This window comes from Nerophis ophidion, linkage group LG02 (genome assembly GCF_033978795.1).
Source record: "Nerophis ophidion isolate RoL-2023_Sa linkage group LG02, RoL_Noph_v1.0, whole genome shotgun sequence".
Classification (NCBI taxonomy): domain Eukaryota; kingdom Metazoa; phylum Chordata; class Actinopteri; order Syngnathiformes; family Syngnathidae; genus Nerophis; species Nerophis ophidion.
Genome location: NC_084612.1, coordinates 77,388,794 through 77,460,524, shown reverse-complemented (window position 1 = coordinate 77,460,524; position 71,731 = coordinate 77,388,794). Strand labels below are relative to the sequence as shown.

The following is a 71,731-nucleotide window of genomic DNA, read 5'->3' as shown; positions in this document are numbered from 1 at the left end:
ATTGATTGCAACGCCATCGTCGCCATGACGACACCCTTGACCTGTCGCCATCGTGTCCTTCAGACCACCTTTCCAGTGCGAGTCTTCAAGCTGCTGGGCGTGGAGACTTTGATCGTGACCAACGCCGCCGGCTCCTTGGCCGACGACCTGCGTCCCGGCGACCTCATGGTCATCAAGGACCACGTCAACTTCCCGGGTCTGGTGGGCCTGAACCCGCTGTGCGGACCCAACGATGACAAGTGAGGCACACGCTCAGTGGATCTGCAAGGGTGTTTGTTTCACGCTGACACCCGTCTTTCTCAGATTCGGGCCGCGCTTCCCGGCCATGTCAGGCTGCTACGACAAAGGCCTGCGTTGCCTAGCGATGGAGATCGCAAAGGAGATGGGCGTGGCCGGCCTCATGCAGGAGGGCGTGTACGCGATGGTGGGCGGACCCACTTTTGAGACCATCGCCGAGGCCAGACTGTTGCATCGACTGGGCGTGGACGCTGTCGGTAAGGCTTAGATGAAGTCACAGCAGCGCCCCTAGAGGCCAGTTTTGTTCACTGCAACATGTATTTGAAGACGGTAGGAAGTGAAGTGAATTTATATTTATATAGCGCTTTTCTCAAGTGACTCAAAGCGCTTTACATAGTGAAGTACTGCACGGTGGTGCAGTGGTTTGTAAGTCAGCATCATAGTCTGTAGTCTAGAATCTTCAGTGCACCCGCACTTTTTACACTTTTTGTTATCTTTCAGCTTTATTTCAAAATGGAATAAATTCATTTTTTTTACCTCAAAATTCTACAAACATTACACCAAAAATGCAGACATGTCCAAAGTGTGGCCCGGGGGCCATTTGCGGCCCTAAGGTCTTTTTTTAGGGGCCCCACGGCACATTTAAAAAATACATTGAACAAAAAGCGCTTTGAGTACCTTGAAGGTAGAAAAGCGCTATACAAGTACAACCCATTTATCATTTATTATTTATTAAAAAATAAAAAGTGGTATAAAAGAGAAAACAGGTGAAATGTAACAAGAACATGTTGCAATGTTTACTCTAATAACACAAAGCTGCCATGCAGGCTGTTTCTTTCTTTAAAAAAAATAAAAAATAAAAGAATCAAAATCAATTATGAAATATTGACCAATTCAAGGCTCCAATTACGTCACATTAAATATTCCACTTTGAGATATTTTGGGGGGCAAATGTTGCATATTTTGTGTTTGCCATATAAAAAACTGAGCTGATTTTTTTCAAAGAAGGGCCTAAAACAAACAAACAAAAAACATAAACTACAAAAAAAAATTATAATTGACGAATAAATCTGACGTTAATCTCGAGACCATTGTGTTAAAAGAAAACAGTAAAAAAAAAAAAAAAAAAAAATTTTTAACACTTTAATGAGTAGGACCCCTTTAGATCAGTGTGTTTTGTTTTTAAGTGTCATTGCACAAAAAATAATAATGAATTAAAATCAATGGTGTTATGAGTAGTTGACCTTTTTGCGTCTCCAATTATTATATAATCTCAAATATTCTACTTAAAAATTTTATTGGGTGAAAATATTGCATATTTTGTGTTTTTTTTCCTTGAAAAAACACGTTTTTCTTTGACGAAAAGAGCATAAAACTTAAATCTTTAAAAACGTCAAATTGACAGATAGACCTAATGTTGATCTAAAAATGTAAAACTTGAATAATAATAGAAATGAATAATGACACATTTTTAACATATTTTTTACCAAAACCCTTTGGGGTCCCCGGGATCAAGCCTGAGTGGAGGCCTAAATGTATATTTTTTATACATATATTGTATTGCTTTTCAAAATAAATGGCCCCCGCTTGCTTTGATTTTTCAGTGTACGGCCCTCAGTGGAAAAAGTTTGGACACCCCTGCCATAATGACAATGTGAATTTTTTTAAATGCAAATTTACTGTAAATAAAAAAAGTAACAAATCACATGTACATAAGTATTCACAGTCTTTGCCATGTTGCTCAAAAGTGAGCTAAGGTGCGTCCTGTTTCAACGGATCATCCTTAATTGGAGTCCACCTGTGGTCAATTCCGTTGGTCGGACATGATTTGGAAAGGCGCATATAAAAGTCCCACTCTTGACAGTGCATGGCAGAGCACAAACCAAAAAGGAATTGTCTGTAGACCTCTGAGAGAAAGGTACAGAAAAATGTCACGAAAGCCATTTCTTAGTAAACAGTTCACCAAAATGCACCTGAAAGACTCTCAGACCATGAGAAACTAAATTCTCTGGTCTGATGAGGAAAAGATTGAAGTTTGTGGTGTTGTTTGGAGGAAACCAGGCACCTTTCATTACCAGGCCGATACCATCCCTACAGTGGTGGCAGCATCATGGTGTGGAGGTGGTTTTTAGAGGCAGGAACTGGGAGACTAGTAGATGGAAAGATGAATGCAGCAATGTGCAGAGACATCCTGGAAAGAAAACCAACGCTTCCGTCCAACCTAATGGAGCTAGAGAGGAATGGGCGAAACTGCCCAAAAATAGGTGTGCCAAGCTTATGGCATCGTATTCAAAAAGACTTCAGGCTGTAATTTCTACCAACAAAGTATTAAGTTTGTACTGGTAATAGATTCAAAAAAGTGCTTTAAAAGAACCAAAAGGCTTTTACATTGTCATTACGGTGTTACGGTACAGGGGAAGAAGACGCACAGACAGCAGGGACGTCGTTTTAGCTCAATTTATATTATAAAAAAGAGAAATGAGGTGTGTAATTAACCTGAACTATGTGTTGTGTGCGACTATGTGTGGAAATTAACCGAGGAGTGTCAACAGGAATGTTGAGCGAGAGGCGAAAGTCCAAGAGGGGCAAGACAGGCTCAGGGGTCCGTGAGCTGGTGTGAGGTCAAGGGCAGGAGAGAGGTGTCAAAGGTCCGTGGCCGGACGGGAGGTGGAGATCTAAAAGGCAGCCAGAGAACCAGAGGGAATGCAGGGGAGACGAGACACACAGCTCGTGACACGAGAACAGATGAATGCTGCTGGATAACGACAAGGAAACACGAGACAAATGGACACGGAGGGGGAGAAACACAGAGAGAGAGAGAGTGTGTGTGCATAGAGCTTGATATGACGACTTATTGTGCGGGAACAGGTCGCTATGTTCTGGCCTAGGAAGCTCATCAGTGACCGGTGTGCTGATTGCAGATGGAAAGCAGCTGCCTGCACAGATGAAGGCGCACTACGGTGCGTCCGGGCCGTGACATTTGGGGTATTGTGTGCAGAATTTTGAGGACAAAAATAAGGCATAGGAAAATGTGTAAAAAGTGAAGCACTGTGAATACTTTCCTGTACACCGGAGCATCTCTGTGTGGCTTTTCTGTCACGTAGAGTTGGTGACGAACCCCAAGATGCAGAGAAGGCGGCAGGCATTGTGCAGGAAAACATTATTTAATTTTTGAAAATGAAAAAACACAAACCAGGAACTAGGAACAGCTAAACTGGAAAAAGGGAAACAAGATCCAGCAAACAGGAACTAGCAACAAAAAGACTACAAGCTGCAAACAGCTACAGGTTCTACGAAAAGTACTAATGACAATAATCCAGCGCAGAGTGGTGGACAAAGCAGGTCTAAATAGTATCAGGCTGATTGACACCAGGTGTGGCCAGGTGCCAATCAGCCACAGCTGAGGGGACACAGCACTCAGAGAAACAAGCAGGAAATAAAGACAAAATAAAAGCGCTGACAGGAAACAAAGACAAATGCAGAGGAAAAACTAAAACGTAGCCAAAAAACCTGCATACATCGGGGAGTCGATAGTCCACAGGTGAGCATGGCTTGTAATCCATAAAAGACCAACAAAGGTGAACCCCGCCTCTTACCCAAAGTCAACCGCCCGTCTCCTGTTCCCAGGAATGAGCACAGCGCCCGAGGTTGTCACGGCGACACACTGCGGCCTGCGAGTCTTCGGCCTCTCTCTCATCACCAACAAGGTAAATAAATGCACCAAGCGACCAGGAGTTGGCGTGTGGCGCTTGACCGAGAGTGGGCGTGTTTGCGTCAGGTGGTGAAAAGCTACGAGGACACGGACAGAGTGGACCACCAGGGGGTCCTGGAGGTGGGTCGGATGCGCTCGCAGACGCTGCAGCACTTTGTGAGCCAGCTGGTCTCCAGGATGGACGTCAACAACAACGGCAGGAATGTTCTCTGAGAGGAGTTCCCTTTTCTGTGTGTACAGCTGCATTATTTTAACGCTAACTTTATTATATAAATATATATATAAAACGAAAACCTTTGCAATTTGAGACATACTGCATGCTGATGTGGAAAAATATTTATATAATGGAGATGCTGAATAAGAGTGTAAGGATTAACCCCTGATGTACAGTATTTGTTATTGTAGACATAAATGTGGTTTCAATCAATCAATCAATGTTTATTTATATAGCCCCAAATCACAAATGTCTCAAAGGACTGCTCAAATCATTACGACTACAACATCCTCGGAAGAACCCACAAAAGGGCAAGGAAAACTCACACCCAGTGGGCAGGGAGAATTCACATCCAGTGGGACGCCAGTGACAATGCTGACTATGAGAAACCTTGGAGAGGACCTCAGATGTGGGCAACCACCCCCATCTAGGGGACCGAAAGCAATGGATGTGGAGCGGGTCTAACATGATACTGTGAAAGTTCAATCCATAGTGGCTCCAACACAGCCGCGAGAGTTCAGTTCAAAGCGGATCCAAGACAGCAGCGAGAGTCCCGTCCACAGGAAACCATCTCAAGCGGAGGCGGATCAGCAGCTTAGAGATGTCCCCAACCGATACACAGGCGAGCGGTCCATCCTGGGTCCCGACTCTGGAAAGCCAATACTTCATCCATGGTCATCGGACCGGACCCCCTCCACTAGGGAGGGGGGGACATAGGAGAAAAAAGAAAAGAAGCGGCAGATCAACTGGTCTAAAAAGGAGGTCTATTTAAAGGCTAGAGTATACAGATGAGTTTTAAGGTGAGACTTAAATGCTTCTACTGAGGTAGCATCTCAATTTGTGGTTGAATATGACCAAACATTTTGTACGTGGTATGATAATATAATAGACATACAAACCCTGTTTCCATATGAGTTGGGAAATTGTGTTAGATGTAAATATAAACAGAATACAATGATTTGCAAATCCTTTTCAAGCCATATTCAGTTGAATATGCTACAAAGACAACATATTTGATGTTCAAACTGATAAAGTTTTGTTTTTTTTGCAAATAATCGTTAATTTTAGAATTTGATGCCAGCAACACGTGACAAAGAAGTTGGGAAAGGTGGCAATAAATACTGATAAAGTTGAGGAATGCTCATCAAACACTTATTTGGAACATCTCACAGGTGTGCAGGCTAATTGGGAACAGGTGGGTGCCATGATTGGTTATAAAAGCAGCGTCTGTGAAATGCTCAGTCATTCACAAACAAGGACGGGGCAAAAGTCACCACTTTGTGAACAAATGCGTTAGCAAATAGTCAAACAGTTTAAGAACAACATTTCTGAGCGGTCTATTGCAGGGAATTTAGGAATTTCAACATCTACGGTCCGTAATACCTTCAAAAGGTTCAGAGAATCTGGAGAAATCACTGAACATAAGCGATGATATAACGGACTTTCGTTCCCTCAGGCGGTACTGCATCAAAAAGCGACATCAGTGTGTAAAGGATATCACCACATGGGCTCAGGAACACCTCAGAAAACCACTGTCAGTAACAACAGTTTGACGCTAAATCTGTAAGTGCAAGTTAAAACTACTATACAAAGCCAAAGCTATTTATCAACAACACCCAGAAATGCCGCCGGCTTCTCTGGGCCTGAGCTCATCTCAGATGGACTGATGGAAAGTGCAAAAAGTGTTCTGTGGTCTGACGAGTCCACATTTCAAATTGTTTTTTGGAAACGATGAACGTCGTGTCCTCCGGACCAAAGAGGAAAAGAACCATCAGGACCGTTCACAGCATCTGTGATGGTATGGGGGTGCATTAGTGCCCAAGGCATGGGTAACTTACACATCTGTGAAGGCACCATTAATGCTGAAAGGTACATACAGGTTTTGGAGCAACATATGTTGCCATCCAAGCAACGTTATCATGGACGCCCCTGCTTATTTCAGCAAGACAATACCAAGTCACTTGTTACAACAGCGTGGCTTTATAGTTAAAGAGTGCGGGTACTAGACTGGCCGGCCTTTGGTCCAGACATGTCTCCCATTGTAAATGTGTGGCGCATTATGAAGCCTAAAATACCACAACAGAGACCCCGGACTGTTGAAGGACTGAAGCTCTACATAAAACAAGAATGGGAAAGAATTCCACCTGAAAAGCTTCAACAATTAGTTTCCTCAGTTCCCAAATGTTTATTGAGTGTTGTTAAAAGAAAAGGTGATGTAACACAGTGGTGAACATGCCCTTTCCCAACTACTTTGGCACGTGTTGCAGCTGTGAAATTCTAAGTTAATTATTATTTGCAAAAAAAATAAATAAAGTATTTGAGTTTGAACATCAAATATGTTGTCTTTGTAGCATATTCAACTGAATATGGCTTGAAAAGGATTTGCAAATCATTGTATTCTGTTTATATTTACATCTAACACAATTTCCCAACTCATATGGAAACGGGGTTTGTAGATATTTCTGATTTAATATGACAGAAAACACAATGCTAAACCACTTGTGTCGCCAAAATAATTCATGCCGTTTTGATTTTTTTAGTTAAATAGTGATAAAGGCAGCAAGGATAAATAGCAAAGACAAAAGAAAAAACACTTCCAAGTCTCCCCAAACTTGTCCCAAAATCGTTAGTTCAGCAAAAAATTTCAATTGTGGCGTTGGCGGATTATTATGTTTTTATGATATTAATGTGTTATTATTATTCATAACCAGCATTCCAACCAATGTTCCTTCTAATTGTGCATGTGTGAGCAAAAGCCGCACACCTGTCCCAAACCTGACTAAACAATAAGTTACGTTTCTTAATTGTATGTCTGGGTGGGGTTCCTGCTTTGGAAATAATGGGTACCCCTTTCAGCAAGCATGAGACCATGTGTGTATTCGGGTCCCAAAACTCTGGAACAATCTCCCTCTCCAGGTGAGACAGGCCCCTTCTTTGACTACTTTTAAGACCCTTCTTAAAACCCATGTTTCAGTCACTGGCTTTTAACCCAGCATTAGACTTTCAACTGTTTTAAAGTGTTTTTAACTTTATAAAAACATTTTTTTGAACAAATTGCTCTTGAGATAATTGTATTTGTTTTTTCTATGTGCATATATGTATATATATATATATATATATGTGTGTATGTGCGTGTATATATATATATATATATATATATATATATATATATATATATCTATCAATCAATCAATCAATGTTTATTTATATAGCCCTAAATCACGAGTGTCTCAAAGGGCTGCACATCAGTGCAAGGAAAAACTCAATACAGTGGGATGACAATGAGAAACCTTGGAGGGGACCGCAGATGTAGGGGACCCTCCCGCCCTCTAGGGGAGACCGAATGCAATGGACGTCGAGTGGATCTAGCATTATATTGTGAGAGTCCAGTACAGTTTATATATACGTATATATATATATATATATACATCTATATATACATATATACATATATATACATATATATATATATATATATTATATATATACATATATATACATATATATATATATAAAAGTTAAAGTACCAATGATTGTCACACACACACTAGGTGTGGCGAAATTATTATCTGCATTTGACCCATCACCCTTGATCACCCCCTGGGAGGTGAGGGGAGCAGTGAGCAGCAGCGGTGGCCACGCCCAGGAATCATTTTTGGCTATTTATCCCCCAATTCCAAACTTTTATGCTGAGTGCCAAGCGGGGAAGTAATGGCTCCCATTTGTATAGTCTTTGGTTTGAACTCACGAGCTGCCGATCACAGGGCAGACACTCTAACCACTTAGCATATTTATATATATGTGTGCGTGTATTTTACCTCTGTTTTAAATGTTCTATATTAGTATGTCCTTTGCCTGTATTTCCTTGTGGTGTACTGCCCTTTGTTTTTTAACTGTGGTTGTTTTTAAAGCGCTTTATTAATAAATTTGGTATGGTATATATATTTCTATTAATATTTCTTTAATATAATAACAGCATTTCATGATTGATATTTATAAATTAATATTCAGAGCTCATTTAATTCCCTTTACGTATGTCCTCTGTGTATTTATTTGTATTTGCATGTTTCATGACAACATTATCTCTATGTAATACTGGCTGCATTTCTCAGAGTTGTTTGTCAGCCATGTTGTTCCAGACCACAGCAAACGTTACCCAGCTCTCAAAGATTGTAATAAATCCATTAGAAGAAGACAGCCTGCCGTTTCCTTGAACTTGGACACACACATCTATACCTTTGGACATTCTAAGCCAGTCATGTCCAGAAGTTTTCTCACCTTCTGAGAGGCCGGCATTTTACTAATGATTTCCAATGTTGTAAAAATGTGTAAAATAAATTTTACATGTCAATATTTTTGTCAACAAAGATTTGTGTCAGCCTATGGCACATAGTCATTATGTTAGTAGGCTAATATAGCTAATATAGACACTTACATCATGTGTTGTCTTCATTAAAACACTTATATAAGACTTTTAAAGTCATTTTGATAGTAGGCTTATATAGCTAATATAGACACTTACATTAGGTGAGTTGACGGTGTTGTCCTGAAGTCATTTGTTAATATTCTTTAAATAATTACTTGATAATTGTTTTTTTTATTGTTTATACAATGTGCAAAAACATATATAGCGACTGCAGTTCTTTAATTTGGAGCTAAAACAATTTTTATTTCGTGTCCGCTATAATCGTTAAACAGCAGTTGGATGACGTCACTTCCGCTACATTACTTCCTGTTGGTTGACTTCCGGTATCCGTTCGAAATCAAGTCGTGCATGTTGTTGTCTTCTGTAACAATCCTTGTTTCCATCCTACACAAAGAAGCGAAGAAGCAATACCGTAAGTTGTCTTTAACAAGTTAAGAACATGTCCGACACGTTCAAAAAAGTGTAATAGTGCCGATGTGTTGAATAGAATTGTCGAATTCGATACACCGTGTTCAAGTCATTCAGACGGATGGTAGTCTCCCTCTGCTGGACATTTTGGGACATTACAGTTGCATTTTGTATGTTATAGTAGATAAGGGGTCAGCAACCTTTTTGAAAGCAAGACCTACTTCTTGGGTACTGATTCATGCCAAGGGCTACCAGTTTGATACACACTTCAATAAATTGCCAGAAATAGCCAATTTGCTCAATTGACCTTTAATAAATAAATCTATATATATATGTATATATATTAAAAAAAAGGGTATTTTTTTCTGTCATTCCGTCGTACATTTTTTTTCCTTTTTCGGAAGGTTTTTTGTAGAGAATAAATGATGAAAAAATTACTTAATTGAACGGTTTAAAAGAGGAGAAAACAGGAAAAAAAATTAAAATTTAATTTTGAAACATAGTTTATCTTGCCACCCGAACGCCTCCCTAGGGAGGTGTTTAGGGCACGTCCAACTGGTAGGAGGCCACGGGGAAGACCCAGGACACGTTGGGAAGACTATGTCTCCCGGCTGGCCTGGGAACGCCTCGGGATCCCCCGGGAAGAGCTAGACGAAGTGGCTGGGGAGAGGGAAGTCTGGGTTTCCCTGCTTAGGCTGTTGCCCCCGCGACCCGACCTCGGATAAGCGGAAGATGATGGATGGATGGAGTTTATCTTCAATTTCGAGTCTTTAAAATTCAACCGAAAAAAAGAAGAGAAAAACTAGCTAATTCGAATCTTTTTGGAAAAAAAAAAAACAAAGAATGTATGGAACATCATTAGTAATTTTTCCTGATTACGAATCATTTTAGAATTTTGATGACATGTTTTAAATAGGTTAAAATCCAATCTGCATTTTGTTAGAATATATAACAAACTGGACCAAGCTATATTTCTACCAAAGACAAATCATTATTTCTTCCAAATTTTCCAGGACAAAACTTTTACAAGAAATTCAAAAGACTTTGAAATAAGATTTAAATTTGATTCTAAAGATTTTCTAGATTTGCCAGAATAATTTTTGGGAATTTTAATCATAAGTTCGAAGAAATATTTCACTAATATTCTCCGTCGAAAAAACAGAAACTAAAATGAAGAATTAAATTAAAATGTATTATTCTTTACAATAATAAATACTTGAACATTGATTTAAATTGTCAGGAAAGAAGAGGAAGGAATTTAAAAGGTAAAAAGGTATGTGTTTAAAAATCCTAAAATAATTGTTAAGGTTGTATTTTTTTCTCTAAAATTGTCTTTCTGAAAGTTATAAGAATCAAAGTAAAAAAATTAATTAATTTATTTAAACAAGTGAAGACCAAGTCTTTAAAATATTTTCTTGAATTTTCAAATTCTATTTGAGTTTTGTCTCTCTTAGAATTAAAAATGTCGAGCAAAGCGAGACTAGCTTGCTAGTAAATAAATACAATTTAAAAAATAGAGGCAGCTCACTGGTAAGTGCTGCTATTTGAGCTATTTTTAGAACAGGCCAGCGGGCGACTCATCTGGTCCTTACGGGCGACCTGGTGCCCGTGGGCACAGCGTTGGTGCCCCCGGTAGTAGACACATACAGTATGTACATGCACAGAGGCAATAAGTATGTTTGTAGCTCTTTGTTTTTTCAGCATTTTGTGTATGAAAAAATGTCAAGTAAATGGTCAAGCTTACAACAACGTTCTCTTCATTGACTCAGGTTTGGCTTGGTGTTGAGTCGGCGTTTCTACAAGTCTCACAAGAACACGAAACAGACTCTTGTCAATGCTGTGGTTGCCATGGAGACGTTAGTTGGGATGGGAGCGGCGCACTAACGTCTTGTGTCAACATGGCGGAGCTGCACGTCATCGGCCAGCTGGTCGGGGCTTCAGGTTTCCCCCAGACTAGCCTCTTTTGCAAATGGGGGGTCCACACCGGAGGGGCGTGGCGTCTTCTCTCCGGCGCCAAGCAGGGTCAGACCCAAGTGGACAGCCCCCGGAGAGGAGACGTGTCGTACTGGAGCCACCCCATCGACCTGCACTACGCCACCAAGGGACTCCAAGGCTGGCCCAGAGTCCACCTCCAGGTGTGGTGCCAGGACTCCTTCGGCCGCTGCCAGCTGCTGGGCTACGGCTACTGCCACGTCCCCTCCAGCCCGGGACACCACCGAATAAGGTGTGCCACCTGGCGGCCCCTCGGCTCCTGGCAGGAGCAGCTGTCACAGATGTTCGTGGGCGGAGGACTGCAGCTCAAGAACCCGGACCTCATCTACGGCGGGGCGGACAGGTTCAGACTGCGCACCGTCGCCATGGGAACTGTGGAGCTGGAGCTCAGCATCATTACCAGACACTTTGACAAATATGGCGTGGACACTTAATGTCCACCAAGAGTAACACTTGTTTACATTTAAGCTTTTGTACTTTAGTTCAAATATGTGTCTTTTTACGTGTTTCATGTCTTTGTGATCATGTTCTGTTTGTTTTTGACTCCATTAGTTCCTGTTTTTGCGCATCCTGGTTTGTTTTAGTTTCCATGACAACTCATTAGTTTCACCTGCCTCATTTGTTTGAACTCACGCACCTGTTGTTAATCATGTCACTATTTAAGCCTGTCCTTTTCTGTTGGTCGTTCTGGTGTCATCACTCTTGTGTTGGCTCTGTCCATGCCATAGTTGGTACTGATGTTCATTGTTCATGCTGCCTTGCTCAGGTCAGTAAGTGTTGTTTGTTTTATGTTCATAGTTTATGTTTAAGTATTAGTTTTGTTCCTTGCGTTAAGTTCCGTGCCTCCACTGTGAGTGCCTTTTGTTTGTAGCTTTTGAGTTAAGATTAAAATCATGTATTTACCTTCACGCCATGTCCCGTCATCTTACTCTGCATTCCAGGAAAACAAACCCCACCACGTTTTGACAACGTGCTGTACTGATTTTATACATATATTAATAAAATACATGCATTTTCAACAGTTTCACCCTAGGGTCACCCTTTAAAACGTTGTTTTCCACCGCTACCAGAAAATTAATACCAGGACAAAACTACTGTAAACTTATTTTATTTTCTGCATGAAAATCAAATGAACCCAAACATTTCCCTCTTGGAAGTGTAATTTGACCCCTCAACCACTAGCTGCCGCCAGAGTGCCATTGAGTACCATCGTTAGAATAATTATATGTAAGTTATCACACAACTCTTATGCTTAAAGGCCGTCACTCTAGTTATTATCTATTGTGCTCAAGCTGTACTTTTTATGCTTCGTGCAAGGGCACACAACTTGTTATCTTCCATGGCATGTGAGGAGTGGCCTCCCCGCAGATGTTTTCTGTCTTTCAGCCTTGCTAACAGCCAAGGACGAACCAGCAGCTCAACAAAGACAAAGCAGAGACAGGGTGCAATCCCAAGGCCCCCAGCACATTCTGTTCTGAATAATCACGTATTTTGCGTACTAGAACTGCTTGCATAATGTGTGAGCCCTCCCTTTAGAAGCAGTCTCTGCATGTAACTAGGGAACACCCAAACTGAATAAGAAGGGGAGCAGGTGGACTGTTCCTCAGAGCGTAGGGTGAGACTTTAACTGAGTGTGCAGCTCCATGCGTTCTCCTCATGAGCTAAATTTAACTTTGTCTCTGCCTGATTCCTTGCTTCTTGTTCTGTTTAATAGATAGTTTGGTGCTTAAACCTGACAACCATCTATTCATATTAGACTCATGGTTATGGTTTGAGTTTAAATCGAACATGCCTTGCTTCAAATTTGCCAAAAATTGTAATGCGAAAAAAAAAAACCCGATATTGGTGAGTTGGTAGTGACGTAATCGTTGTGTGGATGTCGTTACCAAAATATTGTGCGTGCATGAATATTGCAAAGTCTGGGATTTTTTTCCCTAAAAAAAACTAGGCTTTCTTTGACAAAAAGGGCATCAAGCTGATAGATCTGAAGGTGATGTTGAGATTCAAGCATTGAACGTGAAAAAACTTGGGAACTTTCAGTTTTGGTTGATTTTGGAGGCGCCAGTGACCAAAGCGGTAGTCATTTGCCTGAAGGAAGACTAGCATATAGGGTTAGTCAGCCAGTGTTACTCATCTTTTTTACTCAAACTTTATATTGGCGGTGTGCAGTCATTGCATTGTTTTGGTTTTGCCTATACTGTACTTTTGAGTTTGTTGCGTCATGTCCGTGTGCAACTGCAAACTATCAGGCTGGTGGCTATTTATTGCTACCGCGCTAATTTACAATAGCAAACATCAGAATTATCATTTTGATTTGAGCATGGAAAGTCACTTACTAGTCCAGCGGGAACACAGCCAAGGCAGCACCGGTCTGAAATTCCTCATCTTTGAGCTCACGTTTATTTATTTTTATTTATTTACAGGCAATTTTATATGACGTTATTGTCTACTTTGTTGTTAACAAAGTTCGTTCTGCAAAAAGGGTAATCCCTAGAAGCGTACAGATTATGAACAGGGACCCACAGTTAAAATATACATCATCATATAATATAGAAAACTCAGTAGAATACAATTCATTTCAAAATCTACCCACCCAATATCTATCTACAAGTCCATACCAACCTACCAACAGGTTGACATTTATAAAGAAGGAATCTTTAAATCCACCAAATCAGTGAATTGCTTGTCCATTTATCCGGGTAGCCTCTCTTTTTATTATCTTTGTCTCCTCGGGCAAAACTTTTCCTTTCTTTGGTTGTTTTGCAGCTTCTGCCATGATAGCAGTAATTGCACGTAGGCGTTTGCACCGTCTTTTTAACGGATGCGGGGAGTGGGAATGATGTATGCCGTAAAGCAACTCAGCACATTTGTAGTTTTTTGTGTGGCAGGGTCCCTGGCACCCCCCTCAAAGTCGCTAAGTGCCAGCTAAAGCGATGCAGACCCCCTCAGGCCAGGATAGAGGTGTCCTTCAACTGGTTGTAAGTCCCTGTGTCATCACAACAGTTATGAAAATAATTTATGAAGGCTGAAAAGTTGCTTAGTGCTGCTTTAGTATACATGACTTACTTTTAAAATGTTAATGGTTGAAACCCTATAACAATCACCACATTTATGGTTTTTCCTCAAGGGTCAAAGTTCTGGGACACCCCAGGCTGTCCGGGTTGTGTTGATTTTTATTAGTTATTAAACGATAAATCGAAGCAGCCCAATATTAATTGAAGCTTTTTTCCTTTCTGTTGCTGACTGACAAAATGATTGGCAGAGCTCCAAGCTGCATTTTAAGATGTGTAGCAAAGCCTGTTTTTTTGTTTTTGTTGTTGTTTTTTTACAAAGCAGTAGCCCATCAAGTGGTTGGCGTCCACACAAGGTAAAGCAGCCATCCCGTCATGGGCGGGCAGGATTAAATAAACAAGTGTGCTGTGGATTTAAAGCTGCTCCGGGCCTTCATTAGGGACTAATCTTCCCCTGAAAAGCTTTTTTTCCTCCCCGCTGCTCGGACCTGCATTCAGATGCTACACGCTGCATCTGCATGACAACGCCACACAGCTTAGACTAATAGCCTTAGCGATAATCTGGATCATCATTATCACCGTGGCTTCTTTTGGGCTCATTTTCCACTTTAGCCGTTTTAAAGAAAAAGGTGCTAATTCTGCTCTGTGTAGAAAAAGTTGTTTATGTTCTGATGTGGTCTAAATAGACTGAGCTTCTTTCTTTTTTTAGTTTTTACTTATATATCATTGCAACCAGTCTGCTCACCAAACACTTTTCATACATTGATTCGTCATCACGGTGCACCCGCAGCCACTGTTTTCGAGGAGCAGAGTTACCATGACTTTAAATGAGAAGAAAGTTCCATCAGTAGGATGCAGTACAGTTGTTCACCACAACTACACGCAAAAATAATAGGAAATATCGTTAAATGAAAATGGAACATTCATGGAGTGAAATGACTGCCAAAACTACACAAACGCACACAAATGTTTTCACTCACGCCCAACAATTCCCAAGTAAAATAACAATTTTCTCCCTTTAAAAAAAGTATTCGCAAGTAAAAAAAAGGAAATGTTTTCAATAAACAAACAACTCGCAGAAAAAAACAACTACTTTTTTCAATAAACAAACAATTCGCACTGCAATGAGGTCGCGACTTGTCCAGGGTGTACCCCGCCTTCCGCCCGATTGTAGCTGAGATAGGCGCCAGCGCCCCCCGCGACCCCGAAAGGGAATAAGCGGTAGAAAATGGATGGATGGATGGAAACAATTCGCAAGTAAAAACAACTATTTTCTTCAATAAGCCAATGATTCGCTAGTTAAAAAACTATTTTCTTCAATAAACAAACAATTCGCAGAAAAAAAACACTATTTTTTTCAATAAACAAACGATTTGCAAGTAAATAAAACAATTTTCTTCAATAAACAATGCTGAAGTAAAAAAAAACAATTTTCTGCAATAAATAAACAATTCTGAAATATTTTAAAAAATTAATAAAGAATCGGTTAATAAGTAAAAAAACAATTTTCTTCATTAAACAAAAGTTTTGCAAGTAAAAACATATTTTTTTCAATAAAAAACAATTTGCAGAAAAAACAATTATGTTCTTAAAAAAACGATTCGCATGTGAAAAACTTTTTTTTCAATAAACAAACGATTTGCAAGTAAAAAAACAATTTTCTTCAATAAACAAACAATGCTGAAGTAAAAAAAAAACTATTTTCTGCAATAAATAAACAATTCTGAAATATTAAAAAAATTAATAAAGAATCAGTTAATAAGTAAAAAAAACTATTTTCTTCATTAAACAAAAGTTTTGCAGGTAAAAACATATATTTACTTCAATAAAAAAACAATTCGCAGAAAAAACAACTATTTTCTTAGAAAAAACAACTATTTTCTTAAAAAAAACGATTCGCAAGTAAAAAAAACTATTCAATAAACAAACGATGCTGAAGTTAAAAAACATGCAATAAACAGACAATGCTGAAGTAAAACAAAACTTTCTTCTGCAATAAACAAACGATTTTGAAGTATTAAAAAAAATTCAATAAAGAAACGATTCGCAAGTTAGAAAAAATTCAATAAACAAATAATTCGCAAATTAAAATAAACTATTTTCTTCAATGAATTTTCGATTTGCAAGTAAAAAAACAATTTTCTTCAATAAGCAAACAATTATAAAGTTAAAAAAATTATATTCAATAAACAATTCAGTTAAAAAAAAACTATTTTCTTTAATAAACAAATGATTGTGAAGCTAAAAATAACAATTTTCTTCAGTTAACAAACGATTCACAACCAAAAAACTATTTTCTTTAATAAACAAACAATTCTGAAGTTAAAAAAAGTAAAAACTAAAATGTTTATTGAATAAACAAACAATTTGCAAGTAAAAAAACAACTATTTTCTTTAATAAACAAACAATTTGCAAGAAAAAAAATTATATTCTTCAATAAACAAACAATTTGTACAAAAAAAACCCCTGTATGTTTCCCTTTCTTCTCTCCGCCATTTAACTCCACACCCTGCTTCTTCATCTTTGTTATTTTTGGCAGACGGCACCATGCGCAGTGTGCATGTGATATGGAATATTACTGCCAAAAGTTTTAACTTAAATAAAATTGCTTTTATGCTTGCAAATTGTTATTTTTACTTGCAAAAAAATATTTTCATACTTGCAAATCATATTTTTAATTGAAGAAAAATGTTTTTTATATTAGCAAATCAACTTTGTTTCTTTGTTTGTGGAGATTTAGCAGTAATTTCACTCTATAACCATTATTGTCTTTGGTAAAACACATTTTTTGATGTTTGTCTTGTATTTAATGGGTTGAATGTTGCAGGTGTAAAATTTCCCTCAGCAGTAGACTCCAACAACACTTTATTTCATATCATGTAATTATGATATGAATGAAAGCAGATTAGCATGTCCCTCGCCTCCCTGGGGAGTTGGGACAATATTTTGTTGAACTAAGCCCACTAAGAATGCAAACACGTTGTCTTTCAAACTCTCTCTCACCCACGCACACACACACACACACACACACACACACACACACACACACACACTCACATGCACACAAACACACACACACACTCGTATTCTTGTATTTGTTACCTACTTGAGACCTCCGAAAAATGCCTACCTCTTTAGGACCAGCCTTTCCAGATATATAAAGAAGTGTATTTTCATTATTATTAATATATACATACTATGCAAATATGAAAAAGCTTGTTGTGAAAAATGAGTTAGACTTTCACAAGAAAAAAGTCACAATTTCACAAGAAAAATTAAGAATTTTGGCAGTATTATAATAAAAGTCGTCATTTTACTCATCGCGAGTCAAAAGTTTTGATGACAAATTGAACATTTGTGCAATATTATCATAAAAGTTGGAATTTTACTCAATAACAGTCACAATTTTACAAAAAAAACCTTAACGTTTTGGCAATTCTACGATAAGAGTCGTCAAAAGTCTAAGTTTTATAAGAAAACTAACATCCATCCATCCATCCATCCATCATCTTCCGCTTATCCGAGGTCGGGTCGCGGGGGCAACAGCCTAAGCAGGGAAACCCAGACTTCCCTCTCCCCAGCCACTTCGTCTAGCTCTTCCCGGGGGATCCCGAGGCGTTCCCAGGCCAGCCGGGAGACATAGTCTTCCCAACGTGTCCTGGGTCTTCCCCGTGGCCTCCTACCGGTTGGACGTGCCCTAAACACCTCCCTAGGGAGGCGTTCGGGTGGCATCCTGACCAGATGCCCGAACCACCTCATCTGGCTCCTCTCGATGTGAAGGAGCAGCGGCTTTACTTTGAGTTCCTCCCGGATGGCAGAGCTTCTCACCCTATCTCTAAGGGAGAGCCCCGCCACACGGCGGAGGAAACTCATTTCGGCCGCTTGTACCCGTGATCTTATCCTTTCGGTCATGACCCAAAGCTCATGACCATAGGTGAGGATGGGAACGTAGATCGACCGGTAAATTGAGAGCTTTGCCTTCCGGCTCAGCTCCTTCTTCACCACAACGGACCGGTACAACGTCCGCATTACTGAAGACGCCGCACCGATCCGCCTGTTGATCTCACGATCCACTCTTCCCTCACTCGTGAACAAGACTCCTAGGTACTTGAACTCCTCCACTTGGGGAAGGGTCTCCTCCCCAACCCGGAGATGGCACTCCACCCTTTTCCGGGCGAGAACCATGGACTCGGACTTGGAGGTGCTGATTCTCATTCCGGTCGCTTCACACTCGGCTGCGAACCGATCCAGCGAGAGCTGAAGATCCCGGTCAGATGAAGCCATCAGGACCACATCATCTGCAAAAAGCAGAGACCTAATCCTGCGGTTACCAAACCGGAACCCCTCAACGCCTTGACTGCGCCTAGAAATTCTGTCCATAAAAGTTATGAACAGAATCGGTGACAAAGGACAGCCTTGGCGGAGTCCAACCCTCACTGGAAATGTGTTCGACTTACTGCCGGCAATGCGGACCAAGCTCTGGCACTGATCGTACAGGGAACGGACCGCCACAATAAGACAGTCCGATACCCCATACTCTCTGAGCACTCCCCACAGGACTTCCCGAGGGACACGGTCGAATGCCTTCTCCAAGTCCACAAAGCACATGTAGACTGGTTGGGCAAACTCCCATGCACCCTCAAGAACCCTGCCGAGAGTATAGAGCTGATCCACAGTTCCACGACCAGGACGAAAACTAACATTTCGGTAATATTACAATAATAATAGGAATTTCACTTGCCAAAATTATGACACAAGTCATCATTTTACTTAAAAAAAATGTTAGTATTTTACAAGACCAACAAAAAAAATTGGCATTATAGTGATAAAAGTCAGAATTCTACATGACAAATGTCACCATTTTGCATTAAAAAGTGGTAATTTTACATGAAAAAGGTCATTTTAGGAGAAAATATTGCAGTATTACAGAAACTGAAAGAATATGAGAACTTGTTCCCAATTTTATAAGAAAAAAGTCGACACATTGTGAGAAAAAGACTACTTTTTTTTTTTGAATTTTTTTGTTTGTAATTGTTTTTTAATCTTCATTATTTACTTCAAGTTATTACAGGATGTCTTTTTACACATATCTATTTATTTGTTTTAATCAATTTTGGCCAAATGGTGCACATTTCAAATTCTTACCTACACTTGTTTTTACATACATTGACCAGAGGGGGAGTACGTCCATTTTTTTAATTTTTTTTTTTTTTTTACACACACACTTGTTATTTCATATGTTGACCAGAGAGAGAGCACTTTTAAAAGTGACACACAGTCAATTTGACAAATCCCTCCTTTTTGGGACAACCCCCATTTAGATAGATGTCACCAGCAGGGGTGCTAATGAGACATTGTCTATTAGATGCAATGTTATTGGGACCATCACTTCTTCACACCTCCTCATATGGAAGATACTTGTCCTTCTTCCTGTCTCAGGAAGGGTAGAAATACAAGGACACACACACACACACACACACACACACACACACACACACACACACACACACACACACACACACACACACACAGACAGACAGACAGAGAGAAGATTAGCTGCTGTTTGGACCCTCATGGGGTCTCATTCACATGGAAACAAACACGTCTTCATTCTCATTGGTAGCCAGTGTCCATAAGTCTTTGGCTGCCATTCAAAGCTGCTACTTCCACACGTTCCTCAGCCTGCAGACGCCAGGAACATCTGACAACATCTCAAACAGATATCTTATATGTATTTTGTATTTTTTACAATGAAAGCAGAATAGCGCTCAGTGTGTACCTTTTCAGCAGGGAAGTTCATTTTATAACCGAGTGAAATCATTCCAAATATTTGAATCATGGCCTCTGCTGTGGTCCCCGCAACACAAACCATGTTTTCCATCGAGAGGATTTTGGGTCCGGAGGAAAAAGGACCCGATACCTGCTTGAAACTCCACAGGCCCTGGGGCCAGACAGGTGAGTCTTATTACAAACACCGGGTTTATTACTGGTTGTGGAATTCTAGTCCACCACTGTACTCTGTATGCAAATGCAAACTGTCCGTCTTTAACTGCCCGAAGACTTTCGCGATGGTTGTCTTCTTGGACTTGTCCCCACCTCTCTGTGTAGAGACTCCAGTCATCACAGGACGACTTACTGTCATGTATGATCATATTTTTGTTTGGCCATGTGCTGTTTGACCTTTGGACTCTTTAAGTTCCTGTTTTTATTCACTCCCATGTTATGGTTGCAAACTGTGTCCACCTGTCTCTGATTAGTGCTCGCCCGCTCACCTGCTGCCCAAGCACTAATCAGAGGCAGTATTTAAGCTCATCTTTGCCAGTCAGTCGCGCTGGCGTCATTCTGTCAGGATGCTTGGGGGGTCGTTCTTCCAGGAATGCAGACGGACTACTCGAAACATGGCGTCCGGGTAAAAACATGATTTAATTTTAACTAAAAAAAAGGTACAAACAAAAAGGCGCACAAGGCAAAAGCACAACTTGACGAAGGAAACAAAAACTAACACTAAGACTAAACTTTGGACATGAAACAAAACAGCTTGACAATCGCAGCATGGACTTTGGCATGAAAATACTAGCATGGACAGAGCATGAAAAGAACACAATGACGCCAGGGCGACTGACTGGCAAAGACGAGCTTAAATACTGCCTCTGATTAGTGCTCGGGGAGCAGGTGAGCGGGCGAGCACTAATCAGAGGCAGTATTTAAGCTCGTCTTTGCCAGTCAGTCGCGCTGGCGTCATTCTGTCCGGATGGGGGGGATCGCAGGTTGCTGGGGGGGTCGTTCTTCCAGGAATGCAGACGGACTACTCGAAACATGGCGTTCAAGTAAAAACATGATTTAATTTCAACTAAAAAAAAGGTACAAACAAAAAGGCGCACAAGGCAAAAGCACAACTTGACGAAGGAAACAAAAACTAACACTTAGACTAAACTTTGGACATGAAACAAAACAGCTTGACTATAGCAGTTTGGACTTTGGCATGAAAATACTAGCATGGACAGAGCATGAAAAGAACACAATGACGCCAGGGCGACTGACTGGCAAAGACGAGCTTAAATACTGCCTCTGATTAGTGCTCGGGGAGCAGGTGAGCGGGCGAGCACTAATCAGAGGCAGTATTTAAGCTCGTCTTTGCCAATCAGTCGCGCTGGCGTCATTCTGTCCGGATGGGGGGGATCGCAGCTTGCTGGGGGGGTCGTTCTTCCAGGAATGCAGACGGACTACTCGAAACATGGCGTTCAAGTAAAAACATGATTTAATTTCAACTAAAAAAAAGGTACAAACAAAAAGGCGCACAAGGCAAAAGCACAACTTGACAAAGGAAACAAAAACTAACACTAAGACTAAACTTTGGACATGAAACAAAACAGCTTGACAATCGCAGCATGGACTTTGGCATGAAAATACTAGCATGGACAGAGCATTAAAAGAACACAATGACGCCAGGGCGACTGACTGGCAAAGACGAGCTTAAATACTGCCTCTGATTAGTGCTCGGGGAGCAGGTGAGCGGGCGAGCACTAATCAGAGACAGGTGGACACAATTTGCAACCATGGCAACAAAACAAGGGAGTGAAAAAAACAGGAACTTAAAGAGTCCAAAGGTCAAACAGCACATGGCCAAACAAAAACATGATCAGACATGACACTTACCATGAATTGATTAACGTGTACCCCGACTTAAACAAGTTGAAAAACTTATTTAGGTGTTACCATTTAGTGGTCAATTGTACGGAATATGTACTGATCTGTGCAAACTACTAATAAAAGTTTCAATCAATCAATCAATGTCCTCCACATGTTGGTTCCTAGAGCAAACACACACCTTGGTAAAAAACAGCCTTCAGTTATGCTGCTCCCTGGTCATGGAATGACATCCAGAAAGATCTTAGGTTACCCAAATGGATCACTTTGGGAGAGTTTAAGTCCATTTTAAAAGATCGAGAAACCAGATATCTTGGGAAATGTACTTGCTTTTAAATTGAATTTAGACGTAATCGTTTTAAATCATTTTTGACCTGTTGTGGTATGGCTGCTGTTGTTCTGTTGTATTGTTGTAATTATTATTGTAACTTACTTTACTTACCTCTTTGGTTTTGAAAAATAGATTTCAATCTCAATGAGAAATTGAATAGTTCCTTGGCCCAGTAATGTGAAGATGACATCATCAACACTGGGAAACTAGCATGTTTCCAAACATGCTATTACCGTACACTGATGAAAAAAAACTTGACATTTCAGCTCGTGTTGTAGTCCAGACCCCATGAACCTGAAACCCTGAATAACTGGTTGACTTTGCTGATAACGTTCGTAGAACCCAACAAAAAAATCACATACAAATATTTGCTTTTGTGGTTGTGTTGCAATTCTTAAATCATGGTTGTGGGCATTCATAAGGAGCTCATACAATTCACAAATGTTGTTTTGGACTTGAGAATGAAACCTTACTTCTATTCCTGAACAGCAGCACACAAAAGGGGGAAACGTTGTCAAATCCTGTACCTTTACTACAAAACTCAAAAGTTGTCACGTTGTGTCATTTGTAAATAAAAAGAGAATACTGTAAGGACTGGTTGGCATTACTATGCCAACCAGTGGATGCGTCGACAAGTACACAGCAATGGTAAGTTTAAACGATTTATTAAACTTAACAAAAGCAGGCTACAAACAAAAAGACTGGAGCTAACAGACAAAATAAACCAAGGGCGCTAGCATAAAAGCTAGGAATAGAAAACAGAAAAACTAAGACTGGCACGAAGGCACAAAAAAAGGAAAAACAATTCATCAGCGTGAGAGCTGGAATAAAACAAAGGCTTAGCATGAAAAGCTAGCGAGAATATACATACGTGAAGTCAGTCGATACTTGTTGCTCAGAGGCAAATTTATGCACCCAGACTGAACAAAGAAAAGAGGAAAGCTGATATAGGGAGAAATCAAGGAGAACCAGGTGTGTGTAGAAAACGAGGAGCAGGTGAATTTAATGTGTAACCATGGTAACGGACTAAACTCCGTAATATCGCTAAAATTCGCTCCATTCTGTCCACTAAAGACGCTGAGATCATTATCCATGCGTTTGTTACGTCTCGTCTCGATTACTGTAACGTATTATTTTCGGGTCTCCCCATGTCTAGCATTAAAAGATTACAGTTGGTACAAAATGCGGCTGCTAGACTTTTGACAAGAACAAGAAAGTTTGATCACATTACGCCTGTACTGTATATACCTTTATATACATATATACATACATATATACCTATACTGTATATACCTTTATATACATATATACATACATATATACCTATACTGTATATACCTTTATATACATATATACATACATATATACCTATACTGTATATACCTTTATATACATATATACATACATATATACCTATACTGTATATACCTTTATATACATATATACATACATATATACCTATACTGTATATACCTTTATATACATATATACATACATATATACCTATACTGTATATACCTTTATATACATATATACATACATATATACCTATACTGTATATACCTTTATATACATATATACATACATATATACCTATACTGTATATACCTTTATATACATATATACATACATATATACCTATACTGTATATACCTTTATATACATATATACATACATATATACCTATACTGTATATACCTTTATATACATATATACATACATATATACCTATACTGTATAAACCTTTATATACATATATACATACATATATACCTGTACTGGCTCACCTGCACTGGCTTCCTGTGCACTTAAGATGTGACTTTAAGGTTTTACTACTTACGTATAAAATACTACACGGTCTAGCTCCATCCTATCTTGCCGACTGTATTGTACCATATGTCCCGGCAAGAAATCTGCGTTCAAAGGACTCCGGCTTATTAGTGATTCCCAATGCCCAAAAAAAGTCTGCGGGCTATAGAGCGTTTTCATTTCGGGCTCCAGTACTCTGGAATGCCCTCCCGGTAACAGTTCGAGATGCTACCTCAGTAGAAGCATTTAAGTCTCACCTTAAAACTCATTTGTATACTCTAGCCTTTAAATAGACTCCCTTTTTAGACCAGTTGATCTGCCGTTTCTTTTCTTTTTCTTCTATGTCCCACTCTCCCTTGTGGAGGGAGTCCGCTCCGATCCAGTGGCCAAGTACTGCTCGCCTGTGTATCGGCTGGGGACATCTCTGCGCTGCTGATCCGCCTCCGCTTGGGATGGTTTCCTGCTGGCTCCGCTGTGAACGGGACTCTCGCTGCTGTGTTGGATCCGCTTTGGACTGGACTCTCGCGACTGTGTTGGATCCATTATGGACTGAACTTTCACAGTATCATGTTAGACCCGCTCGACATCCATTGCTTTCCTCCTCTCCAAGGTTCTCATAGTCATTATTGTCACCGACGTCCCACTGGGTGTGAGTTTTCCTTGCCCTTATGTGGGCCTACCGAGGATGTCGTAGTGGTTTGTGTTGTGGTTTGTGCAGCCCTTTGAGACACTAGTGATTTAGGGCTATATAAGTAAACATTGATTGATTGATTGAAGTAAGTGGGTCAGAAGAGAATGAAACAAAGATGGAAAAGTGAACATGTGAAGATTTGAGTCACGGATCGCAACAAATACAATGATTTGCAAATCCTTTCCAACCTACAATGAATTGAAAAGACTGCAAATACAAGATACTTAATGTTTGAACTACTTTTTTTGTTGCAAATAATAATTAACTTAAAATTTAATGGCAGCATCACATTGCAAAAAAAGATGTCAGAGGGGCATTTTTACCAGTGTGTTACATGGCCTTTCCTTTTAACGACATTCAGTGCAGGTTTGGGAACTGAGGAGACACATTTTTGAAGGGGAATTATTTCCCATTCTTGCTTGATGTACAGCTTATGTCAGGGGTAGGGAACCCATGGCTCTAGAGCCAGATGTGGCTCTTTTGATGACTGCATCTGGCTCTCAGATAAATCTGAGCTGGCATTGTTTGACACAAAAAGTCAGTGTTTTTCAACCTTTTTTGAGCCAAAACACATTTTTTTCATTGAAAAAATTCCGAGGCGCACCACCAGCAGAAAACATAAAAAAAATTGAACTCAGTAGCTGACATTGACATAAAAAAATTGTGCTCGCAATAGCTCTTGTCTCTATGTAGGTGTACTGTCAAGCCGTAACTTATTTTGAGTTTTTTCGGTGTTTTCCTGTGTGACTTGCGCTCCTATTTTGGTGGCCTTTCTTCTTTTGTTGGTATTTTCCTGTAGCAGTTTCATGTCCTCCTTGAATGCCTTTCATCGCACCTGCTTTGTTTTTACAATCAAGACTATTTAAGTTGTGCGGATGCACTCCTTCTTTGTGTGGACATTGATTGTTATGCCATGTACGGATGTACTTTGTGGACGCCGTCTGCTCCGCACACTGTAAGTCTTTGCTGTCGTCCAGCATTGTGTTTTTGTTAACTCTGCAGCCAGTTCAGTTTTAGTTTTGTTTTGCTTCAATGCCTTTTCTTAGCGGCACTCTACAAAAGCATTTAGCTACCTGCTGCCACCTACTGATATGGAAGAGTATTACACGCTTACTCTGCCGAGCTCTAGACAGCACAGACACTCAATAACAGCACATTTTTGAATTGTAGTTACAGGTTTGCAAAAATGATCAACCCAATTAGGTGAAATTACATAATCTCTCCCACGACACACCAGACTGTATCTCACGGCACACTAGTGCCGCGGCACAGTGGTTGAAAAACACAGCGATAAGTAATGAATAATTCCGCTGGTGTTAAAAATAACGTTCAAAATATAAAACATTCTCGTGCATTTTAATCCACCCATCCGTTTTCTTCTGTTCCTGTTCAAGAAGTCGCATTAATGGTAAGAAGTATTTTATTCATTAGCTTCAGAATAACAATGTTATTAAAAAGATGAAGATACTTATTATATTCTTAAAATGTTGGTCTTGCTTAAAAATGCACACATTTATTTGTATTCAGTGTTAAAAATTATTATATGGCTCTCTCGGAAACACATTTTATAATATTTTGCTTTCATGGCTCTCTCAGCCAAAAAGGTTCCCGACCCCTGGCTTATGTTGTTCAACAGTCTCCCTTCTCAAATTTTAGCCTTCATATTGCACCACAAATTTTCATTGGGAGACAGGTATGGACTATAGGCAGGCCAGTCTAGTACCCGCATTCTTTTACTATGAAGCCACGCTGTTGTAAAACCTGGCTAGGCCTAGTCTTGCTGAAATAAGCAGGAGCGTCCATATTATTGTTGCTTGTTTCCAAAAACAATTTGAAATGTGGACTCATCAGACCGTCTTCATGGTGGCAGAGGGGTTAGTGCGTCTGCCTCACAATACGAAGGACCTGCAGTCCTGGGTTCAAATCCAGGCTCAGGATCTTCCTGTGTGGAGTTTGCATGTTTTTCCCTTGAATGCGTGGGTTCCCTCCGGGTACTCCCACCTCCAAAGACATGCACCTGGGGATAGGTTGACTGGCAACACTAAATTGGCCCTAGTGTGTGAATGTGAGTGTCTATCTGTGTTGGCCCTGCGATGAGGTGGCGACTTGTCCAGGGTGTACCCCGTCTTCCGCCCGATTGTAGCTGAGATAGGCGCCAGCGCCCCACGCGACCCCAAAAGGGAATAAGCGGTAGTAAATGGATGGATGGATGGATGGACTCGTCAGACCACAAATAGTTTTTATTTTATTTTTTTGCAACATTACTGGGGAAGGGTGTTTGCATTTGGTCATATAAGTAAATGATGCGCTTACCACCATAAAAAGCATAGTTAAAGATTTTTTTTTAAATGACTCACTAGATGTGATAACATCAAAAATGTCAGACTATTAAAATGACTGCAATCCCCCTGTGGGTAAGATTGCTTATTATTATTATTATTAGGGTCCTTGGCCCATGGCAAAGGACTCCACAGGAGTCCTTTGCCATGGGCCAAGGACCCTATTGAAACTGCTGTGTTTTATTATTATTCCGCACCTACGCGCTGTAATTTGACCCCCTTAACATGCTTCAAAACTCACCAAATTCGACACACACGTCGGTATAGCAAACCTTCCCAACATATTAAGCAACCAAACCCCCAAAATGAAAATTGCGCTCTAGCGCCACCTAAGAAAAAATTACAGACAAAACTGCATGTAACTTCTGTTAGGAATGTCATAGCGACATGAAACAAAAACTCCTATGTAGGTCTGACTTAGACCCAATTTTCATACACTCACTTCTTTCAGCAAAAATCTACAAGAAGTTGGCAAAAACCCCTTCAAAATAAAATTTTCGCCAAAAATGCAATTGTTGCCTCTTTGCGCTGTAATTTGACCCCTTTAAAATGCTTCAAAAGTCACCAAACTTGGCGCACACATAAGGACTGGCGAATATTGCGATCTAATGAAAAAACCAAACCCCAAAACTCAAAATTGCGCTCTAGCGCTATTTTTGAATAAAACACTGAAAAAACTGCTCCTAGGAAGAAAACACAGACAAAATTGCTTGTAACTTCCGGTAAGAATGTCGGAGAGACATGAAACAAAAACCTCTATGTAGGTCTTGCTTGGACCTACATTTCATAGATTGACAACTCCCAACAAAAATCAACAAGAATGCTTCTAAACTCACCAAACTTGACACACACATCAGGTCTGGCAAAAACTGCGATCGGATGAAAAAACCTAACCTCAAAACTCGAAATTGTGCTCTACCGCCCCCCTAGGAATACAACACGGACAAACTGCTCCTAGGAAGAAAACACAGACAAAACTGCTTGTAACTTCCGGTAGGAATGTCAGAGAGACATGAAACAAAAAACACTATGTAGGTCTCACTTGGACCTACATTTTAATAATTAACATACTTTTGGCAAAAAAAACAGGAAGTTTGATATTTTCACTTCAATACAACAACTGCATTACTTTCACAATGCATTAGATTCTCAAAATAGTGGCTCCAAGGCGTCTTCTAACGCTTATCCGGCCGTGGGTCTCGGGGGCAGCAGCCAAAGGCGGACCCGACCAACGCTGCTTGCAGCTTTAATTATTATTATTATTATTATTATTATTATTATTATTCCTTAAATTCATGATGTTTTGCGGGTCAAATTGAAGACAACAGTGAGCCGTAGTTTGGACACACCTGCCTAAGAGGGCGCCACAAAGATCATTTATAGACACTCATGGGATGGTTTCATTTTTCACATACAGTAGCTGTCGCTGCTGCAGTACATTATTACCTTTAGCTGATTTAAAAATTGTTACTGTTCTTTTTCTTTGCTTTTTGCTATTTGGAACAAAAGATTCAAGTAATAAATGGTTATAATTAGTGTGTTGTGTCTGTCTTTAAATGCAGACACAGAGTCAGACGAAGAGCACCATCACGAACGTGGTCGCCATCATTGCCGAGTGAACCTACAGAGTCCAACATCCAGCTGGTACATCGGACGTAGACCACGAACGGCCTTCACCGATCACCAAGTACTCAAGCAAATCATGACAAAACTTGTGAATATACCAATCTTAGTGTGACCTAATTGTGTGTGTGTGCGTGTGTGTGGCAGGTGAATGTTTTGGAAGCAGTGTTTCGGGTCAACTGTTATCCAGGAATCCATCTGAGGGAACATCTGGGAGGGCGCCTGGATCTGGATGAAGACCGCATACAGGTCAACATACACACACATAATTACAAAAAGACTATTAGAAATAAATACTGTATATATTCCAATACACAGGGTTTTACAGAACTCTTTTTTTTGCTGTTCTTGAACACTTCAGATATGGTTCCAGAACCGGCGGGCCAAACTGAGACGATCCCTCAGAGAGAGTCGACTGAGAGTGGTGCAGTCGGCGGTGGCAGACCTCAGGGTAAAGGTCATTGGTCAACTAAGGAGCGATGGCCGGACGTTGGAGGACGAGAAGGAATGAGAGAAGATATATTTTTTCCATCCCTCCACGTGGCTTTAAGAGAAGAAAGTGCGGTTCATAACAGACTAATGACCTGTCAATCACAGGACTCACAGACATTAACCTTGTTTAACCCCAATTATTAACACATAAGTCTAGTCTTTTTTCAACTCTTATATTGTCTGATGAACATAATTAAATGTTTATACCTTATTATTTTTGGTTGCATTTTCTGCACTGGATCAGTGAATATTCTCAAGGATTCAAGGAACTGTATTCTGTTTTGTTGTATGGCTTACATCAAAATAAACATAGTAATTCAAGCATCTGAACCTTGTCTTTGTCATAACTGGGCTTGGACATGGATTGTTTCTTCGATGCAGATGAGGATCAACACGAGCGGGGCGTGGACGTGAATACATAGTTGTTTATTATATAATATATACAAAAAAAGGGAAAACAAAAACACTTGCTCAAGGGCATGAAAGACAATTTAACTATAAACTTAAACAGCACGATGGCAAGACTGAAGACATGAAACAAAAGAGTGCACTGTGGCATAAATATATAAACTTACTCGGCATGGAACTGTGGACAGGACGTGAAGGTTTGAACAGCATGGGTAGGGTGCGTGCGAGTGTGAACATCCCAGGACGAAGACAAGAAAAATACTGACTTAAATAGCTGTGATGATTAGTGAAAACAGGTGAGGCTGAGAACAGGGACGTGACATTACAGGTGAAAAGTAATGAGTTGACATGGAAACAAACAAAACCAGGAAGTGCAAAACGTGACTGAATGTCCAAAAACTAAACATAGCATGACCAAAACCAAAACATAACTTACAGGCGTGACAGTGTTTCTTTTTCCGAGTGCAGAACTCAAACACAAATCATTCATTCAACATGTCCATGCATTGAATTGGTTAGATTTTTGCAATGTCTTTTAATAAAGAAACAAAACATTTGGCTTTTTGACACTTTTAGAATGATTGAACAATGATTAGCTAATTTAGCTCAATCATTGCTCACATGAGTGTTTTTGTTGTTGTTGTTTTTTGTTGATGTTGTTGTTGTTGTTCTTTGTTTTATGTGAAGATTGCCGAAATAAATAAATAAATAAAATTAGCTAATTTAGCTCAAAACCGTAAAAAGCTACCATGAAAAATGTTAATGGTACATTTGAAATGTATGTAGTCCCCCATTTCTGAACATTTGCTTATTATTTATTTATTAGTTATACTGTATTAATAATGTAAAAAATATATACATACTGTACATTTGGAATATTTTTAAAATGTATTCTGTTTTTTAACTATTCTGTGTAACAGAATAGGGCAGGGGTAGGGAACCTATGGCTCTAGAGCCAAATGTGGCTCTTTTGATGACTGCATCTGGTTCTCAGATAAATCTTAGCTGACATTGCTTATTAACACGATAAGTAATGAATAATTCCGGTGGTAATCACAGTGTTAAAAATAACGTTCGAAATATAAAACATTCTCATGCATTTTAATCCATCCATCCAGTTTCTACCGCACCTGTTCAAGAAGTCGCATTAATGGTAAGAAGTATTTTATTTATTGTTGGTTAGCTTCAGAAAAACAATGTTATTAAAAAGAATAAGGGACTTATTATGCTCTAAAAATGTTGGTATTACTTAAAAAAGCATGCATTTAGTTGTATTCAGTCTTAAAAAAAATATTATATGGCTCTCAAGGAAATACTTTTTAAAATATTTGGCTTGTATGGCTCTCTCAGCCAAAAAGGTTCCCGACCCCTGGAATAGGGGTTCCTTAAAACATTCCTTAAAATGTTCCAGTTCCATTCACACATTTAAGAAAAACTTTAAAACCAATACGTCACATAATGTCACGTAATACGTCACATACATATAAGCCATGGCGGAGCAGAGAGGTAGCAGCATGGGTAAAGTTAGCTGTGATGCTAGCGGAGCCGTGCGAGTGGTAATACGAGAGAAAGAAAGTGAGAATCTGGTTAACAAATGAAGGAAGATTTTTTTATTTTTTTTGTCATGAAAAAGGGAGTTTTTTTGGGTTGGTGCACTAATTGTAAGTGTATATTGTGTTTTTTATATTGATTTAATAAAAATAAAAAAATGTTTAACTAAAATAAATTAAAAATTTATAAAAAATTCTTTTGCGGCCTGGTACCAATGGAGCCGCAGCCCGGTACCGATGGTTGGTGGAACGGTGGTTGGGAACCACTGACCTAGATTACCATAGTAACTAATTACATGACCATAGTAACTAATCAGATGACCATAGTAACTGGTGTATCATCCAAAAGTGTAGATTCCAACCATTGAAAGACTTAGTATAGTTGAGGACTTATGGTCATTAGATATATGAGTGCACATCATAATGGCAGCTACACTTTACATCTTAAACATCTAAAACAATTATTTGTGAATGTCCGGCAGACCAGATTGAAAAGCTTAACGGGCCAAATGTTGCCCCCGGGCCTTAATTTGCCCGGGTCTGCTCTAACCACCCTGCCAGTGGTTCTCAACTTTTTTTCAGGGATGTACCCCCTGTGAACATTTTTTTAATTCAAGTACTCCCTAATCGGAGCAAAGCATGTTTGGTTGAAAAAAAGAGATAAAGAAGTAAAATACAGCACTATGTCATCAATTTCTGATTTATTAAATTGTATAACAGTGCAAAATATTGCTCACTTGTAGTGGTCTTTCTTGAACTATTTGAAAAAAAAAGATATAAAAATAACTAAAAACTCGTTGAAAAATAAACAAGTGATTCAATTATAAATAAATATTTCTACACATAGAAGTAATCATCAACTTAAAGTGCCCTCTTTGGGGATTGTAATAGAGATCCATCTGGATTCATCAACTTACTTCTAAACATTTCTTCACAAAAAAAGAACTCTTTAACATCAATATTTATGGAACATGTCCACAAAAATCTAGTTGTCGACACAGAATATTGCATTGTTGCATTTCTTTTCACAGTTTATGAACTTACATTCATATTTTGTTGAAGTATTATTCAATGAATATATTTATAAATGATTTTTGAATTGTTGCTATTTTTAGAATATTTAAAAAAAAATCTCATGTATACCTTCAAGTACCCCCAGGATTACGGGTACCCCCATTTGAGAACCACTGCACTAGGCCACTGAGTAGGTTGTTGACCACTGACCGAAGAAATAAAAAACTAATTAACTAAAGGCCTACTGAAAGCCACTACTAGCGACCACGCAGTCTGATAGTTTATATATCAATGATGAAATATTAACATTGCAACACATGCCAATACGGCCTTTTTAGTTTACTAAATTACAATTGTGAATTTCCCGCGAAGTCTCATGTTGAAAACGCCGCGGTATGATGACTCGTCTGATGACGCGTGCGTTTGACATCTCGGGTTGTAGCGTACATTATTTTCCAGCCCGATCCAAGCTCTAAGTAGTCTGCTTTAATCACATAATTACACAGTATTCTGGACGTCTGTGTTGCTGAATCTTTTGCAATTTGTTCAATTAATAATGGAGAGAAGTCAAAGTAGAAAGATGGAGGTGTGAAGCTTTTAGCCTTTAGCAACACAAACACAGCCGGTGTTTCCTTGTTTAAAATTTCCGAAGGTGAAGCTTTACTATGGAACAGAACGGTCAAGTGAACCTGGATCCCGACCACATGTCAACCGGCAGGTTTCGGTGAGAAAATTGTGGTAATAAGTTGGCTCTTACCGTACTAATGAGCGACTGCTGCGGTGACCATTACCTCCTCCCACAGAGACACTGCCGGTCACCACACCCGTGGCCACACCCCTCCGACTTTCAGGTACTATATAATCTCACTAAAACACTAGCAACACAATAGGCAGATAATGGATTTTACAGAATTATCGTAGTAAATGTGTCTAATAACATCTGAATCGCTCCCAATGCAATCGCCTTTTTTAACTTTTTTTTTTTTCCTGGTCCTTCACTCTCAATATCCTCATCCACGAATCTTTCATCCTCGCTCAAATTATTGGGGGAAATTGTCGCTTTCTCGGTCCGAATCGCTCTCGCTGCTGGTGGCCATGATTGTAAACAATGTTCAGATGTGAGGAGCTCCACAACCCGTGATGTCACGCGCACATCGTCTGCTATTTCCGGTACAGGCAATGCTTTTTTATTAGCGACCAAAAGTTGCGAACTTTATCGTCGATGTTCTCTACTAAATCCTTTCAGCAAAAATATGGCAATATCGCGAAATGATCAAGTATGACACATAGAATGGACCTGCTATCCCCGTTTGAATAAGAAAAATCTCATTTCAGTAGGCCTACCAACTTATTATTATTGGCAGTTATTTTTTCTTTATTTGAAATTCATTGGTCACAATACGAAGTTCCTGCAGTCCTGGGTTCACATCCAGGCTCGGGATCTTTCTGTGTGGAGTTTGCATGTTCTCCCCGTGAACGCGTGGGTTCCCTCCGGGTACTCCGGCTTCCTCCCACCTCCAAAGACATGCACCTGGGGATAGGCCCCTTCCACCTCCATAGACATGCACCTGGGGATAGGCCCCTCCCACTTCCAAAGACATGCACCTGGGGATAGGCCCCTCCCACCTCCGAAGACAAGCACCTGAGGATAGGCCCCTCCCACCTCCAAAGACATGCACCTGGGGATGGGCCCCTCCCACCTCCAAAGACATGCACCTGGGGATAGACCCCTCCCACCTCCAAAGACATGCACCTGGGGATAGGCCCCTCCCACCTCCAAAGACATGCACCTGGGGATAGGTTGATTGGCAACACTAAATTGGCCCTAGTGTGTGAATGTGAGTGTGAATGTTGTCTGTCTATCTGTGTTGGCCCTGCGATGAGGTAGCGACTTGTCCAGGGTGTACCCCGCCTTCCGCCCGATTGTAGCTGAGATAGGCGCCAGCGCCCCCCGCGACCCCAAAAAGGGAATAAGCGGTAGACAATGGATGGATTGATGGCCTGCAACCAATCAAGGCGCACAAAAAAAACGGGAACGGAGGAGGCTTGACGCGTCGAGCGCTCATTGGTCCACTCAGGCCCCGCCCTCTATCCCGGAAGTGAACCCCCAGGACTGCTCCGCGGCAGTTCAGTCGGTCTCCTTGGTGCCTGGCGGCCGCAGTTCGACGCCCACAATGGACGCTCTTAATAAACTGAAACAGTTTGACGCCTACCCCAAAACGCTGGAGGATTTTCGAGTGAAGACGTGGGGCGGCGCGACCGGTAAACTGCTTCCTTTTCGTCCTGTGCTCGAGAGAAGAGGAGTTAGCATGCTCGGCTAACAACAAAGCTAACTGGTCCCATAGAAGCTCTCACTTTGTCAATAAAATGTCTTTTTTGTTTAGAGCCAATATTTATAAACTATTCAGACATTTGCACAGCAGACCTGTTCATGTTTATGTAACTTCTACAGCTACTTGCTATAAAAGCCTGACATGGCTACTAATGTGTGCACCTGTGTGCGTGAATGACATGTTTGTTGTGTAACAACATTCAGTTATTTGACATATTATTCTACATTTTAATTCAATACATTGACTGTACCAGGCCTGGGCGATATGGCCTGATCTAAGCCAAAAGTTTTAAATCTTGGGTGTCAAACTCTGGCCCTCGGGCCAAATTTGGCCCGCCGTGTAATTTCACTTGGCCCTTGAGGCAATATCAAACTAACATCAGATCTGGCCCGCCGCATTCACCGCTAACACTCTTACTTGCCAACCCTCTCGATTTTCCCGGGAGAATCCCGAAGTTCAGTGCCCCTCCCAAATTTCATCCCGGACAACAATATTTGGGGTGGGCTTTAAAGGCACTGCCTTTGGCGTTCTCTACAACCTGTCTCCACGTCCGCTTTTCCTCTATACAAACAGCGTGTCACGTAATATATGCTGCTTATACACACACACAAGTGAATGCAATGCATACTTGGTCAACAGCCATACAGGTCACACTGAGGGTGGCCGTATAAATAACGTTAACACTGTTACAAATATGCGCCACACTGTGAACCCACACCAAACAAGAATGACACATTTCGGGAGAAAATCCACACCGTAACACAACATAAACACAACAGAACAAATACCTAGAATGCCTTGCAGCACTAACTCTTCCGGGACGCTACAATATACACCCCCTGCTGTCACCAAACCCCGTCCACCTCAACCCCACCGCCGAAAAGGGCATTCAATTTTTATTTAAATTTTATTTGATATGCCATTGATATTTTTTAATTATTATTATTATTTGGAACTCGATTTTGCATGTCACTATAAAGTTATATAAGCCTTGCTTGTTCAATATTCAATGCAAAACTTGTTTGGGTCCCTATTAAAAGGTTAATTTGTTCAACCTCAGCCCGCAGCTTAGTTCGGTTTTAAATTTTGGCCCACTCTGTATTTGAGTTTGACACCCCTGTTTTAACTAGATAATCATCTTTGTGTTCAACACAGATCATAACATTTGTGTATAATTACTGAATACAATTACAATCAAGAATAAGATTTGTAATTTTGTGTTAATATTTGAGTGGGACCCTCTCTAGTGGAAAAGTGGGGCTTTGAGGTCAAAAAGATGTTCACCAGTGACAGTTCATCTTATTTTTTCACATGAATGCCGTTATTTACCATTATTTATGTAGAATAAATCTAGTATTTTTGTGTTGGATGATAAATACATGATGTATTTATGTCCTGAGAAGAAAGCGACGTGTTGTTCTGACGTACGTTCCATTATAGTGAAGTTAAACAATAGCGGAACTTAAAAAAGTAAGAATAAAGCATTTGATATTAAAACATGATATGCAATTTGTTTCAAACAATAAAACATTATTTACGGTTCTATTTACTTGTAGTTTGCTAGTTAACTCATCTTCAAATTTAACATAAATGCTAAACCGTATTGCCTCTTTTGGTCTAACGCAGACTTTTTCATCTGTTATTCTCCAGTGACAATCATCAGCGGCATCTTCATGTTAATCCTGTTCATTTCGGAGCTCCAGTACTATCTCACTAAAGAGGTGAGTGGGTGTCTGTAATTAATGTGATAATTAACAGGTTCAGGCTTTCCCCCAGACTGCCAATATACCTTTGGCGAGTGGAGATGTGGTTATGGCCATGGTAAATCATATAATTTGCATAATCAATGAAAAGGCTTGAAAATAATGTTATACATACATTCATGGCCAAAAAACTATATTGCCAGCACCTGTTACTTGCCACAGCTGAGTTTAATTACAAATTAAAGGCGCATCACATGCTTAGAAAACCATTATTTCTTACAATTTTGAAAAGGTGCCAATCATTTTGTCCAGTCCATTTTTGGAGTTCTGTATCAAATCAGATTTGGCTTTTTTTGTGTGTGTGTGTGTTCTAATGCAAACAAAAGAAATAAACATGTGAATACCAAAGCATTTACCCCAAAAGGGAATAAGCGGTAGAAAATGGATGGATGGATACCAAAGCATTTGTAATTTCAACAAATGTATGGTAGAAGTAGTGCATTATCTGATAGAAATCAGGGTTCCCATATTTTTGGCCATGACTGTACATTTAAAATCATGTGTTCTTAGTAATTAGTTTTAACACATATTTTTTCTTATATAATTTTGCTCTATTTTTCAATTATGCTGCTTATTGTACAATTTAGCAAGTGCTTGCATCCACTTTGAGAGTTTATATAGTACTTAATTTGTTAATGTTTCTAGAGACTTTAGGTGACTTTTTCTTTATGAAAAACAACTAGCAACATATTTAGCACCATTTTCTGGTGTTATTGGAGACTGTACTCGTGTTTGCGGACTCTTCCCTTGTGTCACTCGATGTCCGCAACAAACAGCGCTAGCCTCTACTGTCCCAAAACACTTGCTGACCTCACGCAGCAGCAGCGCTTTCTCACCTGGAAAAAGTGCCACTGTCCACGTAATATTTGCACATTGCACATTTTTGTAAATCGCTATTGGATGTATTGAAGTACGTCCACATTGCAAACGTGTTGCCTCTGCTCCAGCCTATCGTGTGCGTCGTGCTTACGTCAGTCATCACTAGTCAGTAGTGTGTAAATAATACACTATATATTTCTATGTATTCATACAGTATATTACTTAAATTTGTTTTCATGTGAAAAATACTTTTTTTTGCTGCTGCTCTGCGCCAAAATGTAGGGGGAAAATCCCAAGGTGATTTATGTGAAGACTTGAAAGGCGACTGATAGTGAGGGAAGTAGTAGAATATGTTGATAATTCCTCTACCAGACCAGTTTTACTGCATGTTATGTGATGTTTGACAAAGTGAGGTAATTTAGCTACTGCCAGCGTGAACTAGGGCTGCACGGTTCTGAGGAAAAAGCCTTTGCCTAACCTGATTTTTCCCTCCAAAATTGCATTTGCGATTTTTACCTTTTATACATACAAATCTATGAAATAATGAATGAAGGAAGTCATGATACTTTTAGACTGTGAATCAACATATTCTTGTCTCAAGGTTTAAACACAATATGTAATAATTTACTTTAAAAAATGTTTGACTTTATGCAGACAGACTGGAAGCCTTTATCTACAATACATCATGCTCTAAAACTTAAAAAATGACCGATAACAATACAGTGTTTATAAGTTTTCCATTGTACTATGATTGGAAAGTAAATACATTTGTTATGCTAAAAAAAATACACAAACACACAAAATTAACTCATGTCTGTAAGCAGAAATTGTACTTAAACAAATATTAAACATCTCAAAGTGCATTTTTTTACAAGTTGAAAAAACTACCTTGTGTTGTCTTTTTTTCCGACATTTTCGCTCGTTTGTCCGTGTTGATGGGCTCATACTGCCCATCCGATTTGAAGCTGAAAAAAACGGGACATTTGGCTTGGTAATCATATTTTTTCCTCTTAGTTTGTGTTACTTTGCGTAATCTCTCACTAGTGAGTTGCGAGATTCCCTGTCGTGCTTCCTATGTGTAAGTTAGCAGTCTTGCTCTTCGCCCACCAGGACAAAGACTGTGAATGACTGAGAAGAGGGTTCACTCTGTTGTTTATCTCATTCTGCTGTTAAATAAACACGCTTAGGTGCTGAGAGCGTTGCAGAAAGTGAGACTTCTTTCTCTTTCTTTTTGTCTGACTGAGAAAACAAACACACGGACGTAACAGTTTATCCATGTTGGCAAAGTATTTCGACTCCATTTCAATTTATTCTTCGATTGATTGATTGACTTGTCTGGCCACACTTTTTCTGCTGGCGAGCTACTTTTCAATTGACCAAGTCAAGGGGATTTACCTCATTCATATATATAATTTATATTTATTTATTTATGAAAGAGACATTTTTGTTTACAATTTAAAGGTGTTTAATGATAATATAAGCATGTTTAACACATATAGATTCCTTTCTTTCATGCAGACAAGAATATAAGTTGGTGTATTAGCTGATTGTGATGACTTGCATTGATTGGAATCAGACAGTAGTGATAACGTTCCTTTCTGTCCAAAACCACATAAAAGTAGTTGGTTTTTGGCATCTTATTTGTCCAGCTTCCATACTCCTTTTTATACACTTTATAGGAAATACATTGGCGGCCAACTCCATAGCTTGCTAGGTTTCTGAGGCTCTTATTTTGTTAGCACAGGCAGGATGAAGCAGCGCTTTTATTGTGAAGATAGGAACTGTACAGTTGGGTCTTTAGAGTTTTGACGGCAGGTACGGCGCGAGTCTGTTGAAATAAAAAGTGTTTCTGGCCTTCCTGTCGGTCATTTTTTCTTAATAATGATTTGGCAGCAGCCAGCGTCATCTCACAAGTCCCTGGGCTGCTATGAATGTCAATCAAGTGACCAAAGTAACTTCTTGGTGAAAATTGATGATTGCTAATTTTTAGGTTTAATATTTTAATGCCTGGCTGGCTGGCGGATTGACTGACACACCCTCCGCCATCGACCGGTAGCTCGTGATCGACATAGTGGACACCACTGACTTAGACTAACGAACCAGGCCGGGTCACCATTAAGACTTTTTCAAGGAGCGAGTGGTGTTAGTTATTAGCATACTGGCTGCCTCTACTGCAGCTCACACAAACATGCCGTTTCCTTAAACAAGTTTAAATGGCCAGGAGGCAAATGACATGAGGCTCAACAATTCTGATTGGCGAACGTGTCCGTCACTTGAATGCCAGTGAGGGCGGAGAATACAAAAAACCTCAGACTTTTTGAGGTTATTTATCGCACTACTTAAAACCTCGATGCCTATTAATCGTGCAGCCCTACTTTGAACCATATTCAAACCATAAATGAAGAGGTGGAACATCATTTCCTCTGTTTCCCCGCAGGTTCATCCCGAACTGTATGTGGACACGTCCAGAGGAGACAAGCTGAAAATCAACATAGACGTCATCTTCCCTCACATGCCTTGCGCCTGTCAGTAACGCCCACACCCTCCTGACATTTTTCTTTTTTAAACATCCTATGATGATGATGCCTTCCTTCTTGTCAGATCTTAGCATCGATGCCATGGACGTGGCCGGCGAGCAGCAGCTTGATGTGGAACACAACCTATTCAAGCAGCGGCTGGACAAAGACCTCCAGCCAGTCACCCAGGAGGCCGAGAGACACGGTAAATACCTTTCAGAGTTTCCCCCAGATAGCCAATATACATGTGGTGGTGGGGGCGTGGCCAATATGACATCATCATATATACGATGTCATGAACATAATGCATATATTTTTTAAAAGACTAAACAAATGGAACATATCTAGAAACAAATCTGTTATTAGTAATAACATATTTGTTTTTATATCGTTTTACTCATTTTTCAATTGTTGCTGCTTATTTTACAACACAGGCTAAACTATATTCTGCCCTCCCTGAATGTTGTAATTTAGTTTGTTAAATGTGTAAACAGTCCTTTGAATTGGAGAAGAAAACAATAAGTTGAAGTGGTTTATTTATATTCTCCATGATGAAGTATTTTTAAAACTAAGCTCACACAAGAAATACATCAATATGCACATGAAGGGCACATTAATATAGTAATCATGTTAAGTTAATAATACAGTTTGAAACATACTGAAAAAAGCAATACAATTATACAGGATGAAGGTTGGCTCAAATGCCGCTAGCTTAATGCTAATGTATAATGGACCAGCTCCTGGACAGGCTAACAAAAATTAGTAAGGCCAATCGCAGGGCACACATTGAAAATCATTCACACTCACATTCATACCTTGTGGACAAATTACACTTTCCAATTGAACTAATAAGCATATTTTTGGAATGTAGAAGGAAGCCGCAGAAAACCCACACACACACATTTGGGAGGTCATGCCAACTCCACACACAGATGTCCCAACGATGACTTGAAGACGCACACGGTGTCTTCATTACTATTGATAGTAAAGTCAAAACTAGGGTAGCTTTCACAGACTTGAACAAGAACTGCCTTTCTACTGCGCGCCAAACTCCCGTGCTCAATCAGTTGTAGGGCTTATGCTGACAGGCGATTCAGATGCACGTTTTCATAATAAAGCATAGAGGAACATTTTTATATTTGAGATGTTTTCAAACCAATCATGGCCAATAATGCTTAAATAAAATATATCCATTCATACGATATATTACCTTAATGTGTTTCATAAAAAAACAAACTCATTTTTAAGTACTGGTGGTTTTTATTTTGCCATGGCGATGCCCCACGATTAAGTACAATACAATAATTGAAAAACACTGCCTTTAACCATCTTCTAGAGCTGTTTTTTTCGGCAGTCATGTTTTATTGAAAATAAAATTTTTACTTAATTTTGTAATTTTTAAACCATTTAACCTGCTTTCATGTACATAATACAGAGTTATTTTTAAAACTGGAACAGCGTCTCTACCGGTTGCCTGAACACAGATCAAACACAGATCCAGGCTACAAAGTGCTAAAAATTCTAATTTATGGTTTCAGTTTTTAGCCAACACCATTTCCAGTTTCTCTGTTCAAAAAGGAGTAGGAAAAAGCAGATCTTATTTAATCTTACTGCTTTTCCATTTTATAGCAATTGCTAACACTTTTATTCACTTCCTGTTTTCAATTTGTTCACAATTTACTCCATAAATAATAAATCATGAACTCAGTTGTATTTCAAATAGTGAGATGAATTAGATTCAGGGCTTTTTGAACTATTCAGGAAACCGGCTGTGATTGGAAAAAGTGTGTTATTTCTGAAATGTCATTATACATAACATGTTTTTTTTACTTCAATAATGATTTAGAGTGCATTAAAAAGTGCATAGCAAACGTAGTCATGTGGTCACTTATTAACAATATAGCAGCAACAAAAGCGATGTTGTAATAGAGGTAAATGCTCAGCCAGAGCATTGTACATTGATACATTGTAGACAACAGTACGGTTACATTATAATAATAAATAATAGTTGGATACACCACACACGGCAGACAGCAACAGCTCTTGTTGGTTACGCTGATTCCCCTTATAGAACTTGGGCAAGCTGATGACGGTGCAACGTTTGACCCCAGCACGCTTGACCCAAATCGCTGCGAGAGCTGCTACGGCGCCGAGACAGACGAACTCAAGTAAGACGGCTGCGCAGATCCCACATGCCTGACAGCGGATTTAGGTCCTTTTGGGTCTCCTTATAAGCGCTTTGTTTGATGTCGCAGATGCTGCAACACCTGTGACGACGTGCGGGAGGCATACCGTAGGCGAGGCTGGGCCTTCAAGAACGCAGACACCATCGAGCAATGCAAGCGAGAGGGCTTCACGCAGAGGATGCAGGAACAGAAGAACGAAGGCTGCCAAGTGTATGGTTTTCTGGAAGTCAACAAGGTACCAACAAAATGTAATATCTCAGTGTGTGTGTTTATTTAAATGTGTGTGTATTTGTATGTATGTGTTTGTATGTATATATGTGTGGGTCGCAAGCTCAGGTCTGATCATCCTGTTGCTGGCCGCCTCTGGAGAGGGTGTATAGTGTTAAAAGCCGAAACACCCAGTGACCCAGGGGAACACTACTGATGATGCGCACCCGTAAATTATTTTATCCTTCAGGTCTTCCATTCACGTTCACTGTTCACCTACAAGGCCACCAAGTGTACGTGCTCACAAATTTGTTTTAGGAGTCTTTTTACATGTTTTTAGGAGTATTTTTCCGTGTTTTGAGTTTTTTACGTGTTTTAGGATCTGTTTTTAAATTTGTTTTAGTTTTTTTTTTTTTACATGTTTTTAGGAGTATTTTTCCGTGTTTTATGAGTTTTTTACGTGTTTTAGGAGTCTTATTATGAGTTTTAGGTGTCTTGTTATGTGTTTTAGGAGTAATTTACGTTTTAGATGTCACTGTGCATCTCTTCGCAGTCAATTTATGTGTTTTGGAGTCGGTTTTAATGTTTTAGAAGTTGGTTGTTGTATTTGTAAATGTTTTACTTGTCACTTAATGTGTTAAGTCATTTTATGCATTTGTGTTTCGCACAAGAGGTAGAACATCTCACTCTGTGTTTTCTGGAATCTGTATATATAGAAGTATGTATGTGATTGTGTATGTATGCGTGGATATATGTATGTGTGTGTGTGTATATATATATATATGTATGTAGGTATGTATGTAATATTGATTCACCTTAAAATGTAATATTGATTCACCTTAAAATGTAATGTTGATTAACCTTAAAACATGAACCTTTGACTTCCAGGTGGCGGGAAATTTCCACTTTGCTCCAGGAAAAAGTTTCCAGCAGTCACATGTCCACGGTAAGAAAAGACCCAAAATCTGTCTTTCACTCTGCTCATGAACTCCAACAGTGACACATTCAAAGGTTTCTGAACACACACCAGCACAACTTCCCAAAGCAACATTTAAGCATGTTCATGTTTGTTTTAATGGAGCTCATGAGAACACAACTCTCGACCAATCATCTTCATGCTCGCTGAGATAATTTGTCTATGTACGAACCACCAGATGTTGCTATTCGCCGCCTTTTTTCCCGTGTGTCACTGCTATGTGTGAATGGCACCAACAGAGAAAAAGTGACGGCAAAGTCAAGCAGGCAGGGTTTTTTTTTACTTCTGATGTAAGGATGTCCAATATTGGATTTTTGGCCTTTACCGTACACCAATATCACTCAGCGCTTCATTTTTGTCATCAATTTATCAACCGATACGGATTTACGCAGCTGCTTTTTCCTCAAACTACTGTCAGGTGACATGTGTAATGATTGAAAACATTATGCTACTCTAACTGGGATGCCACTGAATGAATGCTGAAAAGGCTTGTCGGGAAAGTGTCACTTCTGCCCTGTTGTGTTGAAAGCAATTGTCACTGTCAGACTGTTGCAGACTGTCAGACTGTTCTGTGTGAAAGGCAAATGTGGGGAAATGCAGGAACTTCTGTTGGGAAAGTTCTGCGGGATCTTTCTGTGAAAGAGGCCGAGTAGAATCTACGCCGCAGCAATTTTTTAAAAATCTATTTACAGTACAAATATTTACTTACCTGTGCCAACGTTCAGAAACTATTGACAGACTTACCGTAACTGGTTTCCACATATTCATCCAACAATATTCTCTTACCTCCTGTGTTCATTGCTGTTTTTGGTTAGTTAGCAGTGGGGTGGTCTCAATACCAATATTTTAGCACCGGTACCAAAATGTATTTCGATACTGTTCTAAATAAAGGGGACCACAAAAAAATATCATTATTGGCTTTATTTTAACAAAAAATCTTAGAGTACTTTAAACATGTTTCTTTTTGCAATCCAAGAACAATTCAGTCCATAAATAAAATAGTGAACATACTATTTGTGTTTTAGTAGTAAGTAAACAAACAGACTCCTAATTAGTCTGCTGATGTATGGAGTAACATATTGTGTCATTTATCATTTTATTACTGTAAAAATTGGTTATCAATTTACTTGTTCATTTACTGTTAATATTGCTTAATCTCTGTTTCAACATGTTCTATCTACACTTCTGTTAAAATGCAATAATCACTTATTGTTCTCTTCTTTGATACTTTAGTTTTGGATGATACCACACATTTAGGTATCGATCCGATACCAATTAGTTACAGGCTCATACATTGGTCATAATTTAGGTTCTCGTGTGCACAGGGACACATTTCCTGAGATTATGAATTTTATTTTTTAAATTAAAGATTTTGACCATAAAACAATATTGATGTAAACATAGTAGTATCGACTAGATACGTTCTTGTACTTGGTATCATTACAGTGGATGTCAGGTGTAGATCCACCCACGGTGTTTGTTTACATTGTGATGCCGGTGAGCTATTGTATCCTCCTACGGTGTGTAGTGAAGCATGTTTAGCTATTCCTCGTCCTGCATTATCACTGCAGGACTTGTGAAAAAAATATTTTATTTGCCACTACGGAGACCAGGATTAGTGATTTAGAAGTAGCAAAAACACTCCGGATGGACATTATCCGCCAGCTAGCTAGCCATGTCTTAAAGCAGCTCTTCCTGAGGGTGTTTCAGTGTTATAACTTCACCTTTAACTTTACTTTTTAAGCCAAAATGCGTCCATTTTCCCTTTTTTGTCTACACACTTGTAAGTACTCTGTGATTATGCGCTGCCGAACAAGCTCCGAAGATGCGCCGTCATGTCCATTAAAAAAAATATGTCGAACTGGTACTTTTCAAACGGAGTATAGTACCGTTTTTGATTCATTAGTACTGCGGTACTATACTAGTACCGATATACCATACAGCCCTAGTTAGCGGGTATGTTTACGACATTCATCGTTTCCACCTAGTTTAGATGAATAGGAAACAAACATGTACTGTTATTAGCAGTATTAGTATTGTTATTACTCAGGTTCATTGTGTTGATAGTACAATGGCTTTGTTCTTGTTTTTGTTATTTTTGCGACGCTTATGCTTTTAGTTTGCGCATCAGTAGAAAGGAGAAGAGACAAGAACCACCGACGAATGAACATCAAGCCTCCATGTTCCCCTCCCAGCCTTTACTGCTTCATGTCTCTGGGGCTGCACGGTCAGATCAGACATTTCTCACACTCATGAAGAGTGAAGCCAAACAAAAGCACCGTTCAGCCCCAGCCTGCACGTGACTTTGGTGTGTTCTGTCTCTCAAAATCATCACCTGGTGTTTCTTCTCTCTTCTTTCTGCAGTGCACGCTGTGGAAAGTAAGTCCATCTTTTTTGCAGACTGTTTGAGTGCTTTCATTATAATTGTGCTTCGATGTTTAGTGCGTCTTTTAAAACATCTTTTGCTGTTTGATTCTGGTAGTAGAATATTCATCTAAGTTTAACCTACGCCTCTTAGTGATTTTATTACTATTGTAAGTCAGTGTTTACCAAACCAGTTTATCCTAGTGGCCTTTTTATTCCTGCTGACCTAATGAAATTTAGCATACCTGCCCTTTGCGAGGACTGTGCTATTACCCATCCCCTAAAAAGTGTGGTTGACTTGAAACTTCTCTTACAAACTCAATGTGCTCTTCATACGTGTCGTAAAACATTTCCAACTGTAATTGTTGCTTTCTTTTGTGTTGACAGTTCACGACCTTCAGAGTTTTGGTTTAGACAATGTAAGTAGTGCATTTTTGTCTTGGACCGTGTGCAATTTCATAGTTGATATACAGGAACCTCTTGGTGGAAACAAAATTCACCACACTTTTACTTAAAGAAAGCCAAAGCATCAACTCGTAAGGTTTGTGCATTTTGGTGTTAGCTTGCGCGCAGTTTTGGGTGCGTGTGTAGTGTTCGGAGAGTTTTGCAGTCTGGCGACGTTATTTCACAAGGAGGTGGACATACGTATTTGGACATAAAGGCAAGCTCTCAGCTAGAAGCTGCTTTTTTAAATGGAGTCAAAATCAATTGGCGAGTGTATTGTGAATTTATATAATTTTCAACTGTGTCTGTGGGGTTATAGTGGCGTTGACTTCAAGATGTACTGTATATTTAAACGGTGCACATTTTTAAAAGATAATTTGATACTTTTGAAAAGGGGGTGGGCGTGGTGTCATTTGCAATCTGGGTGGGGAAAAAAAAGATGAAAACAAAGTAAACAAATAACAAAAAATACATTAAAAGGAGCAAAGAGCTTATGCAGTCAGTTGCCACTTAAGCGGCGCAAATTATACATAAAGCTACAAAGTAAAACAAAGACCCCCAAAAAGTAGCAAATAATACATATTGCGCTCATACGGTTGCACCACGTGTAAAAAAACACAATTTCAACACCCACATACTGTACCCACCATGGTGGCCTCTGCAGTGCTCCCCGTCATTGTCAGCAGGGCTTGGCGCACAGCGAGAGACAGGAACAGACCCCAAAAAGCAACCAAGAGAGCAAACTCCGTCCTAGGCTGCCCACTAGCCTGGTCCATGTAGATAAGCGAGAATTCGCCTAAGGAGGCTGAAGTAGTGTTTGACACATGCTCATTCATCTCTGCAGCCCTGTCTCTTTGTCCGCATCGCTGCGGATTCTGGTGTGGCAGAGAGGCAGCAGCTGGTCTGCGGTGCAAACGTGGCCAAAAGGCTCCCCTAGGCAGTTCTCAAAGTTCCCAAATAAAGTGCCAACCTTAGTTGTAGTCCAAAAAAGGCCTGAATCAAAAGGCAGAACACACCCAACCAGAGGAGGATGCACGAGCAGAGCTCCTGCAACCAGGAACGCTATCTTGGGGAAAAAGGTGCGTCTGAAATGTAGATTTTTTTTTTAAATCTTAATTGGTGTTTTTAAAGGAATTGTAACCTGAATTGCATTGGTCCTACTGGAAGTCACATAAATAGAAAAGATCAGAACATTAACCAGTGTAGGCACAGTGTTTTATTTTTTTTTACTTAAACTAATCAATAGATTACTTTATCGGATTACTCTGTTTTAACAAACTAAATTGATCCCCCACCCCTTTTACTTTTGTAGCTGTATGTGTAGAAATAGTGTTTCTGAAGTGGCAGCTGGTTGCATCAGCTATGCTCTCAAATGTCTTATGTTCTTTAATGTACTAATATGGTGCTGCTGTCGTACTGTGCTCTGTTGCATTTTTCTTTGTTTCTTGCATTGAACAAGAGCCCTGTCTAATTCCTTGTGTGTTAAAACATAATTGGCCGTTAAATCTGATTAAGATAAATTACTACAATAATCAATAGTTGCGGCCCTAGCTGGAGTCTGCCTCAACTTATACGAATATTTTCCCCAAAGTGTGGGTCAAAATTTAATTACACTACTTTGGGTGATTTAATAGAATGGTTGCTTGGTAAGGATATTTGACATACCAGTGACGAAGCATCTCATTTGTTCAGATCAACATGACCCATGTGATAAAACACCTGTCGTTTGGCAAGGATTACCCAGGCATTGTCAACCCTCTGGACGGGACGCACGTCATGGCACCACAAGGTCAGTCCAGCTTTAACATTCGGCATTTTTCTACTTCCATACCTGTCGCCCGGCACTGACTGCAGAACAGGAAGTCGGTGTCAGAAAGCACAACACCCAACACAAGATGTGGCTACTTTTGGGCTTCCTTTTAATGAAAGAAACAAGATGGTGGTGTGACATGGATGAGTGGACACGCAACGTGGTTGCTAGTGTAAAAGTCCCATAGGTGTATTTGGATTGCACGGAGGGCTTTCTCGTCGTCCTCAGCAACGGATGCCCATCCCAATGGCCATGAAGGTGCCAAACGTCCCCCCGCTCTGCATCATGGTCTTCCCCACACCTCCCATGAGCTCCCGTCCTCGCATGCCGACTCTGCAGACAGAGAAAACTGCTGTGTTCCGCTCATGAGCCGAGAGAGATGCATATTTATGTCGGCAGCTTTTGTAAATAAACCAGGGAGCCTACCTTATACACGAGAAAGTACCAAACATGGCACCAGCAGCGATGCCAACGGCAAAGCCCATCATAAAGCCCATCTTGACCCGGTCAAAACAGCTGGGCTGGGTCTGCCCATACGGTCCGACAGCTACCGGCATCTGGAGAAGGAAGATGTGGAGAGGACATTTTAAAAAATTGACCTAAAATTCCTCAGCACGGCCACAGCTGCTGCTACTGCTCCCCTCACCGCCCAGGGGTTGAACAAGGGGATGGGTCAAATGTAGAGGATAATTTCACCACACCTAGTGTGTGTGACGTTTGATTGATAGAAACTTTTATTAGTAGATTGCACAGTACAGTACTTATTCTGTACAATTGACCACTAAATGGTAACACCCCAATAAGTTTTTCAACTTGTTTAAAGGCCTACTGAAAGCCACTACTACCGACCAAGCAGTCTGATAGTTTATACATCAATGATAAAATATTAACATTGCAACACATGCCAATACGACCTTTTTAGTTTATTAAATTGCAATTTTAAATTTCCCACAAAGTGTCGTGTTGAAATTGTCGCGGTATGATGAATCGTCTGATGACGCGTGCGTTTGATGTCTCAAGTTGTAGCGGACATTATTTTCCAGCCCGATCCAAGCTATAAGTAGTCTGCTTTAATCGCATAATTAAACAGTATACTGGACATCTGTGTTGCTGAATCTTTTGCAATTTGTTCAATTAATAATGGAGAAGTCAAAGTAGAAAGATGGAGGTGGGAGCTTTTAGCCTTTAGCCACACAAATGGTGTTTCCTTGTTTAAAATTCCCGAAGGCGAAGCTTTACTATGGATCAGAGCGGTCAAGCAAACATGGATCCTGACCAAATGTCAACCGGCAGTTTTTGGTAAGAAAATTGTGGTAATAAGTTGCCTCTTACCGGAGACATCAGCGGGGTTTCGTCCTCTGGCAGCTGCCATGACTTCCCTCAGAGACTCTGGCGTCAACGCTCCTGTGGCCACACCCCCCCGACTTTCAGGTACTATTTAATCTCACTAAAACACTAGCAACACAATAGCGGATAAGGGATTTTCCAGAATTATCCTAGTAAATGTGTCTAAAAACATCTGAATCGCTCCCACTGCAATCGCCTTTTTTTTCCCCCCCTAGTCCTTCACTCTAAATTTTCTCATTCACGAATCTTTCATCCTCGCACAAATTAATGGGGAAATTGTCGCTTTTTCGGTCTTAATAGCTCTAGCTGCTGCTGGCTATGATTATAAACAATGTTCAGATGTGAGGAGCCCTACAACCCGTGACGTCACGCGCACATCGTCTGCTACTTCCGGTACAGGCAAGGCTTTTTTATTAGCGACCAAAAGTTGCGAACTTTATCGTCGATGTTCTCTACTAAATCCTTTCATCAAAAAATGGCAATATTGCGAAATGATTAAGTATGACACATAGAATGGACCTGCTATCCCTGTTTAAATAAGAAAATTTCATTTCAGTAGGCCTTTAACCTAGAAGTAGTCTTACTTACACGTGTCTGGATATGTTTGCAACTGAAACATAAATGCATGAACGTGCAACCATTCACAAAAGCTTGACAACGTCTACAAAAGTGGTTAATCATTAGAGTAGGTCATAACAGCCTGGACTGTGTCCGCTGGTGACTGTAGCCTAGTTAGCGAGATGTTCTTGCTTTGTCCCCTTCATAGTATCAATACCAGGTTGATATTTCGTTGGTCACAAACACTACATCCATAGTAAACAAAAATTCTTAATTTCGGGTGAGAATCGTCCCTGGCGGTAGCTTAGCATGCTAAGCTAGTTAGCATGCTAACTAGCTAGCTGGCTAACGCCACTTGTGGCCTTGACAGCAAAACACGACACGCCAACAATCTGAAAGCGCTCGTGCGAAGTAAGTAGTTACCGTCACTGAGTTTTTTCCAAGCAAGCTTCCTTTGCTGTCCTCGGCTGAAGGTGTAAACACGTGCTTGAGCTGAAGAGCTTTTAAATGTCTTTCTGTCAGACCTCCATAGCCGGAAGTTGGAGGACAGGAAATGTGACCTCGATGGTGAATTAACAGCGACTTGCAGTGGCACATTTTAGTACTACAAGCATTTTACATAATTTTTTATTTTTTAATAAGACATGCGGGCTTCACGGTGGCAGAGGGGTTAGTGCGTCTGCCTCACAATACGAAGGTCCTGCAGTCCTGGGTTCAAATCCAGGCTCGGGATCTTTCTGTGTGGAGTTTGCATGTTCTCCCCGTGAATGCGTGGGTTCCCTCCGGGTACTCCGGCTTCCTCCCACCTCCAAAGACATGCACCTGGGGATAGGTTGATTGGCAACACTAAATTGGCCCTAGTGTGTGAATGTGAGTGTGAATGTTGTCTGTCTATCTGTGTTGGCCCTGCGATGAGGTGGCGACTTGTCCAGGGTGTACCCCGCCTTCCGCCCGATTGTAGCTGAGATAGGCGCCAGCGCCCCCCGCGACCCCGAAAGGGAATAAGCGGTAGAAAATGGATGGATGGATGGATAATAAGACATGCCTTTTTAATTGTGTGAAACTCCAAAGTATTCACACATGGTTTTCTACACCAAAATGCATCTATTTATTATTCAACTTTTTCTTCTCCTCCGGATTTTGGCGCGCTCTAACCTTCCACATTTCACCCGATTCAAACCAGTTCCAACTTCAAACTGTTCAGCCTACTCGGGACTCGTGAGCTTTCCCTTGACAAATTCCCAGATTTCCAGGTTTTCTGGGACATTTTTCCCATTCAAAATAAATTGGCCATTTTTCAAACTTCCACCATTTCCAAATTTTTCAACCAATTTAAACCATTCCACTCACCCTAGCCATCCATCCATCCATTTCCTACCGCTTGTCCCTTTTGGGCTCGTGGGGGGTGCTCGAGCCTATTTCAACTGCATCCGGGCGGAAGGCAGGGTACAGCCTGGAGAAATCGCCACCTCATGGCAGGGCCAACACAGATAGACAGACAACATACACACTCACATTCACACACTTGGGACCATTTAGTCCATCCATCCATCCATTTTCTACCGCTTATTCCCTTTTGGGGCCGCGGGGGGCGCTGGCGCCTATCTCAGCTACAATCGGGCGGGAGGCGGGGTACACCCTGGACAAGTCGCCACCTCATCGCAGGGACCATTTAGTGTTGCCAATCAACCTATCCCTAGGTGCATGTCTTTGGAAGTGGGAGGGGCCTATCCCAAGGTGCATGTCTTTGGAGGTGGGAGGGGCCTATCCCAAGGTGCATGTCTTTGGAGGTGGGAGGGGCCTATCCCCAGGTGCATGTCTTTGGAGGTGGGAGGGGCCTATCCCAAGGTGCATGTCTTTGGGGGTGGGAGGGGCCTATCCCCAGGTGCATATCTTTGGAGGTGGGAGGGGCCTATCCCCAGGTGCATGTCTTTGGAGGTGGGAGGAAGCCGGAGTACCCGGAGGGAACCCACGCAGTCACGCGGAAAACATGCAAACTCCACACAGAAAGATCCCAAGCCTGGGATTGAACCCAGGACTACTCAGGACCTTCGTATTGTGAGGCACATGCACTAACCCCTGTCACACCGTGCTGCCCCCTAGCCATTCAAACTTCCTCTTTCCCAAGTTAAAAAAAAATCCAGGATTTTCCAGAATTCTTGGTTTTCCAGAGCTTTAGTTCCACCCTTTTTTCTGGCGACTACTCCTTCCACATTTTTCAACACATTTCAACTGGTCTACCGTCAAGATATTCCTCTTAATCAGGACACAAAATTAAGTTTTTTTTTAGAACTGACAAAATTCACAGTTTTCCTGAAATTCCAGGAATTCCATAATACAATTTCTCAACTCAATATGTTACTGCTTCAACATTTCTCGACCGATTTGGAAAATTTCTAATCATTGAGCCCATTCAAGTTTTTTTTTTTACAATTTTTCAAAAAATACCAGCTTTTCTATAAATTCCCACATTTTGGGGAAATTCCTGTTGAAATGAATGGGACATTCTTCAAACTTCCACAATTCCCACATTCTTCAACCCATTCAAAGCATTCCACCTTCGACACATTCCAGCATTCTGAAAATTCTAACTACCCTTTTTCCGAGTTAAAAAAAATTCCAGATTTTCCCGAAGTTCCCTAATACTATTTACTACTTCAACATTTCTTGCCCAATTTAAATAATTCTAACACCAACCAACTCAGCTCATCCGGATAATTCATGCACTTAATCATTTTTTTAAATTCCTGCTTTTCCCCAAATTTCCAGAAAGTTCCCATTGAAATGAATGGGACATTATTCCAAGTTGTACAATTCCCACATTTTTCAACCTATTCTAACCATTCCAACATTAACACATTCCACTCATCCTGGACTTTCAAACTAACACTTTCCCAAGTTCCAAACCAAATTCCTGTTTTCCTGGAAATTCAAACTCTTCAACATTCAAGTCATTTCAGCTCTTAAACAATTTCAACATTCAAACTATTCATACATTCATACTACATTCTGTCTGCATTTCACTTCAACTTCAGCATTGGAGCATTCACACGCAATTCCTTCAAGAATTGCCTCTTCGAGTTAATTATGAAATTGAAGTTGTTTCATATCTCATTGTTTGTGTTTTTGTCCTCCAGCTTCAATGATGTACCAGTATTTTGTAAAGATTGTTCCCACCGTCTACATGAAGACAGATGGCGAGGTGAGTGCTGCTTAAAAGAAAATGTTTGTGTGACGAATGCGGTCCAAAGTCGTACTATGTGACTTCTTTTTTCGTCTTTACAGGTTGTCAAAAGCAACCAGTTCTCAGTCACGAGACATGAAAAAGTTGCCAACGGCTTGATAGGCGACCAGGGCCTGCCAGGTGTCTTTGTTTTGTACGAGCTGTCACCCATGATGGTGAAATTTACCGAGAAACACCGGTAAGACTGCCGCTGCCATTTTTAAAGGTAGATAATATATCATAAACAAATATTTTTAATGGGATGGAGTGGATTTACACACTTAAGAAAACTCAGTTTCTAAAGATTCAAACTATTCACCGTTAGCGAAGTCGACCCTTCAAGATGCTGCTCGACCGCACTTCTTTTGACACCCACGATGATTTAAAGTAGAACAGTTGGAGGCCTTTACATCTGGAGGGGTCCACAAGTTTAGCATTCATTTGTGAATGACAATGTTGAATTTATTGGTGCATCGCCAAGTAACGTCTTTGAATGACAAATAAGTGCCGTATTGCTGTGATCGTGACGCTAATAAGAAAAAGGATAGGTTAAGTTTTGGTACTTGATTTACCAACTACAAATATTTTGCTGTCACAATTCATGTTTGCAGTGATTTAATGGTGTGAAGTTCACATTTTGTCTGGTGGTTCAGCTCGAGTTCCCAGCAATGCTTGGTTTTCAACAAGATTCAGTGAGCCTACGAGAAATGTATTCATCTAGTTTATTAAAGGGGAACATTATCACCAAACCTATGCAAGCGTCAATATATACCTTGATGTTGCAGAAAAAGGACCATGTGTTTTTTTAACCGATTTCTGAACTCTAAATGGGTGAATTTTGGCAAATTAAACGCCTTTCTGTTTATCGGTCTTTTAGCGATGACGTCAGAACGTGACGTCACCGAGGTAACACACCCGCCATTTTCATTTTCACATTACAAACACCGGATCTCAGCTCTGTTATTTTCCGTTTTTTCGACTATTTTTTGGAACCTTGGAGACATCATGTCTCGTCGGTGTGTTGTCGGAGGGTGTAACAACACTAACAGGGAGGGATTCAAGTTGCACCACTGGCAAGAAATCTGCCGCCAGACCCCCATTGAATGTGCCAGAGTGTCTCCACATTTTACCGGCGATGCTAAGACATACATGGCACAGAGATGTATGGATAACCTGCAGATGCATTTGCAACGATAAAATCAACGAAATCACAAAGGTGAGTTTTGTTGATGTTGTTGAGTTATGTGCTAATCAGACATATTTGGTCGCAGCATGACTGCCAGCTAATCGATGCTAACATGCTACGCTAATCGATTCTAACATGCTACGCTAGTCGATGCTAACATGCTATTTACGCTAGCTGTATGTACATTTGAAACTAGATACCCACATTTAATGCGAAACAAACACTTACCAATCGACGGATTTAAGTTGCTCCAGTGTCACAAGATGCGAAAGTCCTGATCGTTTGGTCCGCACATTTTACCGGCGATGCTAATAAGGCAGCCATGCTATGGGCCACTTCATTAGGTACACCCATGCTATGGCCGAATAGCGTCAATAGCTTTTCGCTCAATAGCTTCAATTTCTTCTTCAATTTCGTTTTCGCTATCTGCCTCCATACCCCGACCATCTGTTTCAATACATGCGTAAACTGTTGAATCGCTTAAACCGCTGAAATCTGGGTCTGAATCCGAGCTAATGTCGCTATATCTTGCTGTGGTAACCGCCATGTTGTTTGTATTGGCAGCACTGTATGACGTCACAGGGAAATGGACAGTCGCATCGCAAATAGGGAAAAACAAGAACTTTAAAGCTTTTATTTAGGGATATTCCGGGAGGTGTAAAAGTTTGAAAGAAACTTCGAAAAATAAAACAAGCCACTGGGAACTGATTTTTATTGTTTTGAACCCTTTTGAAATTGTGATAATGTTCCCCTTTAAAGGCCTACTGAAATGAGATGTTCTTATTTAAACAGGGATTGCAGGTCCATTCTATGTGTCATACTTGATCATTTCGCCATATTGCCATATTTTTGCTGAAAGGATTTAGTAGAGAACATCCACGATGAAGTTCGCAACTTTTGGTCGCTAATACAGGGATGGGAATTTTCTGCGGATCCGCGGAATTCCGCCGATTTTGGCGCCGCCAGGGGTAATTTCTGTGAATCGTTTAAATCCGGGGAGAAAATTATAAGGGGGGTTAGGTACTTGTGGTTTTTGTCTCTGCGTTGACCTAGTTATCAGCACAAGGCAGAGGATTCCTGCGAAAAATATAATGCCAATGTGTGAAGGCACCAGATTGGCTAGCTCTACTATCAGCTGACAACATCAACCAATGACATCGCCCGTTTTAGACGTCTGCACGCGTCGTTTGCCGACAATATCTAGTCCCTGATCCTCAATTATTGTGAGCGTTTCTGGACTCGTATTCTGTTTATATTGGTTGTGTTTATCGGCGACTAATCTGGAAAGAAAAGACAGTAGCTCTCAATAAACACGTTTCTTTATTGATAAAACAGTTTCAGACATGGTTAAGCTTATTAGGTAGGTCTTTATTGTCATTGCAACAAGTACAGCGAAACTTTGTTTTCAGCACAAACCTGTTCAAGATGAGACAGTGTACAGGGTTACAGAACAAGACGCTGATGGGTCGCCATAAGGCGCCCCGTAAAAGATGGGAAAAAGGTCAACGCTGGGGAAGGATGAGTAAAAAAATACAATCCAGACAGGGCTCCTAAGGGGGCCCAGTTCAGAGTGGGAAAAAACGCTCCATAGCAAAGTACATACAGTATACATATTACAACATACATCTCGAGATATCTAGCAACAGAGGGAAGGTAGTTCAAGGTCATGGTGGTAGGCCGCAGCTCTCAGGCGCTGACCATCCATTCATCACCCTACGGGATTGCGTCGAGGGCGTTGGATTGGGGGACAGGAGGGTGTATGTGTGGCGTATATTTTTTTGTGGGTGTGTGTGTATAAGCCCATAGTGTGTCTCTGTTCCGCGGCCTTGATGTATTTGCCGTCGCTAGTTCAAAGTTCACAACAACAGGTGTGTGTCCATGAGAGACAAAAAAGGGAGTTTGTTGTGTCTTCCTGCAGTGATCTTCGGGAGAGTCTCCAAGCCAGGGAAAAAATCCAAGTTAAAATGATTTGTATGCGAGTGAAAATAAAATTTGCTTTTCACTCTAAAATTGCCTATGATTGGTCCTCAAAAACTGCGGGGTAGACAGTCCGATGTAATCCACAGTTCTTCCCGCATCCTCCAATCATTTGTGGCAGCTTTGGGGTACTTTGAAGACTGCCAGCAACTTCCAATTTGTCGACAAACCAGAGCAACGCTTACTCCAATCAGCAGATGTCCTGTTGTCATAATTCCAAATACTTCTTCGACAGAAAAGGGTCGCCAGGCACGCGGCACTCTTTCTTCTCCCGAGAGTCCGTGGTGTGTCCAGCAACAACCGCTTGCTTCGTCACGACAAGCAGGTTCCCCCAAACCCAAGATCTTGTCAATTTTGTTGAGGCCAGTTAAATAGTTCCGATGTTTAGATTTGGAGAGCAGTGCAAAAAGAGGCAACAAGAAAGTTAAGACAAAACAAAACAAAGAAGCAAGCAGGAGAGATAAGGGTGAGGAAAGGGGAGAGTCCAGCCTCGGTGAGTGCCAGAGAGAAAGCATTCAAGATAGGAATGCTTCATTAGCGAAAGATATCGATCAGGGCGCGAGAAACAAGTGGAACTGGGCATGGCTCAATATACTGTATCTATCAAACTGAAGGTGAAGATTAACAACAATATCGTAACAGTAGACGAACTGATCAGCGATTTCATTGCAAAGTGTGATTAAACCAGGACGTGTTCAGTGCTTATATTGCAAGGACATTGTGAACTTTGGATCTTTGACCACGCGAAATAGGCAAGGCATCTAAGTAAAGTGAGATTACGGAGAATAATTCTGGTTAATCCAGTTGTAGTCCTATTTGTGTCTATAATCCAAAAGTGTGCAAGAATTTGATTTATGTGTAAAATTGTATACATCAATCTCATCACATGATACATTTTTATGAAAATATTTGGTAATAAATGTAAAATTTTGGTCAGGAGAATATGGTTAGATTTTGACTCAAAATAGCAGGAAATGCATCCTAAAATAACATAGATTTCAACATTTTTCTGGGGGACATGCCCCCAGATTCCCCCCCGCAAAGCGGTGTTTTAGGATTCAAAAATGTTCAGCTGATTTTGTAAATCTTCATTCCCATCCCTGCTAATAAAAAAGCCTTTCCTGTACCGGAAGTAGCAGACGATGTGCGCGTGATGTCACGGGTTGTGGAGCTCCTCACATCCCCACATTGTTTACAATCATGGCCACAATAAATGACGTGCCAGGCCACATCACATCATGAGGAAGACGACAATGAATGACCATAAATGACATGGAGGACCACATCAAACAATGAGGGTGACCACATTGAATGATGTGGATGATCACATTGAATGACGAGGTGGGCCACTATAAATGATGCAGAAAAGCATATTAAATGATTTGGAACACATTGATGTGACGCTGCGGCGTGCAGGACCAAATTACATGAAGGGCCACAATAAATGATGCGGAAAACATTTTAATGGCGTGGGGGACAACATTGAATGATGCGCAGGACAACATTTTGTGTTAACTACGGTCTCTCTCTGTCAGGTCCTTCACTCACTTCCTGACCGGGGTGTGCGCCATCATTGGGGGCGTGTTTACAGGTGAGACTCCACCCCCTTGCCCTCCTCGCCACCACCTGCCGCTAAACGGTGGCCTTCCCCCCCCCCCTGTCCTCTTGCAGTGGCGGGCCTCATCGACGCGCTCATCTACCACTCCGCCCGCGCCATCCAGAAGAAGATCGAGCTGGGCAAGGCCTCCTAACCACGCCCCCTCCACCCTCGCTGGCCTCCACCCACCCCCCTCGCCAGGGTGGCGCGGCCCCCGAGCGACACGCCGGTGCAAGGACGGGCTGGCGAGAGGTAAGGAGAGGACGGAGCATCTTTTGTGTGTTTAGTCGCGCAGAGGGACAGAAGCACAGAGAAGGACGGCCACCATCAGCCGCTTCCCTGGGGGTTTACGCCTCCTCCTCCTCCGCCTCCACTAAGTGACCACGGGGTGGCGCTCACATCCAGTCGTCCTCTCGGAACACGGCTGTGCTACTTTTGTTTCCGTCTCACTTCTGTGCTCATCTCCCGTTTTTTTTTTTTTTTGTTTTTTTTTGCAATTTCACCAAGAAACCCCAAAAAGTGTCCGAAGATGGAGCGTGAAGTGGAAGGATCCTCGTTTTTGAACGGAACACTTTCATTCACGACACGCTCACCTTTCTATTTTTCTACTAGGTCAGAAAAAAAGCAGCCGATTTGACACAAACGTACGTCAAAGTTAAAGCTCGTACGTTTTTAAACCCTGAAAATCAGGGCTGGGTGTGACAAAAAAAACTATTTATATTTTGTTTTTTCTTAAAACATTTGGTGTTCCTTTTTAATGACCGACAATAAATGTGACTCACATCACCTCAAATAAATATCATTTTCACACTTTAGTTAGGGTTTGGATTATTATAACCCGAGCCCTTATCATGTTTACCCAAACTAGTCGCGATCCTAACACAAACCCTAACTAACCCTAGATCCTGGAACACCTATCTTTAAAGCAGGGGTGCTCATTACGTGGATGGCGAGCTGGCGGTCGATGGCGGAGGATGAAAAAAAAAATTAACCTAAAAATGATCGCTCATCAATCTTCACCATGACGTGACTTTGGTCTCTTGATTGACATTCACGGCCCCCGAGGGTCTTGTGAGGAGACTATGGCTGCTGCCACATCATTATTAAGAAAAAATGACTGACAGGAAGGCGGGAAACACTTTTTATTTCAACAGACTCTCGCGCCGGACCTGCCGTCAAAACTCTAAGAACCGACTGCACAGTTCCTGTCTTCACAATAAAAGCGCTGCTTCATCCTGCCTGCGCTAACAAAATAAGAGTCTCAGAAAACTATCAAACTACAGAGTTTGTCGCCAATGTACTTCTTGTAAAGCGTATAAAAAGGAGTATGGAAGCTGGACAAAAAAGATGCCAAAAAGCACTTTCATGTGGTATTGGACAAAAAGGAGTGTAACTGCCTCCAAATAGCACTGACACAATGGCTTTCTTTGACTGATTTATTGAAGGCTTCCTTTCACTTCAATTCACCGTGAAAACTCGCACTGTTCAACGACCGCTGGACAACGCTGAGACTGTCGGCAACATTAAAGAACCTGGGCAGCGTGACGTCATCAGCACGGAGCAGAAGAGTGCACACACACACTCTCAAAACAAACGCATGAAAAGATAGTTTCCAGTCACTATATTTTCAATGGATCCCCACTGAATGTTGGAGGTTCAGGAATTGGGATTCTGTTGACACTTAAAGCACCTGCCAGCATCTTAACGAGCTCTGCCGTACTGTCATTGGAGGTTTTCTTAACTTTTGATACGGAAGACCTATGTGTAGACGGATGACTTGAGGGTGCAGATACTTGGTCATCTTCTTTAAAATCATCTCCTAACTTGTCACGCTGCCCAGGTTCTTTAATGTTGCCGTCAGTCTCAGCATTGTCCAGCGGTCGTTGAACAGTGCGAGTTTTCACTGTGACTGCCTCCACATAGCACTGACACGATGGCTTTCTTTGACTGATTTGTTGAAGGCTTCCTTTCCCTTCAATTCACCGTGAAAACTCGTTGGCCTGCATGCTTCCTTTAGGAGGAAATTGTGATCTTCTGGCTGTTACAGCCCAAACGCTGAAAGTCCTTGTGAAACTTTTTAGTCCTTGTCTCTTTTATCCCTTCTCATTGCATCGAACAGATGTTCTCTCATACCCGGAAGTAGCTTCCTTATATCCGTTCACAGACCAATCGAGACACTTCAAAACAAACGCATGCCCACAAAGCCAACAAAAAGGTATGAAATTACATTTTTAACCATAGTAACTTAAATAAAGCCTTCTTATGAACTTTTATACATTTTGATTTTAAATTCCCTTTTATGAACTTAACTTATTCTGCTTTTAGAGAAATAAAACAAATTATAATAATTACTAGTAACAAAAGTTACAAGGAGGACTTTTTCTCGCCTCCATTTGAAAATGTGGACGTTATCATCACTACTGTCTGATTCCAATCAATGCAAGTCATCACAATCAGGTAATACACCAACTTATGTTCTTGTCTTCATGAAAGAAAAGAATCTATGTGTTAAACATGCTTGTATTATCATTAAACACATTTAACATGTGAGCAGAAACGGCAAAATAAATAGTACAGGCCAAAAGTTTGGACACACCTTCTCATTCAGTGTGTTTTCTTTTATTTTCATGACTATTTACTTGGGGTGTAACGGTACACAAACATTTCGGTTCGGTACATACCTCGGTTTAGAGGTCACGGTCCGGTTCGTTTTCGTTACAGTAAGAAAACAACAAAATATAATTTTTAAAAAGCAGAGCCTGGCAACGCATGCACGTTTATAATAACTCTCTCTCTCTGCCCCTCCCTCATGAATGCTGCTGCTGGGCGCACAATGTGTTTTGTTTTCAACCCCTTCTTAACTCTGAACATACATTGTTAATACATAACCATAACTCAAAATGACGGACATTTGAGGCATTTAAGACAGCCCTGCAAAAGTGGACATGTCCGGTGAAAAGAGGACGTATGGTCAGTCTATGCTAGACCGCTAGGCATTTTGAGTATTGTTTACGCTACTTAATATGTCCGTCTGGAAACTTGTTCGGTTCACCTTCGCACCGAACTGAAACCCCCGGTTCAATACAAATACACGTACTGTTACACCCTTATTATTTACATAGTAGATTGTCACATCAAAACTATCAATGAACACATGTGGAGTTATGTACTTCACAAAAAAAAAAAGGTGAAATAACTTTTATACTCTAGTTTCTTTAAAATAGCCACCCTTTGCTCTGATGACTTTTGCACACTCTTGGCATTCTCTCCATGAACTTCAAGAGGTAGTCACCTGAAATGGTTTTCACCTCACAGGTGTGCTTGAAGCTCATGGAGAGAATGCCAAGAGTGTGCAAAGCAGTAACCAGAGCAAAGAGTGGCTATTTTGAAGAAACTAGAATATAAAACATATTTTCGGTTATTTCACCTTTTTTTGTTAAAGGCCTACTGAAATGAGATGTTCTTATTTAAACGGGGATAGCAGGTCCATTCTATGTGTCATACTTCATCATTTCCCAATATTGCCATATTTTTGCTGAAAGGATTTAGTAGAGAACATCCACAAAAAAGTTCGGAAGTAGCAGACGATGTGCGCGTGACGTCACGGGTTGTGGAGCTCCTCACATCTGAACTTTGTTTACAATCATGGCCACCAGCAGTGAGAGTGATTCGGACCGAGAAAGCGACGATTTTCCCATTAATTTGAGCGAGCACGAAAGATTTGTGGATGAGGAAAGTGAGAGTGAAGGACTAGAAAGAAAAAAAGAAAACTAGACGACAAATTTACTAGGATAATTCTGGAAAATCCCTTATCTGCTTATTGTGTTACTAGTGTTTTAGTGAGATTATATGGTACCTGAAAGCCGGAGGGTTGTGGCCACGGGGGTGGTGACCGCCAGTGTCTCCGAGGGAAGCCATGTTTCTCGACGAGGCGAAGGCAGCCGGTGGGGCCGAGCTGAGACATTACTATTGAGATGTTGTTTCTGGTGCGGAAAATTACTTTCTCAAATCAGATAAACTTCAACGTTTGGATTATTACTTAATAAAATAAAATGACTCACTTGCAGAATTCAAATTCAACTGAAATAAGGCCGCAATATTTAGACACAAATGCAATGTTACCATGAATTGAATAACGTGGACTCTGACTTAAAGGCCTACTGAAATGAGATGTTCTTATTTAAACGGGGATAGCAGGTCCATTCTATGTGTCATACTTCATCATTTCGTGATATTGCCATATTTTTGCTGAAAGGATTTAGTAGAGAACATCCACGATAAAGTTTGCAACTTTTGATCGCTAATAAAAAAGCTTTGCCTGTACCGGAAGTAGCAGACGACGTGCGCGTGACATCACAGGTTGTGGAGCTCCTCACATCTGAACATTGTTTACAATCATGGCCACCAGCAGCGAGAGCGATTCAGACCGAGAAAGCGACGATTTCCCCATTAATTTGAGCGATGAGGAAAGTGAGAGTGAAGGACTAGAAAAAAAAAATTAAAAACTAGACTGCAGAACGATTCAGATGTTATTAGAGACATTTACTAGGATAATTCTGGAAAATCCCTTATCTGCTTATTGTGTTACTAGTGTTTTAGTGAGATTATATAGTCGTACCTGTACAACCCAAAGGTCGGCCCCGCACTGTTCTTCAGCACCAGTCGACGGGTGGTGGCGATGCCCATCTCTGCCCTTCGCAAGGGACCCTCTTCGAAACACGATCTTTTGAAATGATCGCTGCATAATAGACTGTACTTTGTGTGTGTGGTCCAATCCAATAACAATAGTGTGTGGCAAGAAAGTGGCGTAAACCTGGCAATTTTGGCAACGGAATTTGGCACAGCAGGGGGGGAAAAAGCCAGAGGGGTGTGGTGACCGCCAGTGTCTCCGAGGGAAGCCACGTTTCTCGACGAGGCGTAGGCGGCCGGGCTGAGATTTTTTTTTTTTCCCCCTACTCCACGGTGGAAGCATCCGATGATCGGGGGCGGCCGGTGGGAGGAGGCAAGAGAGTCCGCAGCTGCCTCTTTAACAGGTGCAGGAGGAACAACGCAAACTCTCCGCTCATGTCCACGGTAAGAGCCGACTTATCACCACCTTTTTCTCATTGAAACCTGCCGGTTGACATGTGGTAGGGAACAGCGTTGGCTTGACCGCTCTGTTCCATAATAAAACTTCACCGTCATCTTTCAGGAATGTAAACAAGGAAACACCGGCTGTGTTTGTGTTGCTAAAGGCGGCCGCAATACAACGCTTCCCACCTACAGCTTTCTTCTTTGATGTCTCCATTGTTCATTGAACAAATTGCAAAAGATTCAGCAACAAAAGTCCAGAATACTGTGGAATTATGCGATGACAACAGAGGACTAATAGCTGGGAACGGTGCTGGAACAAAATGTCCTCTACGATGCGGGACGTCATCGTACCGTGACGTTTTAGCATGATACTTCCGCGCGAAATTTAAAATTGCAATTTAGTAAACTAAAGCGGCCGTATTGGCATGTGTTGCAATGTTAATATTTCATCATTGATATATAAACTATCAGACTGCGTGGTCGCTAGTAGTGGGTTTCAGTAGGACTTTAAGTACTTAACTCTACATGTGTGCACTCATAGTTGTGATGTGACAATCTACAATGTAAATAGTCATGAAAATAAAGAACACGCGACGAAGTCATTTAAAAAGTAGTTTAGATGCTGAAAAAGTGTGGGCACCCCTGCTTTCAAGAATTGAATTGGCTCCGCCCCAAAGGATGTTGAATTTGAGTTAAATTCCTTACAATGACTAAATGTGAGTGTGAATGTTGTCTGTCTGTGTTGACCCTACAATGAGGTGGCGACTTGTCCAGGGTGTACGCCGCCTTCCGCCCGAATGCTGCTGAGATAGGCTTCAGCGACCCCGAAAGGGACAAGCAGTATAAAATGGATTGATGGACTAATTGGAATAAATAGTGCCACGTTTAACAAAGGTTTTCATTTAAATCAGGGGTGTCCGAAGTGGCAGCTAATTGATGCATTATTTTAATATTAGTTTATTGGAGTTTTGACACATATGCAGATACACAATTCAACAAATGTTCTTTTTTTTCTTCCCTAAACAAGTCACCCACAAAAATTTTACATAAAATACATAAAGTAGGAAAAAAAATGCGGAAGCCAAGTAAATACAGACAAAAGGCTCATCAATTACTTGAAACTATGCCCAAAACATGTTTTAAAATACTTAAATAAATACAAGCGTGATAGCTCGGTTGGTAGAGTGGCCGTGCCAGCAACTTGAGGGTTGCAGGTTCGATTCCTGCCTCTGCCATCCTAGTCACTGCCGTTGTGTCCTTGGGCAAGACACTTTACCCACCTGCTCCCAGTGCCACCCACACTGCTTTAAATGTAACTTAGATATTGGGTTTCACTATGTAAAGCGCTTTGAGTCACTAGAGAAAAGCGCTATATAAATATAATTCACTTCACAAAAGAGCAAACGGGTAAAATGTAACAATATTGAAACTAGTAACTACGTTTTTTTTTTTACTTTAAAACTGTCATTGCTCAAAATTAATACCAACTTAACGATGAATATATCTGAAGTTGATCTAAAGATTGAAGAATGGAAAGTAATAATAAAATCAATCAATGTCAATGTTTATCTTACTTACACTTTTATGAATGGAGACCTTTAGTCTGTTTTCTTGGTTTTTTTTAACAGTCATTGCTCAAAAATAATAAGTAATTAAAGCATGAATTGTGTACCTTTTTAAGGCTCCAATTACGTTGCAGCAAATATTTCATTAAAAAAAAAAATTGGGGACAATATTGCATATTTTGTGCTATTAAAAAAACTTGGTTTCTTAAAAAAAATTATTAAAAGAAAAAAGCCATATGGCAACAGATCTGAAGTTGATCTATGGTAAAACAAAAAAACATATATTTACTTATTTTTTAACATTTTAATGAATGACACACTTTTTGGTCCTCGGGACTTTCAACATTCACCAAAATTGAGGGAAGCCCTAAAAGTTACATTATATTATTTATTGGTAGTGGGAAAATAAAATCAAAATCAAAATGGCCCCTGCATGCTTTTATTTTTCAGTGTTGGGCCCTCAGTGGAAAATGTTTGGACACCATCCATCCATCCATCATCTTCCGCTTATCCGAGGTCGGGTCGCGGGGGCAGCAGTTTGGACACCCTTGCTTTTAAATACTAAAAAAAAATACTTAAATTTAAAAACAAATGTCCTTGCATTTTAAACAAGTGAAGCTGTTATTTGGAAAATGAATTTTGCATCATTTAAAAGTTGTAATATGTATAAAAAAAGTGATCTATTATACAAAAGATTCTTGTCAAGGAAAAACAATTGCTGTAATTAATGTTTACATGAGTTTCATTGTCAGATGTCTATGAATTATGGGGAAAAGTCAAGTATATGGAAAAGTTGTGTAATATTCTAAAATGAAACATTGCAACTTCATGGAATTATGACCCTGCTTGCTGTCGATTCAAAGTCATGGAATTGAAATTTGGGAGACTTTCTCTCAATCCAGTTCTGAATGTTGGCACAAACTCAGACTTAGACTATAAATGTGAAGTGAATTATATTTATGTAGCGCTTTTCTCTAGTGACTTAAAGCACTTTATGTGACATTTTAAAGCAGTGTGGGTGGCACTGGGAGCAGGTGGGTCAAGTGTCTTGCCCAAGGACACAACGGCAGTGACTAGGATGGTGGAAGTGGGAATCGAACCTGGAACCCTCAAGTTGCTGGCATGGCCACTCTACATTTCCTGTATTTTATATTTTTACTTAAAATTGTTTTATATTTTAATTCTTTTTTATCCTGCAAAGCGTCTTTGAGTGCTTAGAAAAGCGCAATATCAAATAAAATGTATTATTGTTATTATTATTATTATTACCAACTGAGCTATGCTGCTCAAACCAAATCAAACATCTTGACTCTAACCTTGAAGTTAATATTTGGGGGAGTTTATACTTCTAATTTGACACAAATATTTTCATTAAAGCAATGCACTTTACATTTGGCCCACTAGAGGGCGACTGTGTGCTTGTCATTGCCATTAAAGCGCCAATACGTCACTTTGTCCCAATCTTGTGCAGCAGAAATATTTGGTCGAACTTTTGTGATTTTTAGGTTATAAAACATTTTACAGGTACCAGCAAATTAAGTTGATGTTTTTAATACCATTTTTAACCCCAATGTCCGACCCCACCAGGGTTATTATATAGTCAAACGCGTACAACTGTTTGTAAACAAGAATAATCGTGAAGAGTTGAACGTGTTCTGACGTCATGTATTAAGAGGTTCCGCCTGTCAATCATCACACTGTACCGTCAATCAAAAATTATTAAAGCACTTCTAATCCAGGGGTCAGCAACCTTTTTGAAAGCAAGAACTACTTCTTGGGTACTGATTAATGCCAAGGGCTACCAGTTTGATACACACTTGAATAAATTGCCAGAAATGTCCAAATGCTCAATTTACCTTTAATAAATATCTATATATATATATATGTATATATATATATTTTTTTTTTTTTAAAGGGTATTTCTGTCTATCAGGGTGTACCCTGCCTTCCGCCCGATTGTAGCTGAGATAGGCACCAGCGCCCCCCGCGACCCCGAAAGGGAATAAGCGGTAGAAATGGATGGATGGATGGATGGATTTCTGTCTATCATTCAGGCGTACATTTTTTTCCTTTTACGGAAGGTTTTTTGTAGAGAATAAATGAAGAAAACACTTAATTGAACGGTTTAAAAGAGGAGAAAACACACACAAAAAATGTATTAAATTTTGAAACATAGTGTATCTTCAATTTCGACTCTTTAAAATTCAAAAATTCAACTGAAAAAAAGAACTGAAAAACTAGCTAATTCGAATCTTTTTGAAAAAATTAAAAAAATAATTTATGGAACATCATTAGTAATTTTTTCTAATTAAAATTAATTTTAAAATTTTGATGACATGTTTTAAATAGGTTAAAATCCAATCTGCACTTTGTTAGAATATATAACAAATTGGACCAAGCTATATTTCTAACAAAGACAAATCATTATTTCTTCTAGATTTTCTAGAACAATTTTAAAAGAAATTCAAAAGACTTAGAAATAAGATTTAAATTTGATTTTACAGATTTTCTAGATTTGCCAGAATTCGTTTTTTTTTTTTCATTTTAATCTTCAGTTTGAAGAAATATTTCACAAATATTATTCGTCAAAAAAACAGAAGCTAAAATGAAGAATTAGATAAAAATGTATTTATTATTCTTAACAATAAAAAAATAATTTACTTGAGCATTGATTTAAATTGTCAGGAAAGAAGAGGAAGGAATTTAAAAGGTATATGTGTTTAAAAATCCTAAAATCATTTTAAAAGTTGTATTTTTTCTCTAACATTGTCCTTCTGAAAGTTATAAGAAGCAAAGTAAAAAAATAAATACATTTATTTCAACAAGTGAAGACCAAGTCTTTGAAATATTTTTGGGGATTTTCAAATTCTATTTCAGTTTTGTCTCTCTTAGAATTAAAAATGTCGAGCAAAGCGAGACCAGCTTGCTAGTAAATAAATACAATTAAAAAAATAGAGGCAGCTCACTGGTAAGTGCTGCTATTTGAGCTATTTTTAGAACAGGCCAGCGGGCGACTCATCTGGTCCTTACGGGCGACCTGGTGCCCGCGGTGACCCCTGATCTAAATAAACATCCAATTCTGAATGAGTTGATAGATAACATTGTATAGTATTTTTTTTTTCTCTTTAAAACATGTAAAAATGTATATCCCAAATATGACTTATAGTAGACACAAACTGGAAGACACGCTTCTAAATTAGGATACAATTTTTAAAAAAATACTTGAAATATGGAATAATAAATACTAGGAATAAACATGACGCATGTGTTCGGAAATGGATGATTGATTGAAACATAAAAGAAAAAATAATATTGGAAAACAAATCCAAGAAGCACTTTAGATGCATTAAAATAGGCTGAGTCTATTTTACACACTCAGCTGTTTAAATGGTGTACAATAGATGGCAAGTTACGGCATAGCTCGGTTGGTAGAGTGGCCGTGCCAGCAACTTGAGGGTTGCAGGTTCGATTCCCGCTTGTGCCATCCTAGTTACTGCCGTTGTGTCCTTAGGCAAGAGACTTTACCCACCCACTATGTAAAGCGCTTTGAGTCACTAGAAAAAAGCGCTATATAAATGTACTTCACTTCACTAATAAAGTGTCGAGTCAGCTAAAGTGACGTGAATCCACTTTGTGGACGTCAGAAAATAAGTCGTCTTGTTTGTCCGTCCCAGGCCTCCGTAGGTCACGTGGGGTGCCTCAGTCACGTGAGTCGCGAACGTTAGCCCAGTTAGCTCGCGTGTGTGTGTTGGACCATAGACATGTTACAAGTAGACGCAGCATTGCCTGCCGTGACGCGAGAAATTGGGCCGCCATCTTGAAGTGGTGATGAGGAGCCGGCGAGCAGCCCAAACTGACACCAGACAGGTAGAAAACAAAGATGGTGTCCAACGTTTTCCTGCTCAAATGAGCGGACTGCTGAAAATAGGAATCAGGGGATTACTTTTCACGAGTAAGATTCAACATTAACGCACTATTGGTTGCATTTTGTGAAATTAATATTACCAGAGAGTTGAGGAGCAAATATCTTCAATAGTACTGAAATCGTAGCTGCTAGCAAACAAGAGTATGACCATAATAGAATTGCTTGTCAATTAAATTAATTACATAAGAAAATATCATACTTGAATATCATACAGTTGAAATAAATGATGAAGATAAAGATTGCAAACGCCAACAGGGGTAAAAATTAGGATCACAGTCCAAATTGTGTGTGTGGGGGCGGGGAATATATGTTAGCTAGTCTAAAAGCCGTAGATGTTATTTTCACATATACATGCACAGTAGATGGCAGTATTGTCCTGTTTAAGAGTGTCACAACATTGGTGTTTACGGCAGACGGACTGCTTTACGGAAGACGAAAACGTGACTGCTGTTGTTGTGTGTTGTTACTGCACTGGGAGGACGTTAATGAAACTGCTTAACAATAAACCCACACAAGAAACCAAGAACTCGCCCTCGATCATTCTACAGTTATAACGTCATTGGGTAGACACGCTGTTTATATTGTGGGAAAGCGGACGTCACTCAGGTCCACATGGAGCTGGAGGGGACGTGGCTTCCATCTCCGCCTGAATTTCGGGGAGATTTTCGGGAGAAAATTAGCCCCGGGGGGTTTTCGGGAGAGGCGCTGAATTTCGGGAATCTCTCGGAAAATCCGGGAGGGATGGCAATTATGCCAATTGTTGATGCGGAAAATAATTTCGGTCAAACTATTAATCATTTTTAAGTTAACGTTTTATGGCGCTGGTTATCAATCAAATTTGTTAAGGTAATTATTATAGTAGTCTTTGCAGCAAAAACCAATGGAAGAGGTTTGGGGAGATTCTGACATAGTTGAGGCGTAGTTATGATTTCTGACATGTCGATTAAACATTAAGACAGTTTTTAATTTATTAACCTTTTAACAACAAAAACAATTGGGATGAGTTTCCAGAGATTGGACAAAGAGGGCGGGGCAAATTCACAACATGACTAACTTCTCAGCAGGCACGAGACATTAAAGCAACGTTGAGAACTGCTGGAACTCGGTCCTGACGCTGAGCAACTTAAACACAACGTTGAAACAACATGCTTTTTCACGCCCTTTATTCAATGTTGGGTTCTGACGTTGATTTGACCATTGAATTTTGGTCATTTCCCAACCAATATTCTACAACACAAATACAACATTCTTTTTGACGTTTAATCTATTTTGGGTTCTAATGTTGATTTAACCATTGAAATTTGGTCTTTTCCCAACCAATATTCAACACAAATACAATTTTTGACAACGTTTAATCAACGTTGGGTTCTGACGTTGATTTGACTAATGAAATTTGGTCATTTCCCAACTAACAACTTGGATCCAACATCAATTTACCAATACAACTATTTTGCAATGTTGTTCCAAAGTCATTTTAAAGGACATGTACGTACGTATAATCAACTGGTATGAATGTCTTGTGCCTGCTGGGCTCCTATGAGGAAACTTTCATAGTGGAAATATCATTAACTTGCTTCATCCTTAGTCTCCTTGCTAGAAAGATTAGGTGAGGAGAGTTGGAGAACATCTAACTCCTGCACTCTGCTAAACCCGACCGTAACAAAAATGTGTCATACCTAGGGCTGGGCGATATGGCTTTTATTAATATCGCTCTATTTTTATGCCATATTGCGATGTACGATATATATTACGATATTTTGCCTTAGCCTTGAATGGACACTTCATGCATATAATGACTGCAGTATGATGATTCTATGTGTCTACTTTCAAACATTCTTCTTCATACTGCATTCATATATGCTACTTTTAAACTTTCATGCAGAGGGAAATCACAACTAAGTCAATTGACCAAAACTGTTTTTATTAAAGGGGAACATTATCACAATTTCAAAAGGGTTAAAAACAATAAAAATCAGTTCCCAGTGGCCTGTTGTATTTTTTTATTTTTTTTTCAAAATTTTAACGGTCTGGGAATATCCCTAAATAAAGCTTTAAAGTGCCTTATTTTCGCTCTCTGCGAAGACACTGGCCATTTCCCTGTGACGTCACACAGTGCTGCCAATGTAAACAAACAATGGGAATACCACAGCAAGATATAGCGACATTAGCTCGGATTCAAACTCGGATTTCAGCGACTTAAGTGATTCAACAGATTACGCATGTATTGAAACAGATGGTTGGAGTATGAAAGTATTGAAGAAGAAACTGAAGCTATTGAGCGAATAGCTATTGACGCTATTCATAGCCATAGCATGGCCGAATAGCTGCGTTAGCATTGCCGGTAAAATGTGCGGACCAAACGATCAGGACTTTCGCATCTTGTGACACTGGATCAACTTAAATCCGTCGATTGGTAAGTGTTTGTTTCGCATTAAATGTGGGTGGAAGGAAACGTAATATAGTTGCAAATGCATCTACAGGTTATCCATACATCTCTGTGCCATGTCTGCTTTAGCACCGCCGGTAAATAGCATGTTAGCATCGATTAGCTGGCAGTCAACATCAACAAAACTCACCTTTGTAATTTCATTGACTATCGTTGCAAATGCATCTGCAGGTTATCCATACATCTCTGTGCCATGTCTGCCTTAGCATCGCCGGTCAAATGTGGAGACACTGGCACATTCAATGGGTGTCTGGCGGCAGACACTTTGGCATCTTGGGGCCAGTGGTGCAACTTGAATCCCTCCCTGTTAGTGTTGTTACACCCTCCGACAACACACCGACGAGGCATGATGTCTCCAAGGTTCCAAAAAATAATCAAAAAAACGGAAAATAACAGAGCTGAGTCCCGGTGTTTGTAATGTGTAGAAAATGAAAATGACGGGTGTGTTACCTCGGCAACGTCACATTCTGACGTCATCGCCTCCAGCGCGATAAACAGAAAGGCGTTTAATTCGCCAAAATTCACCCATTTAGAGTTCGGAAATCGGTTAAAAAAATAGATGGTCTTTTTTCTGCACCATCAAGGTATATATTGACGCTTACATAGGTCTGCTGATAATGTTCCCCTTTAAATACTGTTCATTCTCTTATGGGTGAATTTTTAAATGAAAGAACAAACTAATAGTGTTGCTACCTTTTTGTAGTAACACTTCTGCTGCATACTTTGCATATTGCTGTTGTCTGCTGAATATCTTCCCACTTGAAGCCAAACCACTGCCAGATGATGGATCCCCTGCTCTTTATTTTGGGCATTTATTGTTCTTCCTCCATTTGTGATAAGTTTCGCACCATCTCTCTCTTGTATTGTCACAAGCTCGCTCGACCTGCCTCAGCTAACGTTAGCCATGCTGCTACCTCTCTGGTCGGCGAGAGCTATGATGCCAGACGCACGAGAGTATGTGACGTATGTAAGAAGGCGGGCTTGTTTTCCGTCTCTGTAGTGTAATGCCCGCAGCTAAAAGCAACTGCGTGAGAACATATACTCGAATATTACGATATAGTCATTTTCTATATCGCACAGAGACAAAGCTGCGATATATCGTTTGTATCGATATATCGCCCAGCCCTAGTCATACCCTTTAATGCTACAACTTGCTGCTGTTGTCGCAATGCAAATAAGGTGATTGCAACTCACTTCCTGTTGACCCTCAAACAGGAAGTGACATTTCACAGCTGGGCTCACGTTTGCCAAGTTGAAGAAGCAACGTGACGCATTCCTCCCTGCAGAACCTGAAGGTGTCATTCAGGGAGGCAAGGATCCGCCTGAAAGCTTTGAGCAGCAAGAAGAACTCTACATCTTGAGGTTCTACTGGAGCAAAGAAGCTGATGGAAGGATCATAGGTTGCTATGGCGACAACCTCAATCTATTCAAAGGTGTATCTCACATGTTGAAGTGTGATGTCTCCCATGTCCATTCAATACTCAGTCGTTGTCCATTTCCTGTTTCACAAG

The 71,731-nt window shown here is 40.2% G+C and overlaps 6 protein-coding genes across 9 annotated transcripts in view; 4 read left to right on the top strand and 2 right to left on the bottom strand.

Annotated features, from left to right (window-relative positions):
• Positions 1-4,376, top strand: part of pnp4a (purine nucleoside phosphorylase 4a) — a 12,768-nt gene extending 8,392 nt beyond the window's left edge. The window contains exons 4-8 of one of the 2 annotated variants that reach the window (XM_061892021.1): positions 64-239; positions 304-494; positions 3,865-3,944; positions 4,016-4,179; positions 4,258-4,376. In XM_061892021.1, coding sequence (XP_061748005.1) covers positions 64-239; positions 304-494; positions 3,865-3,944; positions 4,016-4,162 — 594 coding nt within the window. In that variant the 3' untranslated portion in view covers positions 4,163-4,179; positions 4,258-4,376. Of the gene's footprint in view, positions 1-63; positions 240-303; positions 495-3,864; positions 3,945-4,015 lie in introns of both variants that reach the window. The other variant, XM_061892014.1, reaches the window with a different exon arrangement.
• A 4,477-nt stretch (positions 4,377-8,853) lies between these two features.
• LOC133535247 (B9 domain-containing protein 2-like) lies at positions 8,854-11,897 on the top strand. The gene is made up of 2 exons (XM_061874889.1): positions 8,854-9,001; positions 10,767-11,897. The coding sequence occupies exon 2, from the start codon at positions 10,896-10,898 to the stop codon at positions 11,421-11,423; it is 528 nt and encodes a 175-aa protein (XP_061730873.1). The 5' UTR covers positions 8,854-9,001; positions 10,767-10,895; the 3' UTR covers positions 11,424-11,897.
• Positions 11,898-19,519: 7,622 nt separating this feature from the next.
• On the top strand, positions 19,520-29,249 carry LOC133535242 (homeobox protein ANF-1-like). The gene is made up of 4 exons (XM_061874875.1): positions 19,520-19,956; positions 28,381-28,505; positions 28,589-28,690; positions 28,803-29,249. Exons 1-4 carry the CDS (start codon positions 19,839-19,841, stop codon positions 28,950-28,952), a joined length of 495 nt encoding a protein of 164 aa, XP_061730859.1. The 5' UTR covers positions 19,520-19,838; the 3' UTR covers positions 28,953-29,249.
• A 4,737-nt stretch (positions 29,250-33,986) lies between these two features.
• On the top strand, positions 33,987-58,026 carry ergic3 (ERGIC and golgi 3). 2 transcript variants are annotated; one of them, XM_061891991.1, is made up of 14 exons: positions 33,987-34,167; positions 35,889-35,959; positions 39,258-39,345; positions 39,422-39,541; positions 41,408-41,504; positions 41,592-41,757; positions 42,618-42,675; positions 45,070-45,084; positions 45,457-45,488; positions 47,206-47,302; positions 52,366-52,430; positions 52,514-52,650; positions 57,150-57,205; positions 57,286-58,026. In XM_061891991.1, exons 1-14 carry the CDS (start codon positions 34,080-34,082, stop codon positions 57,363-57,365), a joined length of 1,170 nt encoding a protein of 389 aa, XP_061747975.1. In that variant the 5' UTR covers positions 33,987-34,079; the 3' UTR covers positions 57,366-58,026. The 2 variants fall into 2 exon arrangements, with proteins under 2 accessions (XP_061747975.1, XP_061747980.1); XM_061891996.1 differs by lacking the exon at positions 45,070-45,084.
• Positions 47,416-49,811, bottom strand: romo1 (reactive oxygen species modulator 1). The gene is made up of 3 exons (XM_061892006.1): positions 49,652-49,811; positions 47,750-47,880; positions 47,416-47,656 (listed from the first exon to the last, which is right to left on the bottom strand). The coding sequence occupies exons 2-3, from the start codon at positions 47,878-47,880 to the stop codon at positions 47,548-47,550; spliced, it is 240 nt and encodes a 79-aa protein (XP_061747990.1). The 5' UTR covers positions 49,652-49,811; the 3' UTR covers positions 47,416-47,547.
• A 10,691-nt stretch (positions 58,027-68,717) lies between the features above and the next one.
• Positions 68,718-71,731, bottom strand: part of LOC133546125 (uncharacterized) — an 11,151-nt gene continuing 8,137 nt past the window's right edge. For both annotated transcript variants that reach the window (XM_061891976.1, XM_061891984.1), the window contains exon 3: positions 68,718-71,731. This exon is cut by the window's right edge. In XM_061891976.1, coding sequence (XP_061747960.1) covers positions 71,702-71,731 — 30 coding nt within the window. In that variant the 3' untranslated portion in view covers positions 68,718-71,701.

Excerpts from the sequence above, each read along its gene's own strand:
- romo1 (XM_061892006.1), bottom strand. The coding sequence starts at position 47,880 with ATGCCGGTAGCTGTCGGACCGTATGGGCAGACCCAGCCCAGCTGTTTT. Across the intron at positions 47,657-47,749 it reads GGTACTTTCTCGTGTATAAG|AGTCGGCATGCGAGGACGGG; the intron begins GTAGGCTCCCTG and ends CTCTGTCTGCAG.
- LOC133535247 (XM_061874889.1), top strand. The coding sequence starts at position 10,896 with ATGGCGGAGCTGCACGTCATCGGCCAGCTGGTCGGGGCTTCAGGTTTC.
- ergic3 (XM_061891991.1), top strand. The coding sequence starts at position 34,080 with ATGGACGCTCTTAATAAACTGAAACAGTTTGACGCCTACCCCAAAACG. Across the intron at positions 35,960-39,257 it reads AGTACTATCTCACTAAAGAG|GTTCATCCCGAACTGTATGT; the intron begins GTGAGTGGGTGT and ends GTTTCCCCGCAG. Across the intron at positions 41,505-41,591 it reads GCCGAGACAGACGAACTCAA|ATGCTGCAACACCTGTGACG; the intron begins GTAAGACGGCTG and ends TTGATGTCGCAG.
- LOC133535242 (XM_061874875.1), top strand. The coding sequence starts at position 19,839 with ATGGCCTCTGCTGTGGTCCCCGCAACACAAACCATGTTTTCCATCGAG. Across the intron at positions 19,957-28,380 it reads CAGGCCCTGGGGCCAGACAG|ACACAGAGTCAGACGAAGAG; the intron begins GTGAGTCTTATT and ends CTTTAAATGCAG. Across the intron at positions 28,506-28,588 it reads CGGCCTTCACCGATCACCAA|GTGAATGTTTTGGAAGCAGT; the intron begins GTACTCAAGCAA and ends TGTGTGTGGCAG.